The 72,089-nt window shown below is 37.3% G+C and overlaps 1 protein-coding gene, 1 long non-coding RNA gene and 1 pseudogene across 3 annotated transcripts in view; 2 read left to right on the forward strand and 1 right to left on the reverse strand.

The window, feature by feature from the left end:
- The first annotated feature begins 15,927 nt into the window (after nucleotides 1-15,927).
- Nucleotides 15,928-19,116, forward strand: LOC147502360 (short-chain dehydrogenase RED1-like). The gene is made up of 3 exons (XM_086607189.1): nucleotides 15,928-16,403; nucleotides 18,101-18,260; nucleotides 18,583-19,116. The coding sequence occupies exons 1-3, from the start codon at nucleotides 16,067-16,069 to the stop codon at nucleotides 18,917-18,919; spliced, it is 834 nt and encodes a 277-aa protein (XP_086463315.1). The 5' UTR covers nucleotides 15,928-16,066; the 3' UTR covers nucleotides 18,920-19,116.
- A 3,729-nt stretch (nucleotides 19,117-22,845) lies between these two features.
- On the forward strand, nucleotides 22,846-26,972 carry LOC147502361 (uncharacterized). Its single transcript, XR_015219985.1, has 2 exons — nucleotides 22,846-23,013; nucleotides 25,887-26,972. It is a non-coding gene; the product is annotated as an uncharacterized LOC147502361 (long non-coding RNA).
- Nucleotides 26,973-50,099: 23,127 nt separating this feature from the next.
- Nucleotides 50,100-72,089, reverse strand: part of LOC147502362 (short-chain dehydrogenase RED1-like) — a 31,871-nt pseudogene continuing 9,881 nt past the window's right edge. Inside the window, exons 2-5 of the transcript XR_015220906.1 lie at nucleotides 66,769-66,924; nucleotides 60,305-60,578; nucleotides 50,542-50,586; nucleotides 50,100-50,362 (exon numbers count right to left, since the gene is read on the reverse strand). The product of XR_015220906.1 is annotated as a short-chain dehydrogenase RED1-like (transcript). The remainder of the gene's footprint in view (nucleotides 50,363-50,541; nucleotides 50,587-60,304; nucleotides 60,579-66,768; nucleotides 66,925-72,089) is intronic.

Consider the following 72,089-nt stretch of genomic DNA (forward strand, 5'->3'; position numbering starts at 1 on the left):
TCCAGATCAACCCCCTCCCCATCTTACAAATTGACCCGAGGAAGAAGAAAATCCGTCATAAAACTTCCACCAATTTTTATTTTTATTTTTTATGAAATTCTCCATTAGATTTGATTACTTTGAAGAGAAATCAAACATACACCTAAAGGAAAGTAAACAGACTTAAAGAGACTTACCTCGAGAGAAGAAGCATCTTTGGTTTTTCTTACGCTTGACAAAATTACGAATATCCTTGGTGATTGAATCCACTTCATCCGCAGAGTAAGCTAAGAATGCAAACAATGTGATAAGTCAAAAATAAAAAACAATGGAAGTTTGATAATTCAATAAATAAGAAGAAGAAGACAAATTTACGTGTTAGCGTTTAAGTAGCCATATTCTAAGATGACGAAAATCATATATTTTCAAGACCTAATAGTGAATAACATATCGGCCCTCGGTGGAACAATTGACAAAAAGAACTTTAGACCAATAGCATTAGTAAACAACTCGGCTGATTCCACTCCCAATGTAGCAAACTTTGTAAGATCATCTCAATCCGGCAAGTGATGGTTCTGAAAAGAATGTTCTCGTTCTCGTCCGGTTTATGGGGCACTCCGCCGCTGCGATATCGGCCGTTGTTCAATTCGGACTTGATGTGCTCACTCATCGTATACGATTCTTAAATCAGTGTAGATCTTTGTGCGCCTCACTTCCGAAGATAGGTGGTGCAGGGGCAATCGATATGATATACCCAATGAAAATCGGTTAAAGGTGGTGAATGAAGAAAGAGATGGAGGTTCCATATCTATTGTAAAGTTATCTAATCCAGTTACTGAATCTTCTTCCATCAAGTAGTGAGACAGAAAAGGAAAGACTTTCTGCTCCTAGGACAATGCCAAATGAATAGACCCAAGAAGAGAAAGTTCACTCATTTGATCGGCGGTAATTGGTTCTGGCCCAGTCCCTCTTGCTTGGAGGTGTTTTCAACCAATCTACCCTTGTTTATTATATGATGTATTCGAACGAATCAGTGGATCCCATCCGTTTTGTATGGAGAAGCAAGACTTCATTTAAGCAACGTCAATAAATGCTCCACGAAAGCTTTGTCAGATCTATCAAAGGGAGAAAAACCTCATCTGTGAACTCTTTTAAATCTTTTCTTCTGGCCAGATAATTCTCAAATCGTTAAAAATGTGAATATGGAATAATAATAATAATAATTTGCTAAATAATATGATTGAATTTGCAAACACACAAACACACAAAAGAACAATAAAAAAAAAACGGAATAAGATGATTAAGCAAGATGATTTCGAAGAGATATGGAGAAGGTACCTGGTTTGGTGCACGAAAATGAAGAGTTGAGAATTGAGAACACCCACGGATAAGAGGTGGACGAAGAGAGAACGAAGGAAAACCATAATGTTTTCGCTGTTTTGAAAAACCTTTGGGTTTTTTTTTTCTTTTTTCTTAAGTGAGAACCAAGAGACGATGAGTTTTCACAATTAACCTCTCTAATTAATTCCTAATCCAACGTGGCAACATGGCAACCCTTGATTTATACCCCTGAAACTCAATCCCAGCCGCGAGTCAGGAAACAACTTTGTTTTGTTAGGTTGATAATAATCTATGAAAATCAACCGTCTATATTTGGTACGTTCCAATGTGTTATAAATGATAAAATTATCTATGTTTTGTGCAGATATAATCTATTTTCATTGAATAAATTTAAAGCCTCTATATATCAGGGACAGGGATGTTGCTTAGGAGTTAGGAAATAGGTCCAAGACCTCAGAATGAATCACGTCGATATCTAAAGTTTTATGACCTCTACATCATACAAAAGAGACACCTACACGAAGACTTGTTTTCGCTTTGGACCGTCCACCTAAGTTGCCACGTTTCTGTCCAGCTGGCCCGAAATCCATCATTACCAGCTGTGAAGGTTAATCGTCTAATCGAGCAAGGAGCAAGAAGTCAAGAACCCACCATAGAGAAATTTGGACTGAAAGCTATAGCCACCAGGCCAGAAGAATGTTTAAAATAATTGCACGAGTACGTACAAAATGCAAACTCCATAGATATCGTTGAGTTTCAAACCCGCACTAGTGACCCACAAGCTCATGTGCAAGGTTGACATATTCAACTATCCATACAAATTCAATAATTTATTACACCTCAATTTATAAAAGAAACCTATCACTAGATGGTTCTCAATTTGTTGAGGCGCTCTGTCTCCAGGTTAAGCCTTTTTATTATATAACTTTCGTTTCTTAGGAGCAATGCAGGTGTAACGCCCGTATTTAAAATACGTATTTAGTTATTAATTTATTAATTTAATTATTATTTAAAATTGGTTGGATTGACTCGTGACATGGGTCCGATTTCGGCCCGAGTCCTGTGTTGGGGCTTGTTTTGAACCCAAGATATAATCACATCGTTCTGAGAATAGGGTTTTAGAAATAAAAAAATAATAAAAATGGAGGTAGAGCTAGAAGCTTGTTTGCTCGGCGTTGAGCCCCGCTGCACTACGGTAGAAATTCGCCGAGTTGAGTTTTATTATAGGTGAGTAGCTATTTTTGCTATTTCAACCGGGTTATAGTTTTCGTGTATCGGGTGTATAGGTTTACGCTTTTATAATGCTCATTATCCGGTTTTATTCCGGCGTGTTCGGCCGTGTGTTGTTAAAACTTTAGTGAAATATCGAATTGTAATTGAACCGGCCGGGCGAACCGGTTGGGCTGATTAATGGCGCTAAAGCCCCAAAGAAAAGAATCCTCCTCTCAGATTTGATCGCGGATACCGTAGGGCGTTATGATTTTATTTGAACCGTTAGTTTGTGTTATCTTTGTTGATTTGAGTTTGGAATGAGGGTCGCCGATTTGGTGTTGGAGAGTTGGGTAGTCATTTGAAGCTTGAGAAAGCTTGAACAAATGTTAATGGGCTTGCCCAAACAAAACACCGAGAATATAGTTTGAACTATTTTTGTCGATTTTGGTGGTTGAACTCTTGTGCCATGACTTTGTATTTCTTGGTTTGATGTTGATTGGGTGGGGTCAGGCCGAGTGGAGCTTGAAGAACCATTAATGGTGGCAAATTTATGTCCAGATCTAGTTTTGGGGAAGTTTAGATTTAAGGAATTGAGGTTTATGCCTTAATTAAAGTTATAGGGTTTTTGTTTGTGAGTTAAACCGATGTGATGAAGTTGGAGGAGGAGGAGAGCTTGTGGTGGCCGAAATTTGGGCTGGTGGTGGAGGCTGTTGGAGAAGATGAATAGTAATTTCGGGTTGGGCTTGGGCCTTAGCAAGTTTAAATTGGTTGGGCCAAAACTTTATATTTATATTGGGCCGGTTCTATTTCTTCTTTGGGCGAAATCTAATTTAAGTGGTTGGGCCTTTAGCTAGTTTAGAGTGTTTTGTTTGGGCCCTTTTCTATTTTGTTTTGTTGGGTCGGTTTCATTTTTGTTTTGATTTGATTGGGTTCAAATTTCAGGGCAAACTTCGGTTGTTTTTTGGGCGGTTCGATTTAAAGTTTTTTGGCCGAGTTTAATATTTTCTTTTGGGCATCCATAGGACTTAAAATAGAACTATTTGGGTTTTTCAACATTTAGAGTTTCGGGTTCTAAGGTTTGGGCTTGGCTTTAGGTCCGAACCATTACCTTAGTCATGAGCCAATGAGCCATGCACATTGACCTTAGCCATGAACCATGGCTATGACCACAACCCGTCGAACACAGAAAATGATGTTTGACTTTGACAATGATGTGTTGACTTTGACCTTTGACCATTGACCGCTTAACTTTGATCGCTTGACCATTGACCTTTGACTTTGACTTTTCTAGATTTTCACATATTTGATTATATGGACAAATATAGTAATAAAATATTGTCGAAAATTATATAACCTGGTTTGTCATTATCTAATTAAGATTTGACGTGAGTAATACGTAAGGCATATAAATATTTGGCACGTAATTGGAGGGGAATTCTGATAATAAGAATTTGATATATATATTTTTATGAGCATTAAATTATATACGGACTTAGATTCATTGACTTTGATTATGGACTGTTGACTGTTTAATTGTGTTACGTTTTTATATATTAAATTGTATGGACAAATCAAATGCTAAAATGCTGTGGAAGCTTGTATAAATTTGGTTGTCAGTATCTAGGAAAGATTTGACGTTGATGTTGGGTATTTTTGACACGTGACGATATTGAAATGTTATGAGACATTATATTCCTAAAACGCTATAATAAAAATATTATGCGATACGTTTGGAGCAATTGTGACATAGTATAATATGTTGGGATATATATATTAAATGCAATAGTTTTGGAGAAATAAATGTATAAACACTCCATCATTTTATCTGTGAAATGCTACTAGGAGGTAGTAGAATATTTGTGGATATTTTCCACGGAGTGTGCGGCGCAAATATATATTGGCACGGAAAGAATGAAAGTGGTTATGAGATATAATTGAGATATTTCTAAATATTGTGGCTTAGTGCAATAAGGTAATTGACCTGCACGTGATATAGTGGAATGATTATGAGTCATAAATGTATGACACTTGAATAAACTACGTAACGAAAATCCTAGAACCTAGCTACCACAACTCATGTGATTTGCCCTGTGTGGGTGTGTGCAATTTGATTGGCCCTTCTGGCGTTTCAGTGAATCTGAATAGCCCTTCTAGCATAAGTAATGTGATTGGCCCTTCTGGCGTTTCAGTAAAGCTGAATGGCCCTTCTGGCGTAACCGAATGGTGGCTTGATTATTCCGTTCACAAAATAGAACGAGATGCGCGATATTTTATGCCGAATAGTGACAGTACTTACATATATGGCTTTCGTGTGAGGGTTACGGTGTCGTGCATCCCATCCCGGGGGTAGTTAAGCACGGAGTGGTTCATTATGTGGGGAGGCATGTGGATGTACATGTTCGGCGCTTGGGAGGCGCATTATGGTAGCCAGGAAACTAGGTAAGACATAGATACTGACGCGATTTTAGAGACACAGCAGAAAGCCTTAATTAATATAATTATGGTAATATGTTGGGTAATGATATATCTTTAGCTAGATGATTGTATTTGGTTTTGCAGAAGGGTGGGTCAAACTAATTACTTGGGCAGAGACGACCCACTCTGTAATTGAGCATGAAATGCGGTACGTATAATATGCTTGGTTGGTTATTTGTTTAGTTAGAACCTAAGGAGCCTCGATGGAGGAACTACATGCCTTATTTATTATGCGAATAGTTTGTTGTGTGGTTAGTGGAAAGTTAAGGCACCTCAGTGGAGGAACTACTTGCCTTAATTATTGTACTTAAGGATGTTGTATTAGTCGTTGAAAGTTAAGGCGCCTCGGTGGAGGAACTAACTGCCTTATTTATTGTGTAAATATATGTATAAGTATAATTTGTATTTTAGGGCTACTCACACCAAAGATTGTTTATAATGTCGGACCGATTTGCATGTTTGTTTATCGGGTGTGTTCATTAAATGAACATAGTTGATAAGTCTTGATGAGGTTTAGTATTGAAGAAGATTGGTTGTTGCTTGTGGTTTTATAAGTTAAGCGTTGCATCTCGTGATATGTTTTGTTTTTCCTTGAGGTGATATAGATTTTCAATCTAGACAATGTTTTGTATTTATTTTCATTTGTAAATTTAATTAAAGAGTTATTGAAAAAGAGATTTGTAACCTAATCTTTTTGTGAATTTTGTAATGAAGAGGACTTTTGTTTAAGTTAAAATTTTATTGGTTTTTAATTATCCGCATATTTAAATTGTTTATGGGTTTTTGGAAGTGGAGAATGCGTCGCACCTCGGAGATTGAAGAGTTGGGAACAAATAATGTTTTTCCGAATTCTGTCAAAATTCGGGGTGTGACAGCAGGAAGGGGAGATTGTCATTAGTGTCAATTTTATAACACTTTTGAACTCGAAAGGAAGCACACAAAGGAATTTTGTCACTTTTGAGCTAGCAAGGAACAGAGCTATTACCAAACGAGCTCTCTTACTGCTTCAATCGTACGCAACCACCATTAGTGTCACTCTGAGTCTCTGAGTACAATTTTTCTTTTTACAAATTCTGGATAGGGCCTTCTTCTGATGGTTTTGTGGCATTCGAGGAAACAAATTCAATCTTCCATGTATACCTGAGTAAGTATGCAGTATTGCAATTGCCATCAACATCGTTTTTGAGCCTCTAATCAGCATCCACACATTTGTACACATTGTTTACTACTCCTATAAGTGCACTACTTTTCTTAAATGAAATGAACTTACGAAATACAGTTATACAGGTTGTAAAGGTTGTTTTTGGTAAACCTTACCAATATAGGCAGTTTGTGGATTAAATTGATTGAGTTCGTATGGATGAACTGCCTACGTATCAAGCTCAGCTCTCTCTCAGGGGGGAACTTGAATGAGGTCAAACGTAGTTCCTGAAGGATGCGAATAAAGAAAACAATGAAGTGACAAGGACAGTAGTAACAGGGAACAACCAATCAAGGTGCGGATTAGGCTGTCCTTAAGGAAAGATTTCGCCCCTTCTAGTGGTGCAGAAAGGTAGCAGTGGCGTCTTCCTCACAGGATACAATAGTTTAGCAAACTGACTTGCACTCGAATAGGCTGCTCTCTAGAATGACAGTATAACTCTCTTTGACGGCTATAGTAAGAAGAGGAAGAGAAGAGGCTAAGTTTAGGCAATTGGTCAAGCCACTACCCACACACAATAAGCCCAAGCCCAAGCCCACGGCGACGCGACTGGGGCATGGCTAATGTGTAAAGGCTTTAGGTGAGTCCTCACTCCTAACACAAAAACATTTGTACCCTAAGGGCACGCCCTTATGGCAGAGGAATTCCTCATATACTTCACTTGCTAGTGGTGGATAACCAATGTGGGACAATCTTCTATACACTAAAGTGGAGAGAACACTCTTTGTTCATCCCCTCCACTTTGCATACATACTCTTAGCCATTTGAAATACAAGAGATTCCAACAAACCCCCACTATTTCAAAATACTAATAGTCCCCCACTATTTTGGAATAGGATATTACAAAAGAAATAGGTTAACGAAATGCCAGAGAGAATCGAAAAGTAATGCCTAAAATATCGGTGCTTTTACGGCTTGAACCGGTCATAGGGTAACATGTCTTATAATACGTGAAAGTGGTGGATTAAAAAATCTTTGAACCAACATTCCCTTATAGTAAAATAGATCACATGCACCCACACTACTCTTTCATTATATGTCAGTTCTGCGGTGTTGGGCTTTTTGGCCTTGCGCTACCTGTGTTTCATGAATGCTCTAGATACAAGCCTAAATATTCATAAGAACCGACCTAGTTCTACATTCATATAGGTGGATATCCATCAAGTGTACATTGCAGTTAAAATACACTATCTCATTATAAAATGGACTATGGATACCAATAAGAGTAAAATAACTCATCCTTACTCATTGCAATTCAAGTTATACAACGATACAAAAAATACTATCTCACATAGGGGGACGCCTAAAAAAAGACGATAGTATACCAGAGCGACTAGGTGACTTGTTTTTCCTTTGAACCTACTTCATGGGATCTCCAATCACATAAGGTGGGGTTGCCGTCAGTGTCGCCCTCTATCTTAGGCAAAAGTCTCATCCCCCTTGATGTTTCAACCACTTGCCTCCTGCTAAGTGGTTTGGTCAGAGGATCAGCCAAATTTAACTCTAACCTCACATAATCTAGAGCCACAACTCCAAATTCTAGCAGCTGCTTTATAGACTGTAATCTTAGACGTATATGTCTGCTTATACAATTTGCTCTTTGCCTTTACTATCAAGGCCCCGACAGCTATAATGCATAGGTATACCAAGGCGGCTTTTGTACCAATAGGAAGATTTGCCAAGAGGTTTCTAAGCCATTCAAATTTCAAGACTTGTTTTATCTAAAGCAATAAGCTCGGACTCCATGGTTAAACGAGCTATCAAGGTTTGCTTAGAAGATTTCCAAACGACTGCACCTCCACCCTTGAATATATAACCACTAGTAGACTTGATATCATGAGAATCAAATATCTAGTTTGCATCACAATAACCCTCTATCAAAGGTGGAGTTTGTCTAAAATGTATGTTATAATTCATTGTTCCTCTCAAGTACTTGGCTAGTCTATCTAACGCACTCTAATGTTCCTTGCTAGGACAATGAGTGCATCTATTTAACCTGCTAACTGCATAAGCAATGTCAGGTCTAGTGCAATTCATCAAGTAAATGAGACTACCAATAATTTGGGCATATTTAGACTGAAGGACACTATGTTGATTATTTTTCTTAAGTTCATTATTTGCCTCATAAGGTGTCGACACAGGCTTACTATCATCATAGTTAAACTTCTTCAAAAACTTCTCAACATAATGCTCTTGTGAAAGCGTATATCCATCATCATTTTTATGATGATTTTGATTCCAAGAATCACATCAGCTTCTCCCAAATCCTTCATTTCAAATTGGGAGGATAAGAACATCTTGGTGTTTCTCACAATATCAATGCTAGGACTCATGATTAACATGTCATCTACATATAGACAGATAATCACATATGTATTCACTTCAAAAAATCTAAAGTAAATACAATTATCAGCATTATTTATTTGATATCCATTGGACATCATGACACTGTCAAACTTTGCATGCTATTGTTTTGGCTCTTGTTTCAACCCATATAAAGACTTAACTAATTTGCATACCTTTTGCTCATTCCCCTGGTACTATAGTAGTACCCTCAGGCTGCATCTATATTTCTTTATCAAGATCAACATTCAAAAATACAGTTTTTACATCCATTTGATGAATAAATAAATTATGAATAGCAGCTAGAGCCATTAGAACTCTTATAGAAGAAATCCTAGTTACAGGAGCATAAGTATCAAAATAGTCAATGCCTTTTTCCTCGGGAGAATCCCTTGATTACTAGTCTAGCCTTGTATTTATCAATGGAACCATCTAGTTTCTTTTTGAAGATCCACTTGTAACATATAGGTTTTCATCCCAAGAGGTAGATCAACTATCTCCCATGTGTGATTAGATATAATCGAATATAGTTCTCGAAGTTTATAACATCTTTCCATAAAGGTGCATCTCTAGAACTGATTGCCTCATTATATCGTCCACAGGATCATCATCAACGGTAGAAACGGTAAAAGTCATCACTAAAATTGGTGGATTTTCTCTCTTTTACTCTTCCGATTTCTTGTTCGGAAATATCGGATCTCGCTGATTGTTGTTCACTAGAGCAACCAACCTCTCAATGCCAATTTTCAAAGGAAACATATTCTCAAAGAAATCAACATTTTTACTCTATATAATAATGTTAGCATCGATAAGGTTATTATCAGATTTTACTACTAAAAATCTATATGCAGCACTATTATGAGCATAACCAATGAACATACAATCAACAGTTCTAGGTCCCAATTTTTTCTTTTTAGGTTCGGTCACGAGAACCTTTGCAAGACACCCCCACATTTTGAAGTATTTCAGGTTAGGTACATGACCTTTCCATAATTCATATTGTCACACCCCGAATTTCGACAGAATTCGGAAAAACATTATTTGTCCCCGACTCTTCGATCTCCGAGGTGTGACGCACTCTCCACTTCCAAAAACCCATAAACAGTTTAAAATATGATAATTAAAACCAAGTAAAAATTTCAATTATACATAAGTCCTCTTCATTACAAAAATTCCCAATTAAGATTAGGTTACAAATCTCTTTTCAATAACTCTTTAATTAAAATATACAAATGAGAATACAAAAACATTGTCTAGACTGAAAAGCTATATCACCTCAAGGGAAAACAAAACGTATCCGAGATGTAACGCTTAATGCAAAACCACAAGCAAAGCAGCCAACCTTCTTCAACACTAAACTCCGCAAAACTTATCAACTATGTTCATTGAATGAACACACCCGATAAGCAAACATGAATCGGGTCAAAGATTATAAACAATGCTGGTGTGAGTAGCCCTAAAATACAAATATACTTATACATATATATACACAATCCACAAGGTAGTTAGTTCCTCCACGGAGGCCTTTAACTTTCAACGACTAATATAACATACTCAAGTACAATAATTTAAGGCAGTAGTTCCTCCAATCGAGGCTTTTAACTTCTCACTAACCACACAACAAACTATATACATCATAAATAAGGCATGTAGTTCCTCCATCGAGGCTTTAGGTTCTAACTAAACAAATAACCAACCAAACATATTACCATAATTAGATTATTTCAGGCTTTCTTTGTGTGTCCCTAAAATCACGCCGATATATGTCTTACCTAGTTTCCCGGCTACCACAATCGCAGAACCCAACGCCAACATGTACATCCACATGCCTCCTTTACATAATGAGCCACTCCGTATGTGAACCACCCCGAGCGGGATGCCGCGACACCGTAAATCCTCACACGGAAGCCAAATCTATGTAAGCACCGCCACTATTCTAAGATAAAATATTATGATCATCGTTCTATTTTGCTTAACGGAATAATCAAGCCACTATTCGCTACGCCAGAGGGCCATTTAGCTTTTAATCAAACGCCGGAGAAGGGTCGCCGCGCCATTCAGATTAACTCAAACGCCGGAAGGGGCAAATCACAATGAGTTGTGGTAGTCGTTTCTAGGATTTTCGTTATGTAATTTATTCAGGTGTCATACATTAATGACTCATAAACATTTCTACTATATCACGTGCAGGTCAATTACCTTATTGCACTAAGCCATAATATCTAGAAACATCTCAATTATATCTCATAGTCACTTTCGTTCTTTCACGTGCCAATATATTATTGCACTACCCCACACTCCCGTGGGCAAATATTCACCAATACTATGCTACCTCATAGTAGCATCTCACATATATAATAATGGAGTGTATATACATTTCTCCAAGATATTGCATTAATATAAATATCCCAGCATATTATCTCATGTCACAATGCTTCAACGTATCACATACATTTTTATTATAACGTATTAGGAATATAATATCTCATAATATCTAAATATCGTCACGTGTCAAAAATACACAACATCAAAGTCAAATCTTTCTTAGATAATGACCACCAAATTATACAAGCTTCCACAGCATTTTATTACTACATATGTCTATATAATATACAACATAAAACGTAGTACAATTAAACAGTCCACAGTCCACAATCAAAGCCCAATATGCTTTACACACTACTCACGTCAAATCTAAATTAGATAATTTACCAACCAAGTTATATAATATCCGACAGTATTTTATTACTATATATATCCATATAAACAAACATATGAAAAACTGGAAAAGTCAACATTCACAGTCAACGGTCAAAGTCAACTATCAACGGTCAAAGGTCAACACCTCATGGTCAAGGTCAAACTCAACATGTCATGGTCAAAGCCAAACTGTCATCGTCAAAGTCAAAGGTGAAAGTCAACCGTCCATGGTCAAAGGTCAAAGTCAACCATCAAAGTCAACGGTCGATGGTCAAAGTCAAACTGTCCTAGTCAAAGTCAAACTGTCGTTTTCGTGTTCGACAGGTTCATGGTCATAGCCATGGTTCATGGCTAAGGTCAATGTGTATGGCTCATGGGCTCATGACCAAGGTAATGGTTCGGACCCAACTGGCCAAGCCCAAACCTTAGAACCCGGTAGTCTGAACATCCACTTATTTATTTTACCTGACCCAATTGGATCTATTTTAAGTCCTATGGACTGGTCATGCAATATCAGAAACGGGCCCAAAAACTTTAGACGGAACTGGCCCAACCTAACTAATGTGGTCCGAAAATTTAACTGAAATTTCGGCCTAGCCACTAAAAGAAATGTGGCCCAAACCAAACCTTGAAATTTCGGCCCAACTAACAAAATAGACTAAAGCCCAAACAAAAATTAAAACATTTCGGCCCAAGGCCCAAACTGACATCTACTGTTCATCTTCCCCAATTCTCCTCCACCAGCAGCCACCCAAAAATCCGGCCACCACTATTCCAAACTTTACCAAATCGGTTTTACACTACATCCAAAACCAAACAACATTTGTTAACACATAAACCCCAAATCATACCATCCAAACCTCACCCAAAAACTAGATCTAAAAGATTTCGGCCACCATTAATAGTTCTTCCAACCTCAAATCGACAGCCCATCATCCCCTCAATCAATCCTCATAATCCCCACACCAACAACCCATTCAAATACGAAAATAAATACAAAAAACCCAAATCCTTCAGTAACACAGTAACGCCATTAACGGCGGTTCAAGCTTTCTCCCACTTCACAACACTCACCCCATCATTACAAACCATTCAATCCATACAACTCGACCGTAACCTTCGATTTCAAAACCCTAAGTAGTTTAACCACCGATCTCCCAACCCGACAAATCCACCAAAACAAAAAACAACCCACGACAACAAGAAAACAAGTTCAAAACGAAATTTAGTTTGGGAGTGGCGGCCTCCTTAATCTGAGCCCTTTGTCGCTTTCGACAGGTTTAACCAATTTTTTTCAAGATGAGCGGGGACGAATGCTAGTAGCGATATGAAGCGGGGACAAAATACGGATCTCAACAAGATGAACAATATGAGTTTCAAAACAGATCTAATGCTAATAACAAAATACTTAACCTAAAAATATGAGCGTAAACTTTTTAACAAGATAATACGGTGACACGGAAACTATAAATCCGGTGAAATAGCAAAATAGCTACTCACCTGTATGAACAACTCGACGAATCCTCCTAGCCCGATTCGTCGCGCTCCAACGCTCCAGAAATCCAGCTTTCATGCTCTGCCTCCATTTTCATTATTCTATTCTCTAGGAACCCTATTTTCTAGAAAAATGTGTTTATATACTTGGGTCCGAAACCCAAGCCCAACACCGACTCGGGCCCAAAACCAGGCCCACGTATCCCGAGTCCAATCCGACGAATTTTGAAAATAAATAATTTAATTAATTAATAAATATAAAAATACGTATTTAAAAATACGGGCGTTACACATATGGTGTCTTATTCCTTATTTTCTTATTGAGTATCCTATTTTGTATATGGCAAGCAGATAAGATTGCTTCCCCCTACAAGTTTAGGGAAACTCCAGAACTTACAAGCATAGCATTCATTATCTCTTTTAATGTTTTATTTTTCCGTTCTGCTATTTCATTAGACTTAGGAGAGTATGGTGGAGTAGTCTCATGAATAAAGTCATTATTGTCAAAAAAAGTCCTGGAAGGGGTGGGGTTAGACTCATATTCCCCACTCCTATCAAACCGAAGTCTTTTAATCTTATAGTTAAGCTGGTTTTCAACTTCAGCTTTGTAGTTGAGAAACATCTCACCTATCTCATGCTTGTTTCTAAGTAAATATACCATGGTGTACTTAGAGAAGTCATCTATGAATGTAATATAATAAAACTTCCCCTCTCTAGACATGGTATTTCTGAATTCACCAAAATCCGTATGAATACGGGTTAGTAATCCAATTTTATCTCTAGAAACAGTTCTGCAAGATTTCTTTGTGGCTTTAGTCTCAGCACATATGTCACATTTATCATTAGAAAAATTAGAAATATTCGACAATAAACCACATGCTTTCATCAGTTTCATATACTGAAAATTCACATGTCCTAGTCTACCATCCCATATATATTAAAAGAGTCAAGCAAGTAAGGTACAGATTCATTCTCATTAATAATAATGTTGTTAAGTACATTTAACATAAAAAGACCATCATTGTTATTACAATAACCTTTCCCAACAAAACTTTCATTCTTACTCGTAAATCTAACTTGTCACTTTCAAAAAGTCACTTTGACGCCAGCTTTTTCCTAGTAATGACATTGTAAATCGATTCTCGATTTAATCTCGTGAACATTACTAAGTGAAAGCGTTTTTCTGAAGTTAACTTTAGAAGAATCTTGCATGTTCCTCAACAGAAATGGACCTTGAGTCACCCATATAGACCTTTTCATCTTTCATTAGTATGTAGTCCGAGAAGGCTTCAAACATCACCACAGACGTGGCATGGTGGCACCGGAATCTAGTACCCAGTTTCTTCTTCCCAAAGCCATGAACACTTGTGACACTACAACAAAGCAATTATATCATCTCCCTCAACTAAATTAGCATTGGGATGATCATCAGTGTCCTTCTTGTGCCTGCACTAAAAAACCCTATGTCCCGGTTTACCACAAACATAACAATTACCATTGCTAGTACCACTCCTTTTAAAAGAAGTGCCTTTGACCTTGAAATTCTTATTTTTGTTGTATTTCTGTTTTTAGAGTGTTTGTTGGATTTGCTGGGATTACCTTCAATGATATTGGCTTTTGAATATAATTCCTTAGACAACACCTCATCTCGAGTCTTGTTCTTTCCCTATATGTGAATGTGAATGATCACATCCTCAAGAGTCATCTGTTTGCGTTTATGCTTCATACTATTCTTATAGTATTTCCAAGACTCGAGGAGTTTCTCAATCAAACATCTAGCAACAAAGGTCTCGGGTAAATCAATACCCTCGGCCAAATCATTAACTAGCACATGAAAATCATGGATTTAAGACGTTACATCTCTATCCTCTCTCATCCGGAACTTTAGAAAAGTCCCCACAACATATTTTTGAGTACCAGCATCCTCTATTATGTATTTTTTGTTCAATCTTTAACACATTGGGTAAGTTGCAAGCATTCAGTACAACATCCCTCATATTTGAAGTAACCTCCATGACTCCTGAATTGGTTTCTTTGTTCGGCGTGTCTGTTGGTGTAGACATCTCGATTCTTTCCTTAAGATTGAAGTATGTGAATAAAGAAAACAATGAAGTTACAATGACAGCAGTCGGTTTCTTGCTGCTAAAGCAAAAACAAGTTTAGGAAATTGGTCAAGCCACTACCCACACATTGTAAGCCAATCCCGAACCCGAGCGGGCGGGTGTGGTTTTGGGTGAGTCCTCCCTCCTAACACAAAATCATTTGTACCCTAAGGGCACGCCCTTATGGTAGAGGAATTCCTCATATACTCCACTTGCTAGTGGTGGATAACCAATGTGGGACTATCTTCTATGCACTAAAGTGGAGAAAACACTCTTTGTTCATCTCCTCCATTTGCATAGTCATTCGAAATACAAAAGATTCCAACAGTTCCTCATCCTCTTTATATAGGCAAGATGCCCGCGCCTCCCGCTCTCCCGTGTAAGTATTGCCAAAGTATACATTCTGTTTCTCTTTTAGTAATGCACTTAATCAAATCTATACTAATGAACTTCACCTAATTAAGAGCCTTGGTTGTTACAAGTATACCTTCTAAATTAAGCACACATATCTGGTTAATTAAGCACACATATCTCCATGAAACTATGAACTTCCTACAGTACAACAACTGATCGAGTGTCCAAACCTGGTCTTCCTTGTTGTCATATACACGTTACATCTCAAGTTCGCGTTAGGGTGAATACCTTATACATAGTATTCCATTTTCAACTTACAAGAATCTTATAGAAGGAGCTTATGATCATGAAGTGGTACCATGATCTGGAACTTCACACCTTATAAAAACTTTACTTGGCAATTATTATGTTTTACATGGTATGATGAACTGAGACATACTTTGATTTTGGCAGTAAGATGAAATTTACATTTGGCATTTTACATGTGCAAAGGAGAGCCAGAAGATTGCCCGATCCATCAGCTATATATGCCAAATTGTCAACATGGAGCCTGTTTTGATTTTTGTGGCCGAGATATGGGCGCTGATGTTTGAGCTGGATGCATGGTTGAAAATATATGTCAATGCCAATTTGTCGACTGTTGGAGACTTGAAGGTGTCTCAATCTTGTCAAAGTTTAAAATATGAAGCATTGGTCATTGTCATACATATTTTCTTAAGTATTCCTGGGCTTTCACTCAGATTCCTAAAATCAAACGTACTGAATATTCTGCCACTCTTTTTCACTCTTTTTTTAACAGCAACCCAAAAATTTCTAGAAAACAAAAGAAAGATTAGATTTTGAAACTTGGGTATTGTTCAGAGCAATGGATGTTTCAGATGAACCAGTGGTTTTGATTACTGGTTGTTCAGGAGGAGGTATTGGTCACTCCCTAGCACAAGCTTTTGCTTCAAAGAAATGTTTAGTTGTAGCAACAACTAGATCTCTGGCTTCAATGAAAGACCTTGAAAGTGATCCTAGATTTTCACTTCATGAACTGGATGTTCAGTCTGATGAAAGTGTTAGAAATGTTTTAACTAGTGTGCTTGATAAGTTTGGTCGTATCGATATCGTCGTCAATAATGCTGGTGTTCATTGCGTTGCTCCTTTGGCTGAAATCCCTCTTTCTTCATTAGAGCACACTTTCAATACCAATGTCTATGGTAATCTGTTCAACTCATCATTCAATATTTGCTTACTTTCTTGAATTAATTGATTTGTCTGAATTTTACTATGGTGGTGTTCAATGTGTGAATTTGGAATGTGAATATAGTGAATGTAGATATTGGATCTGACACGCTGAACACTTTTTTTTTTGGTTGGCAACACGCTGAACACTGACTAATAGGTAACATTATTCTTGAATATTTCATAGTGATTTCTTGGAGATAAATTTGTGAAAATACTGTTTTTTATATATATATATTATTTTTGTTATTATTATTATAAATATTATCAATCTATCCGCTGTAATATTAGCAAGCCTGAACTAGGAATTATGAATGACCTAACACTGGTCTCTAGTTTTTTTTTTTTTTGTGAGAGTAGACTCTAGTATTTAGCTTACAAAAAAATTTAATTTGTTTATAACCTTTTCCAAGTATGTGGAATGAAGGAACATATATGAAAGAAGTAATCTGAACAATCTTTCAGAGAAGCATCTGTTTTGATTTTTTTACAATGCTATTTTCTATTGTTGAGGAACCTTCTTCCTTAAGTTGTATGTCACATTGTTGTGTACTACGAAGTAGGGAAGGTGGCCAAGAAACTTCTCATTTTGTTATTTCTGACTTCTGAGTGGGGCAGAAGGCCTCAGCCCTCAGGGCCACTCTCTAATGGCATATTGGTCATAAGCAAGGTTCAAAAACCAATAATAACAGTAGCATCTTGAGCTATCTAAACTCTAGACAAAGAATGAGGAAATTAATTTTATTTTCCCATTTATATAGCAAAAGAAATCCTCTTTTATTACTTACACATCGCTTTCAGTTGGGATGAGGCGATAATTAATATATCCAGGCAGTGTTATACTACTATAACAACCTCTTTCAAGCCTTGGTCATGCCTAATATATATTCAGCTGATCAATAATTGTCACCTATGCTGATTTCTGTTGCTCTAGACGTCTGCTTCCTGCAAGATGATCTCCGACATTGCATTCCAGATAGCTTAGATATTACGCTCTTTTCTGTGGTCCTTGGTTTTGTACTCATTGTTGCAAGGAGTTACAAACACATCTAGTTGAACGTTCCCTCACTGTGAATTGTGCGGTTTGCTTACCTTAGTATGTCCATTAATTCTTATCAGCTTCTTTACATATCTGACATGATACTTAGAGCTTGAAATTGGAAATAGATTGGTAGACTTCCATCTAATAAGGTTCCTAACACCCTCTGAGTCAATTGTTGGAATCACCACTAGGAAGTAACATTCCGAAGCAAAATGGGGAATCTAACCGAACCACCACTCACCCTTGGGCCGACCCTCCTGAAGTGTAGATGTTTTTTCCCCATAGGATATAACATAGATTCGATCAAAATAATAACTACATATGAAGTTATGTAGTTATGTGAATTTGCAACATCGAAAAAGTGGGTTGGTGCAAGGTCTTTAAAAGGGCATCCAGAGCATAGTAAAAGACTGGAAGGATAACTTGGTTTGGTAGTCCGTAGAGGTATGAATCACATTGAGAGAATGTACAGGTCGAAAAAACATATGAATGTGATGAATCCTGAAGTTACTGAGACTATGATGATGCAAAACAAAGTTGTTTAGGAACATGATGTGTGTTTCTAACTTTCTATAACACATTGCAGATGGTGTTCAAATCCTCGTTTAGATTTACATTTATGTTTTACAGGTCCAATGAGGTTAATTCAGGCCGTCGTGCCTCACATGGCGACTAGGAGAAAGGGAAAGATAGTAAATATTGGAAGTGTTAGCGCTTTGGCTCCTGGACCCTGGGCGGGTGCTTACTCTGCTTCCAAAGCTGCTCTTCATGCCTTAACTGACAGCTTAAGGTTTCAATGCTTTCTCCCTTGTTTATTCTTTACCTCAAAAGATTTTAAATATATCTCATGTGGTTGTATTTATTAACTTCTCTCAGCAGTATCTTCATACTTATTTTCCCTCAATTCATAACAGTCCTCTCATCCTCTGGGACTAATTGGTCCAGTGTAAGGTCCCACCAATTCTGGTTGCAGATATAGGATCTTATCTTTTTGAGATGTTCTGCAGATTATGAACTTTGTCTAGTCTATAGTTTATCTTTGTAGTCCAAAAATCTTTTCTATTCTTGAATTTTTAGACTGTGATATAGGTTGCACAAACATATGTTTGCAGATTGGAACTGCGAACTTTTGGAATCGATGTAATTAGTGTGGTTCTGGGGGCAGTAAAAACAAATTTAGCTACTACTTCCGCAGCTAGATACAAGCGGATGCCTGAGTGGAGGCTTTATAAACCATTTAATGATGTCATTCATTCAAGAGCCACCCTGTCACACACTGTGAATGCTACCACAGTTGAAGAGTTCGCTAAAAAGACAGTTGACGCTGTTCTGAAAAAGAATCCATCAGCATGGTTCACGTATGGTCAGTATTCCACAGTTTCGGCTATCCTGTATCACCTGCCACTTTCTATAAGAGATTTTATCCTTAGCAAGGCTATGAAATGTTAAAGCCTCCTGCAGCTGTCGTCTAAAGCGAAGGTTCGCTTTATAGTTTCTAAATGGCTGCTTAATTACAAAATAAGTTCATGCGTTTCATTTAGTACTTGATTTTATTTCTTTTATGTATTAGAACATCTGAAGAAGTGTTGTATACTTGTATCTATGGTTTTTTGGGAAAGTGCAAGTAGTTAATTTCTTTGGTAGCATCTTGAAAGTTTACCAGGCTGGAAACTTGATTGGCTATCAGGTGCGTAGTGCAATTTTAAATAGATTGTTTGGTATGCATATTTTGTACCTACCATAAAATGCAGAAGGAAGAAAATTGGTTCATAAATCACAATCAGATTATTGAATTAACATAAGCCGACAAGTTGAATTGTGTATTCATCTTATATGCATATTTTGAGTTATGAATGGATGATCACCTGATTGTTCATTTGGATATCTGCATTGGATCTATCTTTCAACTTTCAACTTTCAACTTTCACTCGCATGGACAACCACACTGTCACACCCCAAATTTTTGTTTTGAAAAGATAACACACAGAACTTACTTTTTTATGTTTTACAAAAATACTCAATCTCATTCTAAGTGAACGAAAACTAGGTTAGAACGAGTGCACAGAAACTCATTTCTGACGCACTGTTTTCTGCCAGTCAAACTTCCAGACGTCATAATTAATTCCACAGGCCTCGGAATGCGATGAGGCTAATTGGAATAGAAAGAAGACTTCCAAATCTTACTCTTTTATGTTTTATAAAAAAATCTAACTCTCACCTCAACTATTTTAAAACTGGACTAGAACACAGTGCACAGAAACTGATTTCTGACGCACTGTTTTCTGTCAACCAAACTTCCAAACATTATATCTACCACCACAGACCTCGGAATGCGACAAGGCCAATTGGGTTGGAAAACAGACACATAAAACTTATTTTTTCATGTTTTGACGAGAGTTTGAATCTAACTCTAACTATGTGAAAACTCGATTCCAAACCAGACACAGACTGGATTTCTGCAATCAGAAAATTTTGACAGGCTAACTTACGAACACCGTAACCATATCCACAAACCTCGGAATGCAACGAGGTCAATTGGGTTGAAAAGCAGACTTTCAGACCTTACTTTTTTTTTCGTGTTTTCAAAAAAAAAAAAAAAAACTAGTTCAAACTCTAACTAAACCAAAATTGAGCTCGAAATCATACCAAATATAACTTTTCTTAAAATTTCAGCAAATCTATTCTTACATTCAATAATGTTTTCACACCAGTTATAGCTATACCGAACTTTTACATACTCATAAGAATCAAAGATTTAAATATATATTAAGGGCTTCCAAATAATCAATGCCCTACAGACCACCAACGACAATACAAGCAAACCCATATATACCAGAGTGTAAAGAGAATCCATGTCAGACCAGAAGTAAAACTATACTCACATGTAATCCATTCCTTGGATCTATATGGACACACTTTTTCTTGGATTTTATAACTGTTTTGTACTTTTGTAGAATCTATATTATGACAGTCCATTTATGCTCACCTTTCATTATTTGAATAGTATGTTATTCCACCTGTAGCCATCAAGTAAATCAAACAGTACCAAGTATCTAATATCATCAGTCTCAGAAAAGTCTTGAAGCTACCAATATATCAAATATCATTAATGACCGAAAAATGCTTGAAGCTATTAAACCTTAAGCTTAAGCTTATAACTTCATTCTGAACATAAAAACCCGCCCAAATTCTGACATATAAAGTCGAACCAAGTCAAACAAAAACCAACAGGTATCACTACACATGCCTAGCTATACAAACATACCTACACATAAAACAAAAAGCCTTGGTGCCAATATATATCACCTTCTTAACAATAATACCATCAAAATAGTAGTATGTAAGTTAAATTTCTAACCCATACAGTCTTTAATTTACTAACAGTCTTTACTAAAATCCAAAATCTAAGATATAAGAAAGACTTCTAAATCCTTACGCATCAAAACTTCAAGTCTATGATGACTAACTGTTAACAACTAATATGTATTTTACCCAACAAATCAAATATATAAAAACAAAAACTTGGTGACAGAAGTTCATTAGTAACGCATGCTCTTTATGGCGATCCAGATAACTAACATTCTTGTTTCGTCAGATTTCCAGTAAAATCAAAGAACCAATTTGTTAATAAAAATATATTTTAATTAATATCAAGATAAAAATACTGTTTAGAGTTTAGGCTACTCACTTTGTTAATCCAAAAGAAAATCGACCGTCCGGCTTAAAGTGATCGGTTTCATCTTCTCCCATTTTTTTTTTTTTTTTCTTTTTTCCTTTTCTTTTCCTCCTCAACCCTCTCAAGCCGCACGCCTCTTTTTCTTCATTTCTTTTGTATATCCAAACCCCCAACAATAGGAAAAGGTTTTAACCGTACCCCCTCTCTTATTTCTAGCAACTACTTATCTTTCCAGCAACTACTCATCCCACTTTGTAGGTTTTTATGTTTCTATTTTTATTTTTATTTTTTTTATTTTTATTATTATTATTATTTTTATTATTATTATTATTTAATTTTATATATATTTAATTAAAGAAGAGAATAAAAATAGGAGTGTTATACACACATACTCCATAACCCGACGGTCAAAATCATGTCAGCGTGGCAAGACAACGATTGATGACTAACCAAACTCCAACGATAAATCACTTGTTTGCGTAGCTAGGCACGCCTTCTTCCTGCTCTTCTTTCTCTGTTTTCAAAAATTCCAGTGGCCCGATTTATATGAATTGGTTACAAATACACTGAACAAGATCATCATATCTTAGGTATGCAATGCATTTTCCTCCACGTACAATTGAAGTCATACGCTTTGCTCAAATCAAGTTACCTGCTATTCCATTTTTTTTTTTTTGATGATAATGGGCTATATCAAATATCATTAATGACCTAAAAATGCTTGAAGCTATTAAACCTTAAGCTTAAGTTTATAACTTCATTCTGAACATAAAAGCCATCCAAATTCTGACATATAAAGTCAGACCAAGTCAAACAAAAACCAACAGGTATCACTACACATGCCTAGTTATACAAACATAGCTACACATAAAACAAAAAGCCTTGGTGCCAATATATATCACCTTCTTAACAATAATACCATCGAAATAGTAGTATGTAAGTTAAATTTCTAACCTATACATAGTCTTTAATTTACTAACAGTCTTTACTAAAATCCAAAAATCTAAGTATATAGGAAAGACTTCTAAATCCTTACGCATCAAAACTTAAGTCTATAATTGACTAACTTTTAACAACTAATATGTATTTTACCCAACAAATCAAATATATAAAAACAAAAACTTGGTGACAGAAGTGTTCATTAATTAGAAACTAAAACAAACCGTTGAAACTTTTAATTGGCCATGTAGACTATGGGGATAATTATGTGGATTTTGTTACCACTCCCTCAATACATATATGTTTATTGAATGCACAGTGTTAATTCAAACGTTGCACCTTAAGTAAGTTCTCTATTCTTTTCTTCACTTCTTCTTCACTTCATTTATTAATCTCTCTCTACTCCTTCAACACTCTTCTTCTTCACCATCACCACCAACAACAAAAAGATCCAAACTTTGTTACACAACGTTCCACTCAATCTGCCGGGCTTTCCATTTTACCACGGTAGCTGAAGCCGATATGGCTCTTAAATTTATTATATTTTTATTTTTGTTGTTCACCATTTCATTTAGTGGTTCAATTCTTGTGAAGGAGGGAGAATCAGACATTGGATGTCTCTTGGCATTTAAACGAGACATCCAAAACGCCCTCAAGTATTTGATACTTGGGTTGGGAACTTCACTCGGTGTCCATACAGTTTGGCACGGAATCGACTGTAACTATGGGAACTTCTCAAGAATTGGGGTCACATTGGAAGGTCTGGGTTTGGTGGGGGAGGTAAACTTGAGCGCACTTACTGGGTTGAGAATGCTTAGGAGTTTAAGCATGGCTAGGAACCAGCTGAGTGGACAGCCATTCCTTGGAGTAGCCGCACCCAGCTTTTGGAGTTTAGAGTCCTTGGACCTCAGTTCGAATAGGTTCTCAGGTAAATATTTATTTTGAATTTCATAAAATCTATAGCAACAAATAGGAAAGTACATATATTTAATTTAGGATAGAATCTTTTCTAAGATGACTTTGGGATAGCTCGGCTTAGGGCATCACCAATGCAGGCCTTTAAAACCCAGGACCACGTCAGCATTTTGGAGGGCCACGTCAGCGTTTTGGAGGTCAATAAGGAGGACCTAAAACTCTATATCATGGGTGTTCCAACGGAGAAGATGACTGTTCCTTTATAACATGTGAAAGAAGACTGAAAAATCAAAAAGTGAAGTCACGTGCTGACTTAAGTGAAGTCATGTGCAAAGTTTTGGGCTTCAGGTTCTTTATAAACATCTGTAGAAATGAAGACAAATATCCAGGATGGTTAAATTGGAGGTCCATTTAGGGGCTGCGTTGGAAACAGTTTTTTGCTAAAGTCCGTTAAATCTGGAGATAGAGGCCCGTATCCAGGCCCCATTGGTGATGCCTTTATATGTTAGAGAAATTAAGCTCGGCACATACGTGTCCAGTCAGTACTCAGTAGTCACAACCCACTTGCTTAGAATTAACATAACATTTATGTTAGGATTATTAAGCATATGGTCCTACTTTTTACTATGAAATTAGCATTTGGTGTAGTGAATCGAAAACTAGAATTGGTTCCTATTTTTAATAGTTATCGACAGGATAGTGAACTAAATGTTTAATCTATAAAATGCCTTCCTTGCTATAATACATACCTAACATTAAGTAAACCCATTTCAAAGAACAAATGTCTACCAATTAGTGGTTGATATACCGTCTGAATAGTAACAATAAATTTGATGCTAACGCCGATCCACTCGCTAAGTTTTAAACTTTTTTTTATAGATTAAGTTTTAAACTAAATGGGCAATAAATCGAATAAGCAAGCTTTTGATTGTTAACATTGGTTTAACAAAATTGAATCTACGATCAGTGGTACCATCTCATGTCAACTTTCATAGTATCATTCACTGTACGACTTTTAGAAGGGTGATTTTGGACACACCTATAAAAACACTCCCATACCCCATAACTAACTTAAGTTTTTGTCATACCTATAGTTTGGGATTTCAGAATTTTTGGAATCCCGAAAAATACAAATCTAAAAACTGAAATTCATCAAATTTCGACTCTATTATATTTGGAATTTCGATTGTTTTCGGAATCATCAATAATTCAATTCTATATTCTGAATTCCGGTTTTTAAAAAAACCGAAATATTGGGAGGAATTCGGACGTTTCATCACGAACACTGGTCATACCCCAATAACCACTACAATCCAATAATATCTCCCAAATTAATTTTGGGTATTTCTAATAAGGGCAAAATGATTAAACTAAAGAAAAATAACAATACGTTTTTTGGGTATTCGTTATTTTGATCGAAAGAAGAAATTAATAACACTTTTTTCTTTTGATTAACACAAAGAAGAAGAAGATGAACACGTCTTTTTCAATTACAAGTGAAGAACCTAGATTATCTAGGGTATAGTACGTATGGAGTCCCACGATGTATATTAAATAAATGGCTTGTTTTGTCTTTAGTACACCTAATAAAAAAAATAGTAATTTAGGAATCTAAATGTGTCTAAAATTATTTCATTTATTTATTTTAAAGTTGGGGTAAGGGAGTGTTTTTATCGGTGTGCCCAAGATCACCATTTTAGAATAATAACACATTTTTTTTTTAAAAATATTTCGAGAGTTAAGACAAACTCACACCGGTTACATTGAAGGACCCTAGCCTAAAGGCTTATATTGCCCGAATGGCTCATCAACCCCGAAAGGAACCTAGCTCGAATGCTCTCGCCGATGTGCCACTTTGAATAGACCCAACTGCCTCCACTTGTTTTCGCTCCTCGCCCACCTATCGTAGCAACACCATGTCTTTAGCCCGAATGCGCCACTTTGAGTAGACCCAACCGCCTTCACCTTGTCATGGCCTTCACCTTGTCATGAAGACTTATTTTCGCTCCTCGGCCCACCTATCGTAGCAACACCATGTCTTTAGCCCAGACGCTCACTTGGCCCAAAGACCCCCATCAAATAATTACACACCGCCTTCACCTTGTCATGGCCTTCACCTTGTCATGAAGACTTATTTTCGCTCCTCGGCCCACCTATCGTAGCAACACCATGTCTTTAGCCCAGACGCTCACTTGGCCCAAAGACCCCCATCAAATAATTACACAAGAAAGAAATCCCAACCAATACTTGGTGGAATTCGAACTTGCAACATCTCCTATGATGAGAGGGGTACACAACCATTTGAGCTAGAAGTTCTTGTGTACGCCACTTTGATTAAACTAGATTACGCATGCAAGAAACCACTTTTATTTTGCCTTGTCACTATATTTTGTCTCCGAAGCAAAATTTCATTATTACCATTTGCGTACTCTTACCAATTTATTTAATCTATATGAAGAAAGCCCTAACAAAACCTAATTCAACAAAATGAAATTAGAACTGCACTCAAAAGTCTTTACTTGTTTTAAGTAGCGGGATACTGAATGCTTTGAATTAATTCTTTGAAAGATCGTTCTATTTTATCTGCCATTCTGTGGATTTTTGTGGATTATTTTTTTTTTTTTTTTTTGTGAATTAGTTTGTCAGTTGTACTTCATCTGCAAGACTGCAAGTGCTAGTTTTTTTACATGTGGAATTGACCAGCAACTGAGCAAGTATACCTAATTATTGCTCAACAAAGACGGGCATCAGTATGTTAAATGGGAGTCAGGAATTTTAGAGTACTACTACTAACTCGATATGTGGTACAGGCGTGTTTCCTGTTATTTGGATATCAGGCTTATCAGCGACATAAATAAGCTTGCTAATGTTTGTGTCCCTTTACAGGTGCTCTGCCATTCTTACTTCTCCGTGTGGTGGTCGAATTGGACTTGAGTAACAACCAGTTCACAGGAGCTATTCCACGAACGTTCACCATTTCCTTTTTTCCTGCGAACGGTCAACCTTTCGCAGAACTATTTAACTGGGGAGTTACCTTCTCTTGGTGAATTGGTAGGTCCAGATCGATCTCTTCCGTTACAGATACTTGATGTTTCTTGTAACAACATTACGGGACCGCTAACCAAATCTATAGGTTACTACCAGTCCCTAAGGACACTGAACTTGGGAAATAATGGCTTATCAGGAAAGTTACCTAGTGAGCTTAACATGCTCACGCACTTGGAGACGCTTGATTTAACGAAAAATGAGTTCAGTGGAACAATACCGCACAGTTTAAAGAGATTTCACAGTTCTTTTCATCCAGGAAACGGTATGCTGAGGTTCCCAGATTCTTCAGCTCGTGATTCTCACGGTTCTTCAAGTCATTCCATTTCCACGGAAAGAAATAATCCCCCCCACAGTCACAAGTCTTCTCGCAGAGTAATACTAACAGTGGTGCCTGTCGTATTGGGGTCTTTCATTATTATTGGTTTGGTCTCGCTTGCTTATTGGTATCGCTTTAAAAAATCTCAAGAAAACACTGAAGAATATCGGATACCAGGGACCGGACCGGATGGTTTGTATATCGTCACTCGTCAAACAGTGTTCCCACCAGAGTACGATCGGCCAGGGCGTCCTAGGTACCGTACCGAGTATTCCTGGGTTGATGGTCAGTTGCATGGGCGGGGTCCCTTTCGCACTACGAGTGATGATCCGTTGGGTTATTGAAGAACGGATTGTAATGTTATTTGCAACTTCAAAATGCAGAGCAAAAGTTGAAGAAATTTTAGCAGAGGTATCAATTAAGGCTTATCAAACAAATTCGAAAAAGCGGCTTGTCTGTCAAAATAATCTTCTATTTTTTTTGCTGGTAAGTTAAATTGTATTAAAAGAAAAGTAAAAGGTATTTAGAGATGCAACATCATTCTCTAATGATCACGCCAACTCAAGCAGTCGGATATTACCATTTATAAGAATAGTAATAGTTTACAGTCACTGAAATATATAGAAGGTCTAGTATGGACCTTCCCATTTGCATAGCCAGTCTGGTTTTCCTTCACATACAACTCGTTCATTGTCAGCCAACAAAGCTCCAATCTTGGCTAACCTATTTGCAGTATAGTTAGCTTCTCTAAAGATGCTGGTGATCTTAATATCTGGACCGTACAATTGTTTCATCTTGTTTGCAATGTCCATGGTACATTTCCATTCCTAAAAGCTTGTACAGCTGTTTCGGAATTGGTTTCGATCCATAGTGTCTTTTTTTTGGAAAAACAACGCATTTGTCATGTCTTTTTTCAACAGATATAGTGTAGTGTGTTAGAAAAATGATTTGCTCAAATCCATTTAAATATGAATGAGTAGTTTGTCTCCCAAGTTACCCCACTTGAGATGAAATGAGTTTTTTTTCTTGAAATAGTACGTAATGTGAGAAAAACCTTTTCAAAATAATGCACTTGTTCGAAACAGTGTATTATGCCGAAAAGGTGCGACCTTTCGAAATGTGTACCGGTTGGTTGAAAACAAGCATCATGCCGAAAAGGTGTGACCTTTCGAAATAGGCACTGGTTCAAAATGTTGCTTTATGCCGAAATGGTGTGTCTTTTTCAAACATGTGACTTTTCAAAGAGTTGCTTACTTTTTCCCAAAGAGTCACCGTGTTGTTTTCAAGAGGCACCACTCACCTATAAAATAGTGGATGAATTTGGAGAGAAAAGACACCGCATCACACGAGTTCGATCTTTCTCTTCTCCTTCTATTCTTAGTCAAATACTATGTTGTGTTATTCACCGATTCTATAGAATTGAAGTGCTAGCTTTCTATGAAGGAAATCCGTTCTATCTTGGGAGACGGTTTCCCATCAACCTTCAAGCACCGTGAGGGGAAAATCTGTCTTAAGGACATAGTGTATCTACACTAGGCTCGGATTTAATTAAGAAGTACAAGACATTTACAAGACAAAAGGTTTGTATAGTTTGGTAATTGGTAAAGAGTAAGTACAATTAAGTTGTATATTCCTAACAAACATGAATGAAAATTTGGTTTCTTCTATCATAAACATCGGATTTCTGTTCTTTTACAAATGAAAAGATACCGCATCAGGTCAAGTAGCATGGGAGGCCTTGAACTTGCCTTAGTGAAAGACGATCGGATTTAATTGGACGATCGGTAGACTTCAATTAATGTCCTTGAACCTGTCGGCCGCTTGTATAAACCTAGACAATCATCTTCACGCCAGCATCGCCTCGAATCTTGTTGGTTCTCACGCTTGTGTTCATTTTGGCCTTGAACACTTCTTGGTTTCGGATAGTGCTTTTGAGACATTTGTCTTTAAAATTCTCATAAAGCGCCCCACTTCGCACTAACATAGGTGATTTCTATAAAGAGTATCCTGCAATACTCCACTTGGATAACATAACTTTCCAAGATATAGTAAATCATTAAAAGCTTGACTTATCCTGGTTCTCGCGGCAGATATGCACTGTCTTATATAGGAATGGGTTAGAGTATAATATTACTCTCTAGTACTAACTGAGTCACAAACATAATTCAGTTGGCCCATTGAACCTAGATCTTGGGATCTCCAGTCAACTAGGTTGGTTTTTCCATTATGATGACTCTTGGTTGATTATCTCAAAGGCTTTAAGCCCATTCCCCTTGATAATCTTTCTACTTGCTCTCTTGTTAAACCTTTTGTAAGCGGATCCGCAATGTTATCTTTTGACCTTACATAGTCGATTGAGATAACTCCATTTGAGAGCAATTGTCTAACGGTGTTATGTCTACGACGTATGTGTCGAGACTTCCCGTTATACATGCTACTGCGGCTCTACCAATAGCAGATTGGCCATCACAAGTATACACACCGGCCGCCGCAAGTTTTAGCCCAGTTTGGAATATCCTCTAAGAAATTTCAAGCCACTCGCTTTTCTTCTCGGCCTTGTCCAATGCTATGAATTCTGATTCCATAGTGGACCTCGCTATGCACGTTTGTTTTGAGGATTTTCAAGAAACAAATGCACTTCCAAGTGTAAAGACATATCCACTTGTGGACTTTGAGTCTTTAGTGTCGATATCCAATTAGCATCGCAGCATCTTTCCGAACGGCCGGATATCTTGTATAGTGCAAACCAAAATTCTCGAAAGTATACTTTAAATATCCCAAAACTCTCAATATGGCGCGAAAATTCAATGATCTCTCGCCAGATTACTCAGATATCGACTTAGCTTGCTCACGAGTATGCTATGTCGCCTTGTACAGTTCATGACATACATTAAACTACCAAGTATACGAGAGTATTCTAGTTGAGATATGCTATCTCCAAGATTTTTTGGCTAAATGAAGATTTACGTCAACCGGTGACCTTTTTGTGTGATGTTATATTTCTTGAACTTGTCAAGAATCGCCTCAATGTAATGAGATTGTGATAGAACAAGTCCATCCTCCATCCTAGAGATCTTAATTCCTAGGATAACATCAATGACACCTAAATCTTTCATGTCAAACTTACTAGACAACATTTGTTTGGTAGATTTTATGACATCCATATTACTACCCAAAATTAGCATATCGCCTACATAGAGACAAACAATGACACATCCCTTTTGAAAGTGCTTTTGACATAGACACACTTGTCACACTCGCTTATTTTGAAACCGTTTGACAACATTGCATTGTCAAATTTCTCATGCCATTGTTTAGGTGCTTGCTTTAATCCATATAAAGATTTAACAAGCTTGCAAACTTTCCTTTCTTGTCCAGAGCAACAAACCCTTTGGGTTGTTCCATGTATATTTCTTCATCTAACTCACCATTCAAGAATGCCGCCTTTACATCCATTTGATGTATCTCAAATCCATGTATTGATGCTATTGCTATTAGCATCCTTATGGAAGTTATTCTTGTAACCGGAGAGTAAGTGTCAAAATAATCCAATCCTTCCTTTTGTCTAAAAGCCTTTGACCACAAGTCTAGCTTTTTATACTTGTCGATTGATCCATCGGGCCTTAAATTTCTTTGTGAATATCCACTTATATCCCAAAGTCTTGGAACCCGGTGGTAAATCTACCAATTCCCATGTATGATTTTGCATTATGGATTCAATCTCGCTATTTATTGCTTCTTTCCAATAAGTAGCTTCGGAGATGACATTGCCTCCTTGAACGTTTGAGGATTATTTTCCAACAAGTATGTTAGAAAATCAGGTCCAAAAGACGTTGACGCCCTTGACCTTTTGCTACGCCTAGGTTCCTCCTCAATTTAAACTTTGTGTAGGATGGTTACTAGTTGTAGCATCTAAAAGTTCTCTTTGTTGAACTTGACTCTATACACATGTTATACGGAAACGTCTTTTCAAAGAATGAAGCATTCCTTGACTCTATAATTGTATTAACATGTATATCTTGAATCTCTGATTTATGAACCAGAAAATGATATGTACTACTATTGTTTGCATATCCAATGAATACACAATCAATAGTCTTGGGTCCTATCTTCACCTTCTTAGGTTTAGGGACTTCCACTTTAGCAAGACAGCCCCACACTTTTAAGAATTCGTAGGAAGTCTGATGACCTTTCCACAATTCGTATGGTGTTTTAAGCGTCTTCTTGCTAGGAATCTTGTTGAGAATGTAATTGGCAGAAAGCAAAGCTTCCCCCCACAAATTCTGGGGCAAACTAGAACTTAACAACATAGCGTTCATCATCTCTTTTAGAGTTCGGTTTTTGCGTTCTGCAATACCGTTTGATTGAGGTGAATAAGGAGCCGTAGTTTGATGAATGATTCCATGTTTAGAACAGAAACCTTCAAAAGGTGATTCATATTCACCTCCTCTATCACTCCTTATAGCCTTAATCTTTTTGCTTAGTTGATTTTCAACTTCATTTTTATAATGCTTGAACACTTCAATTGCCTCATCTTTACTTCTCAACAAGTAAACATAACTATATCTAGTGCTATCGTCAATAAAAGTAATGAAATACTTTTTACCACCTCTAGTTTGTACGTACTTAAGATCACATATATCTGTATGTATTAAGTCTAGAGGTTCAGTACTTCTTTCAATGGAATGAAAGGATGATCTGGTCAACTTGGATTTTACACAAGTTTCACATTTATGGTGTGGGTCTATTTTTATTTTTGGTATATAGTCCAAATGAATTAATCTACGCAAGGTATCATAATTAACATGTCCTAATCTACCATGCCATACATGTGAAGACTCAATCAAGTAAACAAAAGATTCAACTTTATTGGCGCTCTTTGGCGCAATAGTAAAACAAGATATCCTAAAGAGCCCATCCTGAAGATAGCCCTTTCCCCACCTAATACATCATTCTTAGTTAGTACAAATTTATCGAAAACAAAGACTAACTTAAAGCCATTCTTGCTCAAGAAATAATTCGAGAAACCAAGTTCTTGCGAATGTCGCACATAGAGCACCTCATTCAGAGTTAGTTCCTTTCCGTAAGTCAACCTCATCACCACCTTTCCTTTGCCTTCAACCTTGGGCGTAAAGAGTTTCCCATAAAGAGTTGTTCTTCCTTTTCCACAGCATGATAAGTGGTGAACATCGACTTGTTGGAGCATATGTGGCGAGTAGCACCAGTATCCACCCACCATTCCCTTTCATTTCCAATAATGAGACATTCAGAAACCACAGCAAATAGGTTCATGTCATTAACATTGTTAGAAAGCGTGTCCATTGTCACATTGGCTTCAGTCTTTTGCTTCTTATACTTCTTTGGCTTGCGACATTCACTTGCCTTATGTCCAGCCTTCCCACAATTGTAGCACTTGCCCTTGAACTTAGTAGGCGTACTACTCTCTTCACCTTGAGCTTTGTCTTGGTGCTTTCTCTTTCCTTTAGCACTTGATCCTTCCACAACATTGGCCTTTGCCACCATGGGATCCTTGCCCTTCTTCTCAGATAGGCGGTTATCTTCCTCTATCCTTAGACGGACAATCAGTTCTTCAAGATTCATATCTTTATGTTTATGCTTAAGATAGTTCTTAAAATCCTTCCAAGATGGTGGTAATTTCTCAATCATAGCAGCCACTTGGAAAGATTCTCCTAGGTCATTCCTTCCAAGAATGACATCATGAAGGATTACTTGAAGTTCTTGGACTTGGCTTATGACGGTCTTACTATCCGTCATTTTTGAAATCAAGAAATCTGCCAACTATGAATTTCTTCATGCCAAAGATCTTCACTCTTGTATTTCTTGTCCAATCCAATCCCAAAGTTCCTTAGCAGTCTTGAACACACTATACACATTGTATAATGACTCAGCCAACCCACTAAGGACATAATTTCTACACAAGAAATCAGCATGAAACCAAGCATCCTTGGCCAAAACCTTCTCCTTGTCGGTTTCATCAGGGCTTACATCAGGAGCCTTATCCCATAGAAACCTTGCCAAGTTAAGGGTGGTCAGATAGAAGAGCATTTTTTGTTGCCAGCGCTTGAAATCAGTTCCATTGAACTTTTTAGGCTTCTCCCCATGAGGAAATGTAATGGGGAACAAGAATGATAGGGAGTAACGGGTGGTGTTGCCATATTCAAAATACAACTACACTTTGTTATTCCTTTAAACCAAAAGAAAAGAAAACGAAAACAAATTACGTTCAAGAAAGAAGAAAAAAAAAAAAGAAATCTGTCTTAAGTTGTTAGGAATATACAACTTAATTGTACTTACTCTTTACCAATTACCAAACTATACAAACCTTTTGTCTTGTAAATGTCTTGTACTTCTTAATTAAATCCGAGCCTAGTGTAGATACACTATGTCCTTAAGACAGATTTTCCCCCTCACGGTGCTTGAAGGTTGATGGGAAACTATCTCCCAAGATAGAACGGATTTCCTTCTATAGAAAGCTAGCACTTCAATTCTATAGAATCAGCGAACACAACATAGTATTTGACTAAGAATAGAAGGAGAAGAGAAAGATCAGAACTCTGTGTGATCTGGTGTCTTTTTTCTCTCCAAATTCATCCACTATTTATAGGTGAGTGGTGCCTCTTCGAAACAACACAGTGACTCTTGGGAAAAAGTAAGCAACTCTTTGAAAAGTCACATGTTTTGAAAAGACACACCATTTCGGCATAAAGCACTATTTCGAACCAGTGCCTATTTCGAAAGGTCACACCTTTTCGGCATGATGCACTGTTTCGAACCAGTGCACATTTCAAAAGGTCGCACCTTTTCAGTATAATACACTGTTTCGAACAAGTGCATCATTTTGAAAAGGTTTTTCTCACATTACGTACTATTTCAAGAAAAAAAAACTCATTTCATCTCAAGTGGGTAACTTGGGAGACAAACTACTCATTCATATTTAAATGGATTTGAGCAAATCATTTTTCTAACATAGTGCTTGTACCATCTCTTAGACATTGCAATCTCCACCCCATCAAGAATGGCTATACACTCTGCCTAAAAATTGGTACCAACACCAATACTCTTCCACACCGTAAGCTTGAAGCCACCCATATTGTCCCTATACGAAATCCCAATACTAGCAGGTCCCAGGTTACCTAGAGAAGCCCCATCAATGTTCAACTTCAATATATTTGGAGCAGGTGGAATCTAAATACACTGCTTAACAGTTGGTGCATTCCTAATCTTCGATGCCACATCCCAGAATTTGATCACACCTGTTTCGAACTGTGATATGAAGTTGTGGTGTTTGGCCAAGTGTCTCGAGAGTTTCACCTAAGTTTGAATGTAATACTTACAGTCGCGATTGTTTCCTGTTCTTCCTTCAAAATCTATCAAATTTCTCTGCCCTTCCATAATATTCTATGTTTTACGGAAAAACTTGTTTGTTGAGTACTTGAGTTCTCTTGGTTGAAGAAAATGCAGTTTATTTATTTTCCAAATATTGCACCCTCGGGATAAAAGAGGGTATAGAAAGTGCTTTCAAAAGAGGTGAACCAAATTGACTTAAAGGGAGTTAAAGCAATTCTAAAGTATGTCACTAATCCGACCTGCACCCCTTTTAATTTGTAACGCCAAAGGTCTCGCCAACATGGGGCATAATGAGATTATTCCACAGCCTTTGTTTTTCGATAATTCAAGATTATTCCACAGCTATACCTTTGAGTCCAAATTTGTTCACCAACATATTTGTTGGTGATATTTACCAGCGCTAAAATGAGCCCATGTGTAGTGAAATCATTTAATAAAACTCTTAATTTAACTTTTTTTTAATTAACAAAAAATATTCCAAGAAATAAATATTTTGTCCAAGATTTTCTCCCCAAACCCTTTGTACTCTCTCTTCCACTTCTTTTTTTTTTTCGCTCTTTTTCTTTTTTCTCCACTAGTTTTAATAATTTTCTTTCTCCCCAAACCCTCCATACTCTCTCTCCCACTTCTTCTCTCTCACTCGTTCCTCTTCTTCTCCACTAGTTTTAATAATTTTCAACAAAGGGGTAAAGCAAGAAGATAGGAAACTACTATGATTTTTCCTTTCAACCACAAACAAAATCTTGAGCCTTACACATGGATTTTTGTTTCTTGTGTTAATATTCTTTCAGTTACTATTTTTATCTCAACCGACTAGAACAAATTCTTTCTTGTATCCAAGTTACTATTCTTTCAGTTACTGTTTTTATCTCAACCTACTAGAACAAATTCTTTTTTGTCTCCAAAGAAGCCAAGAAAAATGTCCCCATTTGGCCACTACAAGTTACATGCCTAATTTAGTACAGAGTACAAAAACAGAGGATAATTGTACTCTGTTTTCAGTAGGCATTATATTCCAGGATAAATCTCCGCCATTATAATTGTACTCAAGTTATTAGACATATTAGCTATTGAAATAAGATGAATTGATATCAATACTAGAACAAGACCAAATAACATTGCATAAATTATGAGCATGTTTAACACTGTTGAATGTCATTCCAAGTATTGGTTCCATCCTTACCCAAAAAAAAAATTATAGAAAAAAAAAAAAAAGAGTGGAGAAAGAGTACTGTCGTGAGAGAAGAGAGAGGGATGGAAGGAGAGAACGGAAGTTGATGGGAAGTGGGAGAGAGAGTGCTCCAAAATTTTGGAGAGAAAATTGTAGAGGAAATCGCTATTTCCTTTATTAGTTTTTGCATATCTATTTTGTAGAGAAAAAGGGTGTTTTTCTTTTTCACGCTCGAAAGCCTTTTCTTTCGAGAGAGCGACCTCCTGCGCCTCATAGCTCTGAGACATGAGCCATTCCACGCTCGCCAGAGAGCTGACCCCTGCCCAAGGTTGTTTTTGTGGGCCTCGCTTCAAGAATCGCCCCTTGAAATTTGTTTTTGGTATAAAACAAAATCAGTTTTTGAAAACCTAACTTTTCCAAAAGAAAGAAAGAGAGAGATTGTAAGAGAGAAATTCTTAGTGAGTTGAGTGTTCATTCTTTGTGAGTGAATTGAGAGCTCTTGTAATCTGTTACTCGATTTCTAGTAAAGCTTGGATCTCGCCAAAGTGGGCGAGGAAAATTGCCGAACCACGATATATCCTTGTCTTGTGGTTGGTTCTCTTTTGCATTATTATATATTTACTTTATATGCTTGTTAAATTGTTAATGAGAAGCGTTGGGATATTACTTGGAGAGTGTTGAAGTCTTGTCTAGTGTGAAGGATCGATCTTTGTGTAGGATTGATCCGTTTGTTGTGGGTAACGTTGTTTCCGCAGTTAATTATTCTCAACAATTGGTATTAGAGCGAGATATACGACCTAGGATTTTGAGTTTTGGTAAAGAACCATAGTGCTCGAAATTTGTGTAGACAAGGTGTTCGATAAAATTCCTGAGTGAGATATTTTTTTAGGTTATTGTGTGTGACTTGAAAAAAAAAGGCTCCCAAGATGTCAAATGCTAGATTTAAAGTAGAGAAGTTTGATAAAGAAGCAAAAGAAAAGATGGCGAGGGTGATGTTGAATGAGATGACTTCCACAAGCAAGTGGAAGGGTAGTTCGAAGAAGCCTTTAAAACATGTACGGTGCTACAATTGCAAAGAAAAGGGGCATTATCTATGTGATTGCTCTAGCCCGAAAAAGAGTAACAAAATGAGTTATAAGTTTGAGAATGAGGATGTTAGTGAAGCAAGTCTTGCTTCTGGCTTCGATGGGGATGATGTAAGTCTTTCGGTGTCTACACAAGACGACCACATGACCGATACGTGGATTCTTGATTCCGGGTGTTCCTACCACATGTGTCCAAATAGGAAGTGGTTTGCTACCTATGAGAACTTGAGTAGAGGTTCCGTTTTGATGGGCAATGACGTTGCTTGTAAGACGGTTGGGATTGGAACTATACGGGTCAAGATGCATGATGGTATAGTGAGGACTTTAACCAATGTGAGGCATGTTCCTGAGTTAAAGAAGAACCTTATTTCTCTTGGTACCTTAGATTCCAAAGGCCACAATTTTGTGGGAAATGGTGGAGTCCTAAAGATCCTTAGTAGCTCTTTAGTCATTATGAAGGGTCAAAGACATGGAAACTTGTATACTTTGTTGGGTAGTACAGTGATAGGTGATGTAGCAGTGGGTACATGTAGTGATGATTCTGAGTGCACAAAATTGTGGCATATGAGCCAAAAGGGATTGTCTGAGTTGTGCAAGCGAGAGCTATTGAAAGACTTGGAGAAACCAAGTATGGAATTCTGCGAGCATTGTGTCTATGGCAAGCAGTGCAGAGTCAAGTTCGGTACAAGCAAGCACAAGATGAGAGGCATCCTAGATTATGTGCATACGGATGTTTGGGGACCTTCTAGAGTGGCTTCTAAGGGAGGTAACCGGTATTATGTCTCTTTCATCGATGATTATACACGCTATGTGTGGGTATATATCTTGAAGTCCAAGGATGAAGTCTTCGAGACATTTAAGAAGTGGAAGGCAAGGGGTTGAGAATCGCATAAATAGGAAGGTGAAGACTCTACGGTCCCCGACAATGGTACCGAAAGTATACCTATAGGCCTTTCCAAGAGTTTTGTCTTGCGAATGAGGGAATTGCCGACCGGATGCTGAGGGGCACGCCACAACGAATGGGTTAGCGAGAGAATGAAAAACGACGCCGTTGCTTGAGAAAGCTAGGTGTTTGCTTTCCAATGCCAATCTTGGCAAAGAGTTCTGGGTAGATGCAGTGGCCATGGCGTGTTACTTGTATAATAGATCACCGGTTCCGGCGATAGACTGCAAAACACCTTATGAGGTGTGGACAGGGAAACCAACCGATTATGGTACTTTGAAGTGTTTGGATCTAGTGCTTACTACCACATGAATGATAGTAAACTTGATTCTAAAGCTAAGAAAGCAATATTCTTGGGCTATGCAAAGGGAGGAAAGGGATACGGATTGTGGTGTCTAGAGAACCATAAGTTCCCCGGTCGCACAGTGAGGTTACCTTTGATGAGACTTGGTGCTACTTTTAGGTAAAAGGAGAAAGCCGGAAACAAGATGGTGATTCTATACAATCTCAAGTGATTGAGATAGAAGTGTCCGAGGATGCTAAAGAGAGTGAGGTTCTTAGTGAAAGAACTATTCAACAAGAAGTAGAGTTACAACAACCTGAGCAGCAAGTTTTGGCTAGATCAAAGCCAAAGAGAAGTGTGAAACAAGTTATGAAGTACGGGCATGATAAGCCCGGTGAAGCATTATGGTCAACCGGACTCGGTTTATACTACACAATATTAAAGATGATGAGCGAGATAGCTTCAAGGAAGCTGTTAGAGATGCTCATTACAAAGATTGGTCGGTGGATATGCAGAAAATGGTGGAGGCTCGTGACAAGTTTTGTACTTGGGATTTTGTTCCATTGCCTAAGGGCAAAAGGGTTTTGGGTTGTAGAAGGTTCTCTATGGAGTTGAGTTCCAACATTGGTTGGAGGTACTCTACAAATGGTGGAGGCTCATGCATTGTTGATTGATGCCTTTCGTAGGCATGGCCCTTTGTGGGTGTGATTGCTCTTTGTGAGCATGACTCTGCGGAAGATAGCTCTTTGTGAGCAAGACACTCTTTTGTGGGTGGCTCTTTGTGAGCATGACACTCTTTGTGGGTGGCTCTTTGTGAGCAAGACACTTTCGATCTTTGTGGGTGGCCCTTTGTGGGCATGGCGTGTGCTCTTCATGGGCATGACTCTTTGTGGGTGGCCTTTGTGAGCATGACACTCTTTTCACGGGTGGCTCTTTATGAGCAAGACACTCTTTGTGGGTGGCCCTTTGTGGGCATGACGTGCTCTTCGTGGGCATGACTCTTTGTGGGTGGCTCTTTGTGAGCAAGACACTCTTTGTGGGTCGCCCTTTGTGGGCATGACGTGCTCTTCATGGGCATGACTCTTTGTGGGTGGCTCTTTGTGAGCAAGACACTCTTTGTGGGTGGCTTTTTGTGAGCATGACACTCTTTGTGGGTGGCTCTTTGCGAGCAAGACACTCTTTGTGAGTGGCCCTTTGTGGGCATGGCCCTTCGGGGCGGTTGACTGCAAGTTCTGGATGGATGTGTTCTTGCTGGATGTGTTCGGCTTGGTTTTATGTGTTAAAACCTCACCGAGGTGGAGAATGTAGAGAAAAAAGGGTGTTTTTCTCTTTTTCACGTTCAGAGCGCACCTGCGCTCAGAGAGAGCGCGACCTGCACCTTATAGCCTGGAGCACGAGAAGTCGACCTAGCGCTATAGAGAGAGAGCGACTGTTCCAAGGCTGTTTTTTTATGGGCCTTTCGCTTCAAGAATCCGTGAAATTTGTTTTTTGGTATAAAAACAAAATCAAGGTTTTGGAAAACCTAACTTTTCCAAAAGAAAGAAAGAGAGAGATTGTAAGAGAGAAATTCTTAGTGAGTTGAGTGTTCATTCTTTGTGAGTGAATTGAGAGCTCTTGTAATATGTTACTCTGGATTTCTAGTAAAGCTTGGATCTCGCCAGTGTGGACGTAGGCAAATTGCCGAACCACGATATATCCTTGTCTTGTGGTTGGTTCTCTTTTGCATTATTATATATTTACTTTATATGCTTGTTAAATTGTTAATGAGAAGCGTTGGGATATTACTTGGAGGGTGTTGAAGTCTTGTCTAGTGTGAAGGATCGATCTTTGTGTAGGATTGATCCGTTTGTTGTGGTTAATGTTGTTTCCGCAGTTAATTATTCTCAACAATTTTTAATTAGTTTCTCTAAAAAAAAGTAAAAAATAAAAAAGAGTTTTAGTAATACACATGAACTTCTACTGGCGCTGGTGGATTTCACCAGCCAAATATGCTGGTGAACAAATTTGGACTCTATACCTTTACATATGCACAACTTATTCTTTTCCTAGTGAAAAGGTTGATTTGGCTTGAGAAGTCGCTTGGACGCTTGGTTGGAGTGTGCAACTCACGTGCAAACTTATGGACTGATGGCATGTCTTTAAATTTGCATAAATAGGTGTAGTGTAATACAACTAGAATTTAACCCGTGGCTACGCCACTCGAGTCATAATTAAATGAATACATGTAAATTTAACTTTTACAATAGAATTACCATTTTTTTTCTTTGACATTTAAATTGAACTTGTTAGTGTCATTGTAATACCCTTAACTGAATATGTCTTAGAAAATCATCTTGGCCAAGTATATGTATTGAGAACAATTTGTTCATCTAGAAACTTCATCCAGAAGCGGAGTGTACTTGCATCGAAAAAAAGAAGAAGCGGAGTGTATGTAGACAACTTTCACTATTTATGCCTTGTGTAATCCATATTCAATTTATACACATTTCTCAAACGGTGAGCAGCATTCAAATTTTTGGATATTAAACCATTCTATGAATCATAATCATTGCCCAAATTAACCTAGCAAAAACGACTCAAGCTACAACAACATTTTAGTTAGATACTAAATCCTTGGTTATAATGAAAACTTATACAAATACATAATGCTATCTTATTGGAAATGATTGCAGACCTTAGCAAATAAGGTGAGTGACTATTCATGAGTTGATGATTCTTGCCTCTACAGTGACGATGTACACTTAAAATTGCTAGAAGATAATAACTGCATCAGTATTGAATTAACAAAAGGAGAAGAGTTACATTACAAAGAATTGAGAAATGAGTGTAATAGTTGATTATGTAATAGCATACCAACTACAATACATTAAGAGGAGAATCAATGATAGGTCAATTATGGTTGTTCTATTGAAGTTAATAAGTATAGTATGCTATCCCACCACTTCCCAGTGCCATGAGGTAAGTGTTGCTCCTGCAGTTGCACATTTTTCAGTGCCAAAGTTGACTTCTTGTCCAAGCTAATGTGATAAAGAGCCAAAAGTTCTAATGCACTGATTGAGCAAAATGCTTCTACTATAGCTATTGATATGAGACAATCCATAACTTAATCCACCTGCTTGAATAGAGGTGCTACTCTTCAGTCTGTCTTGTGATCCCTGCTCCTAAGATGGAGTAACTAACGTGGTCGAAGGAGGAGCTATACACTATTATTTAACCATGTCCATTATATTTATACCATGTCAAATATCTCGTTTTCAAAATTTTGAAACTATTTTTTTCCATTTTTTTAACCTTAGCTTATAACTATTTTGGACTCCACCTGGAAAACCTGCTCTATATGGCATTAGGTTCTCTTCTTGCCTTTGTTAGCTCTTAGTTTGCTTAAGTCTAGCTCGATCTGTCTAGAGGTTCTTAAGTCTAGCTCTGTCTAGAGGTGCTACTCTTTAGTCTATCTTGTGATCCCTACTCCTAAGATGGAGTAACTAACATGGTCGAAGGAGGAGCTATACACTATACTATTTAACCATGTCCATTATATATTTATACCATGTCAGATATCTCTTACTGTTTCTCTTGCTATTTTCAAAATTTTGAAACTATTTTTTTCTATTTTTTTTTTTAACCTTAGCTTATAACTATTTTGGACTCCACCTCATAACTATTACCTGAAGAACGGAACATAGCAGATTGCAGCTAGCATAGCAAAACATTGGAGGCAACTTAGTGGCCAAGACCATTCTCACAAACCAACAACCTTCTGAAGTACAAAGTAACTAAATACTTGTATGCAACTGCATAGTAATTAAAAGTGTTTATTTAATCTCAATTTCAAAAGTTGAAAAGTTGACCCCATGTAATGTTATTTCATAAACAATAAAATAATTATATAATTTAATATGTGAAATAACTACACCTGTTGAAGAGGCTGGGAGCGGTGGAGAAGAAGCACCCTTGTTGAGTTTTTGGTTCTCTGAAGATTTTGCATGAAGAAAATGAGAATCCTTGTTGAGTTTCTGGTTCTATGAAGATTTTGCATGAAGAAAATGGGAATTTTTTTTGGCTTGAAGATTTTCGTGAAGTTTTTTTTGGGCGTGAAGAAAAGGGGTTTTGAAGGTTTAGTCGGGGTACGGTTTTGTCTATTTTAGAGTATTAGGTAAATAGGACTCTTAGAGTTTAGATAAATTTAGATAAGTTAGAATTTAAATAAGTTAGATAAGTTATTTATATAAGTTTCATAAATTCTAGATAAGTTAGTAGTAATTTCTTTGAGTACGTTTTCATAAAGATTGTTTCCTAATTGGAATCAACTTACTCTTTATCGTGTCGGTCTACCGTCAGATGTACTGATTGTATTAACTATTAGCCATCCGATGTAGGCTTCACACAAAGCGCTTAAAAACCAAGCTGGTTTATTACATAGATAGATCGAATGCATCACATGCTTAGGCAAAGATTTGTCTGTTTCAAGAATTCCATTTATTAGCCAAAACATATTCAAGAGATTGTGGTCAGACCTTTTGAGGCAAGTAGGGAAATGGTGTGCTGACAGTCATGGTTCTTAACCGGGAAGTCTGCCTATAAATTCTTAATGGAAAAGAATTGGCTAGGACAACACTTCAGTTTTAACCAACAAACTATCAAATATTTGGAAATCTAAAATCTCTGCTACTACTCAACTTTTTCTTTGGAAAATTTGTAAAATGTATATGAATATTTTGCCTATGAGGGATATTCTGATCCGAGGGATAAGAAAATGGAAGGAGATTTCTCGTCCATTTTGCCATCTGACTGTGGAAACCACAATTCACTTGTTCTATAAATGTAGCTAGACCAGAACACTATCCTATTAGTCTTAGATTATTTCAGAACCAAAAATCATTTGTCAAAGAATGGCTAGATCGGATAAAATACTTGTGTGGTGACATACTTGTAAAGGTTTATTTTGTGCATAACCCTAGAATTATAGGCAAATAGAGGAAAATGGGGGGTTTAGTATGGATTTGACTGAGCTCGGGTCTGTGTGAGCTGCCTACGTATTAAGTTCTCAAGTGAAGTTGAATCAAATCTGTCGTAGTTCCTCTTTTGGATTGGTAGATTAAATGGGAGATGGCCGGAGATTGATCATGGAGAAGAAACTTAGTGTGGAGGAAGAGAATGGACTAGATCCGTAGAATTCTCCTCCCTCTTAGAGAGTGGAGAGGAAATATATAAAATTCCCTCAGCTCCTTCTTGTTTGTAACCGACCTGGTTCTTTTATAGCTCATGACATTTTGGTACGGTGCTCCATTGATAGCTATTATTGCACCATGCATGTATTAATGTTCACTTTATAACCATCTCGTAACTCATGACGCTTGAGATGAGCGGTTGTGATGATCCAAAAGGATGGTCCCAAGATAAATGATCAATGAGATGTACAGTGACAATGACACGGATGTGTCACAAATGTATTGGTGACAATATATGTCCCTCATGTACAATAGCAAAGAGAGTAACACAGCTCTAGCTTCTAGCGCATTAATTATGTACACTTGTATTTTACTACAACAACTATGGGAAACAAGGAATGGAGTAAAATTTGACTATATGAAAGCTAACATGGAGAGGATCATCAGAGGCACTACTATAGAGACTGATAAATGCTTCACAACATTCAGAGAAGAATCTCTTAAACCTCTAATTGATATAACAAAGTAATATATTCTTGATTGTATTTTCCCTATCTTCCCTAATGAATGCATTCTTATAAGGTTTGATGTTTCTTACACAATCGGAAATGGATGGGTTGGTGATAGAAGCATAACATATATATGGGACAATGAAGGGAAAGCAATAGGAGCAACTGTTAGGAGGTTTAGAGCTAGGAATGTAGAGGAAGCTGAAATGCAGACCGACAGAAGTGGTGGCAGTAAAGTAAAGTTAGCTAGCTGCAATGTTGGGAGGCATTGAATATGCTTTTGAAAGAGAGGTCATCAAAGCTTTGAATGCACCAAGATGTAATTGGGCATTGGAAACCCTTATAAACTATATTTTATCATTGTCTCCATGTTTTAGTTTCAGTAACTTTAGATGGGTAAGTAAAATTTGTAAAGGGGATGCTCACACTTTGGCTGGCTGGGTGAACCATCAGCTAGGGGGAGAAAATCTTCCAAAGTATATCTATATCTTAATATTAAAGCTCCCACAGAGGTAATTTTCAAACTTCCTTAAAATTCCACGTCAAGCGAAGCGAGAAAAAATTCGCTCCTAGGAGCGAAAAGTCTCCTATGCACATTTCCACCGCACATCCACTATCTCTTTTAACTAGTGATTAACTCTAGTTAATTAAAATCTAAACAAATATTTATTTTATTCCCTCTCCAAATCATAACAATCACAATTTACATAGGGAATACAAATTGCGCGTAATGTGTGGATTAATATGGGCAGCTTTGAGGAGAGTGTCAGGGGTTCCATAATTTGTTGCAAAGTACGGAAAAACTAATTATGAGATATAAAATTCCTAAAATCTAGCTTCTAAACTCAAAATTTCTGTCTCTCTTGATAAATTCCAATTTAAGCTCCACCTAATTAGGAATTCATTTTTGTTTAGCCAATCAATGAGGGGTTGAGTGAAAATGTGGAGAAAAAAAATTCTCTCCTAGGTGCTTAGGAGCAAAAAGTCTAGCTCCTAATTAAGCATCCATCCACCACACATCTAACATTTTTTTAATTGTTGATTTAACTCCAGTTAATTAAAATCTAACCAAATATTTATTTTATTCCCTTTCCAAATCATTCTATTTTTTTCTCCACCATTTTTTTTTCAATAAAAAAAAAGAAAAATAAATGATTAATTTCAATAAAAATTAGCGTTGCTTGAGACTTTTCAAGGGGTTACATCACTAATTCTCAATTTTATTTTGTATTGGCTATTAGCTTCAATATTTTCGATTGTAATAAAGTTGTAATTTGTAACTGCATTTACATGTTTTTTTTTTTTTAGAATTATAATTAAATTTAAGAGTTTTTAATCTATGTCTCAAATTGCAAATAAGTTTTTTAAATTTAAGAGTTGTAATGAAAAATTGCAAATAAGTTTTTAATTTTGTGTCTCAAATTATTAATTTTAATTGAAGTCAATAATTTAATTTTTTTGTGGGAAAAAAAAATGAAAGATTTGTGGAGAAAAAAAATGAATGATTTGGAGAGAGAATAAAATAAGTATTTGGTTAGATTTTAATTAATTAAAGTTAATCAATCGCCTAAAAAGATGTTGGATGTGTGGTGGATGGGTGCTTATGAGACTTTTCGCTCCTAAGCGTCTAGGAGCAAATTTTGCTCTCACCAAGCTAAAACAGGTTTTACGAAACCAACTCAAAATGGGAATCTAACTCCTATTAAAATGGGAATTCCTTCTTTCTATTTGAAAGCTCATTCTTTATTTTTGAAAGGAAAATTCTAGAACTTCTAATTAAAACAATAATCATTCGATTCTCCTATTAAAACGAGAATCATGGGATCTCTCACTCAATTATAAACGGATTTTTTAAAGGCCAATTAAAACTATTTATTAGGAAATTCAACTAAGACATATAATTCTTTGAAATTCCATGCCATCGCCCTATTAAAATGGGAATTCCTTTCCCTATTGAAAAAGGAAATTTTAGCAATTCTAAACTAAAAAGGTAATCCTTCTCCTACTAAAATGAGAATCACAATTCTAAATTAGGTCAACTATTACAATGGGATCTCTCCCCAATTAAAAACGTGTTTTTAAAGGACAATTAAAATGATTTTGTTACGAAATTTGTATATGTTCTTGAGCAAGTTTTATAAAAAATCGGTGTGTATGCACGGGCTTACAAACTAGTGCTTGAATAAACTTGTTGCCTGTATCAGTTTAATATATATAATATATATATGTTGTTTATTGGAAAAAAATAATAATAAAGTTGATTGCAGATAGATGACACAACATTTGCTACACCATGAATTTTGACATAATTGTCATTTTTTTTTCCGATAAACACTTAATTGTCTTTATTAATAACCATAATATTACTACGTACTTATTCACGTTCACATTTCCATGTTCCTTGTTAATTAGGAATTAGTCAACATCCTTCAGGGTAACACATACATGTAGAAATTCCTCGACACTCAAATTTAAGTTTCTTTTTAAAAAATTCTTGGCATAAACTAGTGCACTTCTCGTCAGTACAACCATCAATTGGTTCCTCATAAGGTATGCATCCTTTTGCTTCTCCAATCATATTACCTGTAAAAGGACAATTGTAAGTTTAATTTTCATTACTACCAAAGTTAATGTGTACCTCAATACCATGTACTAAAGAAAATAAAAAGGAAAAAGTAATTCCAAAAAGTAATTATCCAATAGCAGGGAAGGTAAGGTGTTTTTTGCAGTTTCATGGACTGTGATACTATGTGTTGGTTTATTCTAACACTGGATAGTAGTAAGTCGTCTTCATTCTTTGATAAATTTGTAAGACATTTGACCTCAATGCATTGTTAAACCTTTTGCAATACCAACTATTATATTGCTAAAATTTGAACTACAATACGTTGAAATTTAGAAATGATTGGAACGGGATAAAGTTTAGCCATCCCCAAATTAGAGAAAAAGATCAAATGTAATTTACTATATAATATTTTAAAAAGAACAATAATTGGGGATGACATAAGTTATCTCGTTCCATTCATATAATGAGAACAAAAACGATAATTGCGTTGGTGCGTAACATATCAATTGTACTGTTTGGGGGACAAAAAAACTGATGTTTCAAAAAAAAAATTAGGCGATGTGTTGATGATACTCTTAGACGGAAAAATAATTCGGTATATTATATAGAGTTCTAATTTTAGAATGATATATAATTAACTGTTAGAGCAACCAAAACCCTAGAGTTTGAATTTGTTCATCATCGTGGACTGCTGTCTACTTGCACTAGGGGTGTAATACGGGGTGGGCTGGGTCAAATAGTTATGGGTCGGGTTGGGGTGGGTCTAGGGGATACAAATCCAATGGTCCTCGATGGGCCGGGGCGGGTTTAAGTGTCATATCTTAGTACCAATACCCGGCCTGTTGGGTCACCTTACGGGCCGGGTTTTGGACGGTCATTCGGGTCGGGTGGAAATTATCATTTTAACCCAATTTCACCCATCTTTTTTTTTTTAAAAATTCTGCAAGTAATATATTTTCAATTCACAAGATAGAAAAAAAAAATTGAATCAATATATCAATAAAAAATAAACAAAAAAATAAATAAAAATAAACTTGAACCCAAAACCATATCTGTAAATTTGAAACTTCTTTCTCGTGATTTACCATTTGTAAATTGATTATTTTCCATAGCATGATAAAATGAAAATGGGAGCGAGGATCTAAGGTACAAAATAATAAAATATAAACTAAAAGAATTCAAAATTAATACAAGGATGAATGATTCATCTTCTCTAAAATTCAAAAGTTGAATTTGAACTTTTGATATTTACCCAATTTTCAAACTTAAATATTTGAAATTGATGTTGAACTCATAATTAAGTTGTGTTCATATCTCCTAAATTCCTACAAAAGTTAAAAGAAAATATAAACAAAATACAAAAATATTAGAGTTAGAGTTTTGAAATTGTGTGGGTCAACAGGGTTGGGTCAATGGCTTTTGATACAGTGCGGGTCGGGCGGCTTGACGGGTCGGTTTTGAGCATAGAACCTACACCCATAGCCCAACCGCGTAAAAATGGTTGCGGGGCAGGACGGGTTTGTTTTCGGGTCGGTGCGGGTTTGGGTAGAGGGTGAAGACCGGATACCCTACCGGATGATGGGTCAACAGTTTTTTTTTATACTCCTAACTAGCACCATAATTGGTCCAACATGGCCAGTGCTAGCTGACTTTCATTTGCCAATAAAATTACATAGTATTTACGATAGATTAAAATAAAAAAGAAAAAAAAAAAAAAAAGCAAAGATTTCTAGTTTAACAAGGAAAATCGGATCAATTTTCTCTTATCGAGAATTGAGCTATCCCATCCCCAACCCAATCTTATATTATTCTCTAAGAATACAAATTTGAGATTTTTCCATTACCTTAATTTAGCTTCTAAAAGGAAAAATAATAGGTTTATTGTGATACTCCTAACATATACACACAATGTTTATTAAAAAAAAACATATACACACAGTGAAGTATGAACCTAAACCAGTACAAGCAATAAAGACTTGAAGTTTTATACGTTTTAATCAATGTAGCGGTTCTAAATTTCTAATGGAACAACTTAACCCTCTGTGATTATCAATTTTCTCTTATCGAGAATTGAGCTATCTCCCCCCCCCCCCCCCCCACATCTTATATTATTCTCTAAGAATACAAATTTGAGATTTTTTCATTACCTTAATTTAGCTTCTAAAAGGAAAAATAATAGGTTTATTGTGATACTCCTAACATATACACACAGTGTTTATTAAAAAAAAACATATACACACAGTGAAGTATGAACCTAAAACCAGTACAAGCAATAAAGACTTGAAGTTTTATACGTTTTAATCAATGTAGCGGTTCTAAATTTCTAATGGAACAACTTAACCCTCTGTGATTATGAAGCCAAGGTAAAAACATCAAAATGAGAGATTCAAAACTTAGTTTTTGCTATTGTAGTTGTACGTTTCTACTAGAATTCACATTTTCATCGATATCCTTGATTATTTTGTAATTTGTTTTTCCGATACAAAATTGTGTTTTAACTTTGTGTTGTTCAATATTCGATTTCTTAAGAGAAAATAATAAAATGTTTTAATGGAGAAGATGAGTAAAAGTGTAAATTTATGTTAGTTTCTCTGGAAGTTAGTTTTCTTTCCTTATTTATTATATTTACTTATTTATTTTAATTTATTAACATTTATGAGTTTTTTTAATACACACAGATAAATAAAAGTCAGTTAGCATTTGCCAAGTTGCCCAATAATCATTGTGCTGGTAGATTCTACTAGCGGCCACGCTGGTGAACAAATTCGGACTCAAAACTCTAACTAAACTGAAATTGTAAGAGTACAAAAATAAACACAATAATATAGTAATGAAAGAAAAAAAATAGTAAAGAAAAATATAACAGAGAAGCCTACATACCACGGGAGAAAAATAGTACGAGAAAGAGAATAGATAGAGTTGAAAGTAGTTTCATTTCTAAATTATGGCTCTATTTGCTAAAACTAAAACTTTGTATGTTTGTCTAGGAAGGAAGGAGTAGCTTGGTATTTATAAGGAAAAAAGAAAGAGTTCACTTTTAAAATGTCAATGTTTGACGGGTAAATGGGATTGCTAAAAGAATTTAAAGTGTTACTTTTTATTTCCAACATGAGTATCAATTGTGATTTAGTAATTATATAAAAGATTCACTAAGGTTTAAACAAGGATTTCCTTTCCAGAAATGGTAACAGAGTCAACTACCTACATACCCCAATAGGATCATTTATTTAATTAGAACATTCATAGCTTTTGAGTTTTTAGAAAATTCATAATTTTGTTTACAGCAATACCAATTATAAAGATAGACTGTCCTAGATTGCTCTATTGCAAAAAAAAAAAAAAAAAAAAAAAATAGAGATGGAAAAGTTAATAGTAGTTAAATGGTGGACATGTGGGTTGCTAATTGCAACAATTATTCGGATTGCAATTAGGCTGGCAATGGATGGGCCAGGTCCGAAACCGATTGAATCCCGAACCCATCAGTAGGAACTTAAAACGTACTTAAATATTGCGTGATAAGTCCATTGGCCAGTTCTGGACATACTCCTGTTAGGTTCGATAACAGCCCGGTCCGAAAACTAAAATAGTTTTGTTATTTTTTTCAATTAAATACTAGTAAATATTTAATTGTTACTATTAGCTATGTTAATATTAAAAGTTGGAGGCTTGGTGGATTAGTGATATAGTGTCACACATAAGGCGTGGGTTTGAGTTGCTACACACTATTTCAAATTATTTTTAGAGAAATAACAAAAAGATAAACTATTTCTATGTAATCTTATTGGACCTAGGCTAGGCCCGAATCCAATCATGTCCAACGGGACTAGGCTGGACTTGGGCCTTCTAAATGTAAAATCGATTTGGGCTGGACCTACACATAGGTAAGTCATGTTCAAGTCCGCCCCGTTGACAAACCTTTAGATTGCAATCCCTTAGCCCGTTATTGCATAGTCGGACTCGACCGGTCCTATTTTGTTGTAATTAATTATAACTACATAAGCGTGAGAAAATTCCATTTTGAAATAACAAATTTTGAAGTTATCAATTGTTAGAATTAAACCCGATTTGGAGAAAATATCACACCGACTTAACACTAACTTAACATGTATTGAATCATTGAGAGAATATAATGGAGAGAATTCTTATTCATTGAGGTATGTGTCTATAGGAGGAGGTTACCTTTATATACAACTAGGTAACCTCCTTTCCAAGATAAAAGATTATCAGGATAAATACCAGATAGAGGGTTATCAGGATAAACACAGATCAATGGTGGGCATCCCTATAAGCCCATGGATTTCATAACACTCCCCCTTGGATGTCCACCATTATTGTAGAAATTATGGTGGATGCATCTTTTTGTAGCATTCTTCTGGATGCTCTATAACTATGCAATGACAGTTGCCTCATTAAAACCTTGCTAAGGAAAACCCAGTGGGAAAAACCAAAGCAAAGGAAAAAAGAGTACAACATTACTCATAATCATTGTGACTTGTTTTATACTGCCTCATTAAAACCTTTACTAGGAAAACCCAGTGGGATAAAACCTAGATAAGGGAAAAGAGTACAGTGCATATATCCTGGGACACATTCTTCAAGATACTCCCCCTGTTCTATTACTCCCCCTGATAAAGACAAGTTTTTATATGGCTTGGTGCTGAACTCTGCGCATGCCGATCCCATATATAAGCTTTTGAAATGTATGCTTTGGTAGTGATTTAGTGAAGAGATCAGCAAGGTTGTCATTGGAACGAACTTGCTCGACCTTAATCTGCTTCTTCTTCTGAAGCTGATGAGTGTAAAAGAATTTTGGTGCAATGTGTTTTGTCCTATCTCCTTTTATAAATCCTTCTTGAATCTGAGCTATACAAGCTGCATTATCCTCATAAATAATGTTGGGAACACCTGTTATAGAAGGTAATTAACAAGAACTACGAATATGCCCAATTAATAACCTTAGCCATACACATTCACGACTAGCTTCATGAAGAGCTAAAATTTCAAAGTGGTCAGAGGAAGTTGCCACTAAAGTTTGTTTAGTGTAATGCCAACAAATGACAACATTACCACTAAGAAATACATACTTGTTTGGGAGTCACCCTTCTGAGGGTCAGATAGATAACCAAAGACTGCATAGCCAACTAGATCATAGTCATTAGTGGAACCATAAGAATAAAATAGTTTCATACAAGTTATTCTATAAAAATATCTCAATATGTGTTTGACATCATTCCAGTGTCTAAGTGTATGTGCACAATTATATCTTGATAAGAAACTAATAGAAAATGCAATGTATGATCTTGTGCACGTATTGTGCTAGATACATAAATGCACCAATTGCACTCAAGTATGGTACTTCAGGACCCAATACTTCTTCATTTTCTTCTTTGGGGCGATATGGGTCTTTCTCTGTATTCAGTGACCGGACGACCATTGGGGTACTTAATGGATGTGCCTTGTCCATATGAAAATGTTTCAAAACATTCTCGGTGTAATTAGTCTAGTGGACTAATACAGCACTAGAACTTCTCTCGACCGCAAAGCCGAGACAAAGTCTTGTTTCCCGTGGTCTTTCATCTCAAATTCCTTCTTTTTAGGTATTGAGCAATTATCTCGAGCTCTTCCGAGTTCCAATCAAATTTATGTCATCCACATAAACGGCTAGTATTGCAAATCCATTTAAAGATTTCTTTATGAAGACACATGGGCAAATTTCATTGTTTGCATACCCTTCCTTAGACAAATATTCACTAAGACGATTGTACCACAATCTTCCTGGATTGTTTCAAACCATACAATAAACGCCTTAGTTTAATTGAGTACGTAATGCTCCTTGATTTTGCATCGAGCAAACCAAATCCTTCATGGATTTTTATGTAAATATATTTGTCTATGTCCCCATACAAGTAGGCAGTTACTACATCCATGAGTCTCATATCTAAGCTTTCGAAAACTGCTAAACTTATTAGATATATGAAAGTTGTAGCGTCCATAACAGGAGAGTATGTTTCTTCATAATCAATCCCAGGTTTCTGCAGAAAACCTTGTGCCATAAGACATGCCTTATATCGAGAAATTTCATTTTTCTCGTTTCGTTTTCGAACAAACACCCATTTGTAACCTACAGGGTTAACACCTTTTGGGTTTTGTACTATAGGTCCAAATACACCACGTTTATTGAAAGAGTTTAATTATGCTTGAATAACAAATTTCAGATTGGCTAATCTTTCCTTTGTCGACAAAACACGTGGTTCATTTATTTTTCATCATTGTCCTTTGATGTTCCAATAGCTATACCATAGCGAAATATGTCATCCATGACAAGTGCTTTTATATCCCACAATTCACTTGAATATGCATGGAATATTGAGATCGATCTCTTCATTTTCAGGTACCTGTGCCTCTCCATGGGCAACCATATATAGGCATTTCAGTGAATTTGGATATTTGCACATTTTCATTATTTGTTTATGGAGCTCCAGCCATTACCTGGCTATTATTTGGACAAGATGGTTCCTCAATTCTCCTCTCCTAGGAGCACTCTCTTTGGATCCTATAGGTCTACCACGCTTTTAGTGTATAGTAGATTCATTTGCCGCCATGTTTGGACCCCGTCCAAATGGAACATCAATTATGGCTGGCACATTCATGGTTACTTTTACCATATCATTAAATACTTAGGCATTTTCCCTACAACCGTTTGCAAGTGTATCATTCTCCTTATCTCATATAGTCATATTCATTGTTTGGATCCTTAATGAGACAGAGGACGTGATCCAAGTTGCTTCACATCGCTCCTTAGAGCAACCATTCTTTGTTCTCCCCTAACGACGGAATATCTTGTCTTATTAAATTGACAATTATGTAATACACTATCTAAGTGAGCTTCTTGCTCCCAACGTTAGATATGATACACAATGTCTTTCTCATTTATGGGTATAGTTTACTGGACATATATCCATAATATTTTTCTCCATTTATATATCCATACATTTTAACATAAAGCAAAATAAATTTGTAAAGATTGATACTAGCACAAGTATATTAAGAAAAATAAAACTTGAGATTCATAATAAGGAAATTCAAAATATTAATGACAATCAAGGCCTAGACACTCCATGAAGAGAACACAATATTAACTGTAAACGTTCCATGAACTGGTAATAAAAATATAATTAACTAAATAAATCATTCCAATTATGAAAGTTTGCTCATCAAACTTGCCCATTGCTATTTGGATTCTCATACTGAACTTCAAGTCCTTATTTATGTTAGAACTTCAAGTTCTTGAAAACAAAATAGCTATAAAAACGAATTGGGCCTACATAAATGACCATCAGAATGGGCCAAAACCGGACCAGTCCTTATGGGTTGGACCTGACCAAGTCGATATAGTCAACCAGACGATCTTGGAACGTCAGGGTCCTAAAAATAATAGATCTTAGAACTTCAAGTTCCTAAAAAAAATAGATTTTGGAACTTCGGGTTCCAAACAATTTAATTCTTGGAACTTCGTGTTCCTAAAAAAAAAAGATTTTAGAACTTCGGTTCGAACAATTTAATTCTTGGAACTTCGTGGTTCCTAAAAAAAATGGATCTTTGAACTTCGGGTTCCAAATATATCGTAAAACTTTAGGGTCTGCATTATTGTTCAATAGTATACATAAAAAAAACAAAATGAAAAGAAAAGAAATTTCCTTAAATTAAAAACCCTAGCATGTAATTCTATGTTTTAATCCATCTCACAATATAAAACAAAGAATTGCATAGAGTTGGTAAGGAATACGATACCTATCCGATTGAAAAATTGGATTACCACGTTTTTCTATCCGACGAGAAATTAGTTCATAAAGAACTGTAAAACTGAATTAGCTCAGGACGAATTAGGCTTCACACCACACAATGCTAGAAACATCTCTGAGTTAGCTTTCTAATGCAAAAAACGGTTCGCAAATCCGACGTTTGAGCAGAAAATTATAACCGTTTTCGTTGAGAGTGTCTCAATATTCCGAATTTCGAAATCATACGATTTTGTATGAATGAAATAAATAAAAAAAAAAAAGATGCACAAGAGTAATCATTCTATAACCAAATAGACCATATATTACCCATGTGATTCTAAGCTAGTCAGACTCACAGTCCCTAGAACGTGAACCACAACTATCAACACGCTTAATGTCATGTAGTTGCGGCAACTCAATCGATACAAAAATAAACAAGTAAACATAACGTTTACACCCCTGACCTATACGTCAAGAAGGTCAACCAAAACGACTGTGTCAACTACTCCAATCCCTGTAGCTACACTTTCTTTTGCTTGAACAGTTCTCCACTTCTACTTCAATTATTGAGATAAAAACCAAGAGCTTATTAAACTCATGAATTGTCAAGCACAATATTTTAGCTCATGCCTTACGGCCTGGTGGCGGTCTATCTTCTAATCATATATTTAGTGAATTACAATAAACCTTTTTAAATCTCGAATAAAAACCGTATTAATCCAAAAAGTAAAGACAACTATTGTTTTTCACACCAATATATATGATTAGCAGAAGTTTAATTGAAGCTCAATTTATTGTCACCTTCGGCTCCACATACTAACTCTTAGTGTGTGTGCATTAGAGGCAATCTAGACAATAATATATTACAGTAAAGATAATGTAATACGTACCTCTTATCATACCCAATAACCTATATAACAATAACCTATACAAGGAAAAGAGTGATTAATCATATCAATAATCGTAAGTAAAACACATACATTTAATCCAAAGCTAGAGACTATCGTGCTGATAACGTGTTAGAATTAAACCGATTTGGAGAAAATATCACACTGATTTAACACTAACTTAACATGTATTGAATCATTGAGAGAATTCTTATTCATTGAGGTAAGTCTACATATGAGAAGGTTACCTTTATATACAACTAGGTAACCTCCTTTTCAAGATAAAGGATTATCAGGATAAATACTAGATAGAAGATTATCAAGATAAACACAGATCAATGGTGGGCATCCAAGCCCATAGATTTCATAACATCAATGACGTTTTTAACATTTTTTTCCATTAATTTAGGGTGATCTTGGACACACCCATAGAAACACTCCCGTACCCCATAACTATCTTAAAGTTTTGTCATACCCAATAACTAACTCAATCCAATAATGTACCCAAATTAATCCGGGGTATTTCCAAATAAAGGCAAAAAGATTTAAAACAATAATAATAATAATAATAACACGTCTTTCGTTTTTTGGACCCGTTTTTTTTTTTGTGAAAATTTCTTTTCGCCGTTCTTCTTTGTCTTCCCTGCTCTATCTTCTATCGAGATACAAAAAAAAAAAAAAAAAAAAAAAAAAAAATCAAAATCAAAATCAAATCTTTCGAGCCTTGCAAACACAGATTTGGTGTGGTGAAGTTAATCTTATTTGCCACATCGCTACCAATGTTATCGGGCTTCATCTTCTTGTAAGCCCTTTTTTTTTTTGCAAGTTCATCCATATATTATCAGCTCTTTTGTATGTTACTAAAAATAACTATCTATGACTCATTCATGGGAACGATTTGAATTTGTTGATCATCATGTCACATCCCAAGATGACTGTCTAATGTCCTGGGAGACAAAAAAAAAATGTGTCCAGGGTGTTCATTCATTGAGTAGGGTAACGTATTTTTTTTGGTTTGTAGATATATTGTACCTTATTCTCTTTTGAGTTGTTCCAACTGCATATATTAGAGACAGTTTTGGAAAATTTATTCCTATAAGGATTTATTTTATTGAGAATTGAGATGATCTAGTGATTCAACAGTGTAAAAACGACAAAGAAATGGTTGCAACAACCTTATTATGTGAAATAAGGTGTTCAAGAAACCATTTCCCAAACTCACTTTCACGAAAGCTCCGACGGTCTAAGATCTTATCCTGACTTTCACTGTTGGAAGCGAGCAAGCGGGTAAACGAACTAGCTATTTGGTAACTAGGAGCACCTCTTCATAGCTCCAACCTAACAAATGGAGCGCCGACGCCACTTACTAAGCGCTGGTTCTATCCCGGCCAAGCAACCAAAGCCGGGGACCTAGGTGGGAATAGAAGGGGAAGAAGCGGGGTAGAGGAATTGGTCGACTCATCAGGCTCATGACTTGAAAACTGCAGGTTCGAATCCTGTCCCCGCCTAATCACTTGAGATGCTGGGGGAGCCTTAGAATTCTAAAACAGCGTGGCGCTTTTGATCAATAGGAAGAAGATCACTCTGCCATGGTGAACTCCACTCGTAGAAACAAATTCTTCAAGCCAAGGCTGCAAGCATACTTTCCATGTGCCTATTTTGCTTTATCTCTTTTGCATTCGGTTCCTTGTAGAAGCTACTGTTCCCACGCCTATTCGTTTATGGTAGTTTATGGCCTAGAACACGATTTTTTACCTTCAAGGTCCAATCTCAAGTGAGAGTCCTAAAATGAGATCAAAGTCTAGGGAGAAATGGGCTTATAGCTCGTTTCTTTCTAAATAACCACCTTTCATAGTCCCGTTGTCGGTCTCCGGTTGAGTCTATTTTTTAGGACTACTTGCCCAATCTCTTAAAGCTTCACTAGCTAAAACTGTTTCATTTCTCTGACCAACCGAAAGCTGTGCTATCTTCTCTTGATACACCCCATAAGGTCGCTAGAACTCTCTTCTTCTATCTCGCCTATCCGGGTAATCGAACCCGAGCCTCATGAATCTCTCTTGGAAAGGCCCTTATGATTCTTCTAGGCATCTGGTTTGCAATCATAATGGTCAATAAAGTTCCTTTTTTTTTAGTGAAAATCTTTCAGTATTTTGTATCCAATCTGCATTCCTGTCTATCCAAAGACCTTAAGTAAGGTGTTAGCATATCTTTGTTCCGCCTTACATTTGCGGAGGTTAGGCCTTCGCTGCGTGCATGTTAAGGATCGAGATCAAACGTAGAACTAGAGCACTGCAATCTTGTAAGATGGTTTATGCTAAATACATTGAGAGATCAATAAGTAAGGAAATTGGTTGTGTGTGAAATAGTTCCAAAAGGAAAAAAAGTTGGTCCAAGAACTTCCGAGGAGAGACATGCTTATCATTTGTATTCATGTAATGTTGAATATACATACACTTATACAACACACTTAGAGACCCCAAATGTTGAATATGCATACACTTATAAAACAGCACAGAATAAACACATATAATCGCCCGGTCGGCCCGGATGAATATCTAGATGTGGTTTGAGTCAACAAATGTGAGTGGCAGATTGCCAACCCCTAAAATATATACTTGAAAACTGTGTTGATCTTATGTGATCCCGAAGAGAGCCAGTTACATGTAAATTGTTATTGGTTTTTTTTTTGGGACCGATGACGATTTAATTTAGTTTCTCACTGGAAATTACTCGCTCTCTTTCAATGATGAAATCGGGACATTCACAAATCAGGATAACTTCATTCTCTGTTGAGTTTGGGTTCCTCTGTTTTGCTCTGCAGCCCCTATTCTCTTTAATTCTGCAACCTTACGTGATAGCTTCAAAACATCTCAAATCAGTTATAAATTTGAGATCAAGAGCTTATCCATTTAATGTCAAGGAAAAGTTAACAACTCGCCAAATAAGTATAGTGGGCATGCAGGGTCAAGTCTATAACATCATTGAGAGCCACAAATGACTTGGAAAGCAGAAAACCATGCTTACAATAAGAGAGAAGTAAATCTCTATTCAAGCTTTCAGTTGCTGGTACTCAGTTGTATCTAAGTGATCATTGCCGTAATCATAATGTAAACTCCAGCTCCACAAACATTGAATAAATCTTCATAGTATCAACTATCAATAACCACTTATCCCAACCTTAGTTGTCCTAATCTTCTTTCCTACTCCCTCTCGGCCATGTATGTCAACCCTTTGCAAAGAAAACACTTTGTACCACTTAACTAAGTGTTGTTGACAAAAGACTATCATTTTTTTTTGTCAATGACAGTCTTTTGGTTGTTAATGAATTTGGTAGGTTTGTGCTAAAAAAAAGTATTGTTTTGGTCTTTTTGTCCTCTCTCTTATTAGTTATTATATCCTATCCATCCGTTCTTTACCTCCAGGCTCTTCCTTGTTAAGTATTACGTATGCGGTTTTGTGATTTACTTGCTATTTAATTATTTAAGTGCGGTAAGAGAGAAAAGACTTAATAACCTGGCGTGATTAAAAAGAATTTAGACTAATGCTAGTTTATTATGATTAAAAAGACTTGCCAATTAGGTTTATTGATGAGATAAAAGAATAAGAGGTTATTGGAGGGGAAAAAAAAACACGGTCTTTTTCTTCTGGATCATGTAGAGTAAATGACTTGTTTTAGTCAATAAATATCTTGAGTACGTCTAATAAAAAAGAATGGTAATTTAGGAAGCTAAATGTGTTTAAAATCATTTTTATTTATTTATTTTAAAGTTGGGGTACCGAAGAGTTTTGTTAGGTATGTCCAAGATCATCCTTAATTTATTTATTTATTATTATTATTATTATTATTATTTTTGAATCAAAACAATATTTTATTGGATATCCAGATTTAATCATACAAATGTTGTCGGAGAACAATTGTACCCAATAATTGAAGAGTTTGCACACTGTTGGCTGGCACTCCAGAGAATTGAACAAAATACCCATTATCTTTTCTTTTTGAAATAGTTAGAGGGTTATAAGACACCCACACCAGTTATATTGAATAATGTCATCTGAATGTACTAATCAAGATTTTACGCCCAGAAAAAATTGATATACTGTATGTGTACAAATTAATAACCGTACAATTCACATTTATTCACGTTCAGATTTCCATATTCTTATTAATAACAATTGTTCAACACCCGCTACTGTAACAGGTACATGTTGATGAACCTTGGTACTCAAATATAAGTTTTTCCTTCGTAACTGATTGGCAGAAAGCAGAGCAATTTTCAGCTGTACATCCAGGGCGGAATGTCTCTACAGATGTGCATCCTTTTGCCTCTCCAATTGACTTCAAATAAAGAAATTGCAAATTCCATATTATTGCCAAAGTTCATGTGTGTTTCAATACCATGTAGTCACGAAAACAATATATGAGATATTCTAAAATAATTAGTAAAGACCAAAGAACATGATAATGGTGTAAAAACATTGTTTTTGCACATCAAATTAAAATTTATTATATGAGCACAATTGATAACTATTTTTTTATTTTTTTTGGTAAACAATTGTTAACTAATTGAATGGTGCAAGATCTGCTGCGATGAGAAAATAACGAAATGGTTCATATTTATTCGCCGTTCACATTTTCAATTCAATATTACCGGCATGCACTGAGACAGGATGAAACGCATTCAACATTCCAATGTTTGGCACCTACAGCTATCTTCAGCCTCGCACAGTCGCACCCAGCTCCAACAGCAGTGCCTACAGTAACTCGGCCGCAGTAATCAAAACACACTCCAGTTTTGCAATTTGGAATCTATATAAATGATGAATCGTGCATTCTTTTGCCTCTTGCATCATTTTACCTGTGACTAGCCAAAAATAGTGTATGTCACAGCTCATACCATATAAAAAGAAGATATTGGAAGTGGCGGATCATGGTACCACATCATATGATTATAAGCTCCTTTTATAAGATTTTTGTAAGATGAAAATAGATAAAAATCTACTAAGTATTAACCCTAATGCGAACTTGAGATGTAAAATGTACTTTTAGTTCTTGCGAGTGACAACAGGGTGACCAGGTTTGGACACTCGACCAGTAGTTGTACTAACGGAAGTTCATGGTTCTGACTTCTGATGCAGATTTGTGTGCTTAATAGCCAGACAGGATTTAAGATATATACAAGGATCAGGTCTTCGGGAGCCCAAAGTCCCAAACTATACCATCTGTTTTATATTCAGACAGTAAGAAGTTTAACAACCAGTCAACCATCATAGCTAGGTGAAGTACATTAGTATAGGTTTGCTCAGAAACTTTACCAGAAATTAAGTGCATTATTCAAAAGAAAAACACAATGTAAACTTTGGCAATACTTACGTGAATCAGGAAACTGATCAGTCTTCTTTCTCTCCATTGCTCAACTGTCCAACCCACTGTTAAACAGTGGGTTGACAGTTGAGCAATGGAGAGAAAGAAGACTAAAGCCTAGGAGCAGGAAGAAGGCGTGCCTAGCTACGCAAACGACAAGTGATTTATAGGTGCATTTTATTGGAGTTTGGTTCGTCATCAATCGTTGTCTTGCCATGCTGACATGATTTTAACCGTCAGGTAATGGAGTATCGAGTGAAAGTTGAAACTTGAAAGATAGATCCAATGTAGATATCGAAATGAACAATCAGGTGATCATTCATTCATAACTCGAAATATGCATATAAGATGTATACGGAAATACACAATTCAACTTGTCGTCTTATGTTAATTCAATAATCTGATTGTGATTTATGAACCAATTTTTTTCCCTTCTGCATTTTATGGTAGGTACAAAATATGCGTACCAAACAATCTATTTAAAATTGCATTACGCACCTGACAGCCAATCAAGTTTCCAGCCTGATAAACTTTCAAGATGGTACCAAAGAAATTAATTACTTGAACTTTCCCAAAAAATCATAGATACAAGTATACAACGCTTCTTTAGATGTTCTAATACATAAAAGAAATAAAATCAAGTACTAAATGAAACGCATGAACTTATTTTACAATTAAGCAAACTTTTAGAAACTATAAAGCTTCACTTTAGACGACAGTTGCAGGAGGCTTTAACATTTCATAGCCTTGCTAAGGATAAAATCTCTTATAGAAAGTGGCAGGTGATACAGGATAGCCGAGACTGTGGAATACTGACCATACGTGAACCACGCTGGTGGATTCTTTTTCAGAACAACGTCAACTGTCTTCTTAGCGAACTCTTCAGCTGTGGTAGCATTCACAGTGTGTGACAGGGTGGCTCTTGAACGAATGACATCATTAAATGGTTTGTAAAGCCTCCACTCAGGCATCCGCTCGTATCTAGCTGCGGAAGTAGTAGCTAAATTTGTTTTTACTGCCCCCGGAACCACACTAATTACATCGATTCCAAAAGTCTGCAGTTCCAATCTGCAAACACATGTTTGTGCAACCTATATCACAGTCTAAAAATTCAAGAATAGAAAAGATTTTTGGACTACAAAGATAAGCTATAGACTAGACAAAGTTCATAATCTGCAGAACATCTCAAAAAGATAAGATCCTATATCTGCAACCAGAGTTGGTGAGACCTTACACTGGACCAATTAGTCCCAGAGGATGAGAAGATTGTTATGAATTTTAATAAATACAACTGTTGGGGTTTATACCAATACCAATCGATTCCCCCACTACACAGATAACTTGTATGAACACACTTCAATTCCAGACAAATTCTAAATATCAACTACAGCCTATACTAACATGCCCAACTCGCTAAACAACTATCAACAACAAATAATAATGTAAAGCAGTAAAGGCAAACCACAAAACAAAGATTTACCGTGGTTCGGCCAATGATGCCTACTTCCACAAGAGCCAGTTCTTTATAAAGTGGGAAGGAAGATTACAATCTCTCCTTTCAGTCTCTCACCTTACTAGATCACTCTTATCTCTTTACAGGGTTGTATCTCTCAGAAAGGTTATCTCTCAATCTTGATAGCTTTCAAGATTGGTTTCTCTCTCTTTGTTTTTGTCTGGTTCTTAGTCTTAGGTTTTCCAAAACCTTGATTTTGTTTTTGTATCAAAAAACCAAATTTCGCGGTTACTGTAGCGAGGCCCACGAAAACTTGATCTTGAAGCGCGAGTGCCCTCGCCTCGAAGCCAGTGCCCTCGACATCTAGGCTCTTGGCGGGTGCCTCCTCGACATCCCCACACAGAATCAGCTCCGTTTCTCTCCTCATGTGAGGGATAACTCCAACAATCTCCCCCTCTTGAACAAATGTGAGGGGGGATACCTCTATGCAATTTCCAAATCAATCAGAGGAGTCTCATACCATTCCGGCGGTAGCACAACAAATATCAAACTTACCTTTCGGTAAAACTTTGGTCATCATATCCGACCCGTTCTTGTCGGTATGGATCTTCTCGATACACAAATGCTTGTCTTCGAGTACTTCTTTAATCCAATAATAACGCACGTGTATATGCTTGGATCTAGAATGAAAACTCGGATTCTTGCTCAAGTGGATGGCGCTCTGACTGTCACATAGAACTACAAACTGTTTCTGCTTTAGCCCTAGTTCGTCGAAGAACCTCTTCATCCATAGCATCTCTTTGCAACACTCGCTGGCTGCAATATACTTTCGGCTTCAGTAGTGGAGAGGGCAACACACTTTTGCAACTTAGATTGCCAAGAAGCCGCTCCCCGCAAAAGTAACCGGATAACCGAGGTAGACTTCATCGAAATCAACATCACCTACCATGTTCGCATCGATTGTAGCCTTCAAGTAAGGGCTTACTTCCACCAAAGCACAAACACGATTTGGAAGTGCCCTTGAGATATCTCAATATCCACTTAACACCTTCCCAATGTTCTTTACCCGGTTTGGATGTAAATTTGCTTACAACACCAACGGCGAAAAGAAATATCCGGTCTTGTACACACCATGGCATACATCAAACCGCCCACCGTGGATGCATAAGGAATCTTTTTCCATCCGACCGTGCTCATGCTCACCCTTTGGACACATCTCTTTGGTCATGCGAACCGCCACCAAGCGGGACAACCGACCGGCGATCCATGTTGAATCTCTTCAACACCTTCTCAATGTAGCTTTCTTGAAAGCCACAACTTCCCACTTTTTTCTCATCACGAGTGATCCGCGATCCCAAGTATCCGCTTTGCTTGACCCAAATCCTTCACCTCAAAGGACTTACTCAAGTCTTTCTTTAGCTTGGATATCTTGTTGATGTTTGGGCCAACTATCAACATATCATCCACATACAGTAATAGCACTATGAAATCCCCATCTAGAAATCTCTGAACAAACGCATAATGATCGGAAGCAGACTTTTTGTATTCTTGCTTCGCCATAAAGGAGTCAAACTTTATGTACCACTGTCTCGGTGCTTGCTTCAACCCATACAAGCTCTTTATCAGCTTGCATACTAGGCGCTCCTTGCCTTTGACCTCAAACCCTTCTGGCTGGTCCATGTAGACATCTTCTTCAAGGTCTCCATGAAGAAAAGCTGTCTTAACATCTAGCTGCTCAACCTCTAGGTTCATACTTGCGGTCATACCCAATACCACCCGGATAGAAGTCATCTTCACTACAAAAGAGAAAATCTCATCAAAGTCAATCCTTTTCCTTTGACCGAATCCCTTCACAACAAGGTGAGCTTTGTGCCTTGGGTGAGGATTGTTCTCCTCATGCTTGACTTTGTATATCCACTTATTTTTGAGAATTTTTCGTCCCTGCGGTTTCTCAACTAACTCATAAGTGTGATTCTTATGCAAAGAATCCATCTCGTCATGCATGGCCTTCAACCACTTTTCTTTGTCTGCGTCTTTTCAAGTGCCTCTTGATAGTACATAGGTTCTCCACCATCCGATAGTAAGCACGTATGTATGTGGTGGATACCGTTGAAGCTAGTCTCCCTCTGTCGGACCTCCTTGCCCCATCTGGCGATGCCTCGGGAGGATGCACTTCGCTTTATTCGGTGGTGGTTCATGCATCTCATATGCATCTTCTATACCAATAGGTTCTATCCCATCATGAGCAATAGGATTCTCATCATGAGCTTCAAACTCATGGTTCTCTGCATTCTCAATGCCTTACGCGCGTTCCACGGTAGGAACTTCGGTTCAATCAACAAGATCATTGGTGAAAGCCTCAGAAGCTTCTCACCCTCCTCAAAGTCTGCTATGGTTTGGTCTTCTAAGAACACAACATCTCGACTTCGGATTACCTTCTTGTTAATCGGATCATAGAGTTTGTAACCAAACTTTTCATCTCCATAACCCAAAAAATGCACCGCTTGGCTTTGTCATCAAGCTTGATCTCTCATCCTTCGAATATGCACAAATACCCCGCACCCAAATACCCTCAGTATCCATAATCAACATCTCTGCCCGACCATACTCTCTCGGATAATCACTATTCGAGGCTTTGTCGGCGATAAGTTGATCACATGTACGGTATGCAGACGATTGCTTCTACCCAAGAGCTTCTAGGTAGCTTAGAGTGAGATAGCATGCATCTCATCCTCTCTACAATGGTATGGTTCATTCTCTCTCGCTATTCCATTTCATTGCGGTGTCTTGGGAACGGTGCCGCTCATGACGAATCCCATGACTCGCAATACTCTTCAAATGGCCCAATGTACTCTCCCCATTATCCGGCGAATACACTTCAACAACTTCCCAGTCTCTTTTCCACCATGTTTGTGGAATTTCTCAAACACGCCAAGTACTTCATCCTTGGTCTTCGGACTATAGGCCCATATCTTTCTTGGACGATCATCAATGAATGTCAAGAAAGTCACGGCTCCCCGGTGGGACTTTACTCTCATAGGGACCATGTTTTCGACCCCCCACCTACGCGGCAAACGCCCATTGGTAGGAGTCTCCACTTTATTCGCTTAATCGACAAGGATAAAGCCCAATTAAGCAATATCATGGATCAAAGTATGGCCCGTTAACTCATGTGTCTAAAGGTGAACCTTAGCCACATGGCTTGCCACTAATGTACATTGATTTATGTCCAGATTCATTTCTTATCAAAGAGATAATTATCAGTTGAAAGTTATAGTCTATCACAATTGCTCAAGCTACAAGATTACTTGAGCTACAAGGACTCTCTACTCTACCTATATAAATACAAAACTATTTTTCATACAGAACTACGTTCTTGAGACTTGATCCCACTGATAATTTGGGTACGTAGGCAACCGCAAGGTACAATCTCATCATTCTCCCGATCACCATCATTTTTCTAATTACTTTTCTACGTTCTTCGTCTTTTTCATCAACATTTGGTGTTTTGATTATATTTGGTCGAAACAGACCACATAAGTCTGTGTGCACTAGTTCAAGGACAGTGTCCTTTCTGTGAGAAGGGAATCTTTGGAAAGACACCCTGTGTTGCTTTCCTACCAAACAGTGAGTACATGTATTTAAATGTGTACCTTTAATGTCTGGCATGGCCTTTTGCTTAGCAAGAACTTCCATCCCTTTTATGCCCATGTGACCGCGCCTCTTGTGCCACGCTTCGGATGAAGCTTTCTTTCGCGCATTCGCTTCGCTTTACACAAACTAGCCTCGTGTTTTGTAAAGAGAGCAAGTTTTCTTTCCTCTTCCGCTACAATGGAACCTCTGCTTCGGGTTCCATACCCCTGTTACCAAACGAAGTTTACAAAGCCATCGTCATCTAATTTCCCAACCGAAATTAGGCTTAACCGTATGTCGGGGGACATGTCTTACATCCTTGAGTGTCAAGGTGTAGCCGACATTGGTTTCTACATGAACATTTCCAATGCCTATAATCTTGAGACATGCTGTTACCCATCCTTACTTCACCATATTCACCACAAATAGGTAGTGAAGAATCCCCGTCGGCGTGACGTGATAGGATGCTCCCGTATCTATCACCCACTCAGATCCCCGACATGAGGTACTAAGACAGCACACACCACAATCTGACACAATTCCCATTAGGTCGTCGACTAGTGCGGTAGTATCTTTGCATGTGTTTCCATTCCTCTGCACCATGTCTTCATGTACGCAGTTATTCTTCTCATCCCTCTTCAGTGTTCTGCACTCATATCTGAAGTGGCCCTTGGTGGCACAATAGTAACATTGCCTCTCTGCCTTAGGAGTTCTAGTTTCACCCCTAGATTTACTTTCGTCATCACCTCTAGAACGAGATGGTTTTCGTTTCTACCTCTCCCCTTTCTCGTGAAAAGGATCTCTCGAGTGAGGAGCTGCTTCTTGTACTCCTTCTAGTCTCCTCATTCAACAAAGACGCGTGGTAGCCATCTCCATGGTAACAATTCTATCCTTGGTCGCCGTGTAGAAACCGCTAATGTCTCCCAACTTTTCGGGTAGAGCCTAATAGGAACAAAGCCTCAACTTTGTCTCCCAAATTGATCTTCATCAAATGCATCTGATTGATGATATTTTGTACTTCGTTAAGATGCTCAGACATTGAAGAACCTTCTTGGTACTTTGTGTCTGCAAACTTTTAACGACTAGCACTTTGTTTCCACCCGACTTCCTCTCATAAAGGTCTTCGAAGTTTCTTCCATAGGCCGAAGGTTGTAGTCTCTTAGGACACATGGTGAAAGACAATCCGCCAATCCATCATTTGTCGAATGTATCCAATTGCTTTTTGTCAAGCTTTTTCCACTTTCACCATCAGTCTTTTCTCGGTTTTACTCCCCATTCTCAATGGGAAGTGCGTGTCCTTTGCAATTATAGCAAGTCTTCTATCTTGGCTTTCCAGATGGTGTAGTTTTTCCTATTCAGACTCATCATGCGAGTGTTCACGGAATGGTCCATCTCTACAAGTTATTTAACCTCAAATCTTCTCTTAAGAATTTCGTTAAACACCTTCTGACCAAGATTCGGATAACACCCTAGGCTATTCTAACTTGGCTCTGATACCACATGTTGGGGTTTATACCAATACCAATCGATTCCCCCACTACACAGATAACTTGTTTGGACACACTTCAACTCCAGACAAATTCTAAATATCAACTACAGCCTATACTAACATGCCCAACTCGCTAAACAACTATCAACAACAAATAATAATGTAAAGCAGTAAAGGCAAACCACAAAACAAAGATTTACCGTGGTTCGGCCAATGATGCCTACTTCCACAAGAGCCAGTTCTTTATAAAGTGGGAAGGAAGATTACAATCTCTCCTTTCAGTCTCTCACCTTACTAGATCACTCTTATCTCTTTACAGGGTTGTATCTCTGTAAAGGTTATCTCTCAATCTTGATAGCTTTCAAGATTGGTTTCTTCTCTTTGTTTTTGTCTGGTTCTTAGTATTAGGTTTTCCAAAACCTTGATTTTGTTTTTGTATCAAAAAACCAAATTTCGCGGTTACTGTAGCGAGGCCCACGAAAATAGTCTTGGGCGCAGGTGCCCTCGCTCTGAGCACAGGTGCCCTCTGACATCCAGGCTCTTGGGTGTAGGTGCCCTCGTTCTGAGCGCAGGTGCCCTCTGACATCCCCACGCAGAATCAGCTCCGTTTCTCTCCTCATGTGAGGGATAACTCCAACAACAACCACATGAGATATATTTAAAATCTTTTGAGGTAAAGAATAAACAAGGGAAAAAGCATTGAAACCTTAAACCGCCGGGTTAGGGCATGAAGAGCGACTTTGGAAGCGAGTAAAGCCGAGGGGTCCAGGAGCCAAAGCGCTAACACTTCCAATATTGACTATCTTTCCCTTTCTCCTAGTCGCCATGTGAGGCACAACGGCCTGAATTAACCTCATTGGACCTGTAAAACATAAATGTAAATCTAAATGAGGATTTGAACACCATCTGCAATGTGTTATAAAAGTTAGAAACACACAATCATGTCCCTAAACAACTTTGTTTTGCATCATCATAGTTTCATGAACTTCGTGGATTCATCATATTCATATATTTTTTTCGACTTGTACATTCTCTCAATGTGATTCATACCTCTACGGACTACCAAACCAAATTATCCTTTCGGTCTTTTACTATGCTCAATGCCCTTTTAAAGACCTTGCACCAACCCACTTTTTCAATGTTGCAAATTCACACAACAACATAACTTCATATGTAGTTATTATTTTGATCGAATCTATGTTATATCCTATGGGAAAAACATCTACACTTCAAGACGGTCGGTCGGCCCAAGGGTAGTTGGTGGTTCGTTAGATTCCCCATTTTGCTTCTAATGTTACTTCCTAGTGGTGATTCCAACAATTGACTCGAGGGGGGTGTTAGGAACCTTATTAGATGGAAATCTAACAATCTATTTCCAATTTCAACCTCTAAGTATCATGTCAGATATGTAAAGAAGCTGATAATAATTAATGGACATACTAAGGTAAGCAAACCGCACAATTCACAATGAGGGAACGTTCACTAGATGGGTTTGTAACTCCTTGCAACAATGAGTACGAAAACCAAGGACTACAGAAAGAGCGTAATAACTAAGCTATCAAAGGAAAACAGTTGGGTTCTTCCTAATATAGCACACCAGCCATCATATCCTTAGATTCTCTAGATTTGTTTGTATTCCATTCCAAAATAACCTAGAGAATATCTTGTAAATATCCTAGAAGATATATTGTAATATCTTAGTAATATCTTGTAAATATCATTTCTTGATTGTATAAAAGGGACATAGGTATCTCAAGGAGAGTACCAATTCACAATATTCTTGAGTCTTTGACATTGTATCGAGCCCTTGTCTAAAAAACATTTTTTTTTCTTGTTTTCATTTTTCTTGGGGAAGGCCAATGGTTTCGTTTTCTTGGCGTTATTGTATTTTCTCGATATGTCTTGTGAGAAAAGTGATTCTATTTGCATTCACTCCTTTGGGAAGAACTATTTTGCCTCGGCCTTTCGGTTTGTGTTATTTGTGAAGGAAAGGAGCTTCTTGGCCATCTGGATGGCACTAATGGTGCCCCGATCTTTGGAAAAGAACCGGCCAAATTCCTTTTTGGGATACCAAGGATGCCAAAATTATGTCTTGGATCCTTGGATCCGTGGAACCCCATATTCTCCTGAACCTGCGCCCCTACATGACAGCTCATGCAATGTGGACTTACTTGAAGACCATCTACCATCGGGCCTAATACCGCCTCGGTTTTCGGCTTTTGAATTTGAAATGGCTAACTACTCTCAAGGTGCGTTGTCCATTGAAGAATTTTATTTTGGTTTTTCCAATTTGTGGGAAGAATATTAAGATATTATTTATGCAACTCTTCCTGCTAATGGGTTGGATATTGTTCAACAAGTACATGAGGTTAGCAAAAGGGATCAGTTTCTTATGAAACTTAGGTCAGAATTTGAACCTGTGAGGTCTCAGTTAATGAACAAAGATCCCGTTCCTTCTTTGGCTGTGTGTTTGGGGGATTTATTTCGTGAAGAACAGAGACTACTCACTCGGGCCTCTATGGAACAGTAGGCTGCTGTCACTCCTCAAGTCGCATATATTGCTCAACATCGATCCAAGAGATGGGATCCAGCCACTACTCAATGCTTCAGCTATAAGGGTTTTGGCCACATAGCCAAAACTTGCACTAAGAAGGTTTGCAACTATTGTAAGGAGTCTGGTCACATCATCAGTGAGTGTTGGATCCGGCCACCAAGAAGGAAGGGTACTGCTTATTCTGCGATTGCTGATTCTGGTTCCCCTACTCCTATTGTTCATGCTCATGTTACCACATCCTCACCTCTCTTTCGAATATGTTACACCAAATTGTTTCTCGCTCTCGGCTTTAGGCTTTAGGGTAACAAAAATCATCCTCTCAACCTTGGTATCTCGACTTCGGTGCTTCCAATCATATGACAAATAATTCAACTTCTCTTTAGAATCTCAAATCCTATGTTGGTCCTCTTAAAATTCACACACGGCAAATGGTAGCTCTCTACCTAGTAATCGCCCATGGGTGACATTTCTCCTATTATAAAAATGTCTTGGCTTCTCCCCAATTATCCACGAATCTGATTTCTGTTGGTCAGCTTTTGTTGATAATAATTGTAATGTGATTTTTCTTTCTCGGTTGTGTGGTGCGTGGTCAAATGTCACGGAAGACAATCGTGAAAGGTCCTAAGGAGGGGTGACTCTTTTCTCGTTGATCATGCATCCCCAATCTAGTTCTTTTCATTTCTGCATGGTCTTCTTTTTGTACTAGTTCTAATTTAAGGCCCCGAGGATTGGCATCGGTTGCCTAGGCCATCCTAATCCTCGTGTACTTCATACATTGTTCCAGTCTGGTTTTCTATACAATAAAAACTCTGTTTCCCTTGATTCGTTGTCTTTTGATTGTTCTTCTTGTAAGCTAGCTAAGAGCAAAAGTCTACCTTTTCTCAATCCGGGTTCACAGCTTCTCAGCCCTTTGATGTTGTGCATAGTGATGTATGGGGAATTTCTCCTATCATCTCTTATGCACAATACAAATATTTTGTAACCTTCATTGATGATTATAGTAGGTTTACTTGGATTTATTTCTTGCGTGCTAAAAGCGAGGTTTTCTCAATCTTTAAAAATTATCTTGCACTCATTAACAATCAATTCAATTCCTCTATCAAGAGTCTTCGATCTGATTTAGGAGGCGAATATCTGTCAAATGAGTTTCAACAATTTCTTCAAGAACGAGGCATTCTTTCTCAACGATCTTGTCCAGCTACTCCATAACAAAATGGAGTGGCTGAACGTAAGAACATACATCTTCTTGACATGGTTCGGGTTTTACTTCTAGAATCCTCTGTTCTTATTCGTTTTTGGTGTGAAACTTTATCTACTGTTGTTTATCTCATAAATAGATTGCCTACTCCTGTGCTTGATAATGTTTCTCCATATTTTCATTTATTTGGGAATCATCCTCGCTATTCTAATCCGCATACATTTGGTTGTATTTGTTTTGTTCATCTTCCCCCGCATGAAAGAACTAAGCTTTCTGCTTTCAATCTATGAAATGTGCATTTCTTGGTTATAGTTCTCATCAGAAAGGTTTCTTATATTATGATCCTGATGTTCATCGTCTAACGATTTCACGGCATCTTTGTTTTCTTTGAAAATCAAAAGTTTTTTCTCTCTCATGCGGATCCTGTGTCTTCTATATATTCTATTCTTCCTGATTTTTCCACCCCTGATATTCCTACAAATCGATTTCAGCCAGGTCTAGTTTATACTAGATGCTCTCGTCCCTTGGTTACTCCTTTTCTGGATCCTCCTGATTCTCCTGTGACGATTGATCCGACACCCTCTTTGGTAGTTGTTCCTAAGCAGTCTACCCGAGTTTCTCATCCTCCTGATTGGTATGGTTTTTCCTCACATATTTCCATGACTGCCACTCTCTCCTCTATTTCCATTCCTAACTCTTATAAACAGGCTGTGGCGCATGAATGTTGGCAACAGCCATGCAGTTTGAACTCAATCGCGCTTTGAGCAAAATCAAACGTGGGATGTAGTACCTTGTCTTTCCTCGGTGAATCCTATTGGTAGTAAGTGGGTGTTCTCTGTTAAACTTACGCTACAAAGCTCGATTAGTAGCCCGGGCAACCGACAAGAGTATGGCATGGATTATGATGAGACATTTGCCCCTCGCCAAGATGACTACAGCTCGGCTTCTTCTTGCCCCCGCCGCCTCAGATCTTGGCGGTTACACCAAAATGGATGTTAAGAATGCTTTCTTGCATGAGGATCTTCGTGGAAGAGATTTACATGAAACTTCCCTCTGGTATGACACTTCTTTGTATGGTCTTAAGCAGGCTCCTAGGGCATGGTTTGAAAAGTTTCGCAGCACACTACTCGGGTTTTTATTTACCCAAAGTCAATATGATGCATCTTTATTTTTTCACAAGAGTAAAGATGGCATGGTCTTTCTATTGGTGTATGTGGATGATATTATCATCTTGAGTTCAGATGTGACACTTATTAAGAAGCTGCAACAACATTTACATACAGTATTTTAGATGAAAGATCTTGGGGCACTCACTTATTTTCTTGGTTTAGAGATTCGCTCTTAACCACACGGGTTTTCTTAATCAACACAAGTATACACAAGATCCGGGTCCACCTTGCACGGGTGGAAGACACCACACTTCAGTTGATACTCTTCTTGAAGTGAATGTAAAATTAAAAAAGGATGAGGGTGACCTTCTTGATGATCCTACCTTATATCGACAATTAGTTGGGAGTCTGATTTATCTCACTATTACTAGACCTGCCATTTCTTATGCAGTTCATACAATCAGCAGGTTTATGGCTTCACCACGACATTTTCACATGGTAGCTGTTCGTCGGATTGTACAGTATCTTTTGGGGACTCCCCATCGGGGATTATTTTTTCCACATGGCAAAGCACTCAATCTAGTATCATACAGTGATGATGATTGGGCAGGATGTCCAGATTCTCGGCGATCTACAACTGGATGGTGCATTTTTTTTGGTGATTCACTTATTTCATGGAAATGTAAGAAGCAAGATTGTGTGTCAAAATCATCTACTGAAGATTAATATCGGGTCATGTCAGTCCTCTGCTCAGAAGTGGTCTGGCTTCGTGGGATTCTCTTTGAGTTACCTCAAACCAACCCAACTCCCCTCCATGGCGATAATACTAGTGCTATACATATTGCTGCAAATCCAGTGTTTCATGAGAGAACAAAACATATAGAGGTTGATTGTCATTATATCCGGGATGCCTATGAAGCAAAGGTTATTACTCTGCCTCACATTCCTACCGAACATCAGGTCGCTAATCTTTTTACTAAGGCAATGGCAAGACAATGACATCAGTTCCTTGTTAGCAAATTGATGCTTGTTGACTCACCAACATCAATTTGAGGGAGGGTATCAAAGAAAAAAAATGGGTTCTTCCTAATATAGCACACCAGCCAAAGATATCCTTAGATTCTCTAGATTTGTTTGTATTCCATTCCAAAATAACCTAGAGAATA

The sequence above is a fragment of the Coptis chinensis genome, chromosome 4 (assembly GCF_015680905.1).
Source record: "Coptis chinensis isolate HL-2020 chromosome 4, ASM1568090v1, whole genome shotgun sequence".
NCBI classification, from domain to species: domain Eukaryota; kingdom Viridiplantae; phylum Streptophyta; class Magnoliopsida; order Ranunculales; family Ranunculaceae; genus Coptis; species Coptis chinensis.

Excerpts from the sequence above, each read along its gene's own strand:
- LOC147502360 (XM_086607189.1), top strand. The coding sequence starts at position 16,067 with ATGGATGTTTCAGATGAACCAGTGGTTTTGATTACTGGTTGTTCAGGA. Across the intron at positions 16,404-18,100 it reads TTTCAATACCAATGTCTATG|GTCCAATGAGGTTAATTCAG; the intron begins GTAATCTGTTCA and ends TATGTTTTACAG. Across the intron at positions 18,261-18,582 it reads GCCTTAACTGACAGCTTAAG|ATTGGAACTGCGAACTTTTG; the intron begins GTTTCAATGCTT and ends ATATGTTTGCAG.